The 72,089-nt window shown below is 38.6% G+C and overlaps 1 long non-coding RNA gene across 1 annotated transcript; it reads left to right on the plus strand.

The window, feature by feature from the left end:
• Positions 1–6,429: 6,429 nt before the first annotated feature.
• Positions 6,430–38,151, plus strand: LOC102133860 (uncharacterized). Its single transcript, XR_010583723.1, has 8 exons — positions 6,430–6,521; positions 6,611–6,677; positions 8,331–8,466; positions 13,045–13,158; positions 19,805–19,896; positions 36,052–36,274; positions 36,943–37,042; positions 37,968–38,151. It is a non-coding gene; the product is annotated as an uncharacterized lncRNA (long non-coding RNA).
• Positions 38,152–72,089: the final 33,938 nt, after the last annotated feature.

Genomic DNA, 72,089 nt, shown 5'->3' on the forward strand with positions numbered 1-72,089 from the left:
CCTCAGAAGCTGAAAGAGGCGAGGAAACATTATCCACTGAAGCCTGCAGAATGAACACAGCCCTGCTGATACTTTGATTTTAGACTTCTAACCTCCAGAACTATCAGAGAATAAATGTGTGTTGTTTTAAACCACTCATTTGGTGGTAGTTCATTACAGAAGCAGTGGGAAACAAATGCATTTTTCATGGCATGATCGTTCCTGTTGCTATTCTTGCGCTCAGGCTGTTTCCATCCCCTGAAATATTTTCCTTTCCCTTCCACTTTTCTAATCTTACTTTCATGCTCAAGTCTCACCTAAAACCTACAGCAGATAAATTATTTACCATAGAACCAACAGACCACTTGACCATACCCTAACATGTGTTGCTCATTTATTCATTGATTTCTCAAATATTTGTTGATTACCTACCAGATTCTTGGGACATAACCTTCAAGAAGCCTATGGTCTAAGAAAGGAGGCAACAGGGAATTATTAATACAGTTGTGAGAGGGGAGAATGTGGAAAGCTATGTGGAGAGAAACCTGACCCATCTGGGGTGGGCAGGGAAGGCTTCATGAAGGAGATGGTGCTTGGTAGCAGTTTTGAAGCTTCAGATCTTGAATTGTTTCATGTTTCCAAAACAATTGGAGAAGAGTAGTACAGTGGTTAAGAATATGGCTCGAGAATGAGCACATCTGAATTCAGATCCAAGCTTTGCCACTCCTCGATCGGTTTCTCCATCTGTAAAATAAGGATGACGGTAATATTAGTATCTAACTCATGAATTATAATCTGCTTATAGGAATGCCATTTACATAGTAAACATTAAGTGCTTGTTTATTATTTCAATTTCTCAAGGGCAGCTACTGTTGTATAAGTCTCATTTTGCATGCTAGATAAATAAACTAGCTGTTTGAGAGTCTATCTACAGATATGTATGCCTTTTTTTTTTTTTTTTTTTTTTTTTTGAGATGCAGTCTCGCTCTGTTGCCCAGGCTGGAGTGAAGTGGTGCGATCTTGGTTCACTGCAACCTCTGCCTCCCGGGTTCAAGCGATTCTCCTGTCTCAGCCTCCTGAGTAGCTGGAAGTACAGGTGTACACCAGCACACCTGGCTAATGTTTTTTTTTTTTTTTTGTATTTTTAGTAGAAATGGGGTTTCACCGTATTAGTCAGGCTGGTCTCGATCTCCTGACCTCAGGTGATCCACCGGCCTTAGCCTGCTAAGGTGCTGGGATTACGGGCTTTTGTATTTTCTGCAGGTTAGCGTATTAGTGTAATGCTCAGCACATAGCTGGTGCTTTATGAATGCTCACTGACTGAGCGTGGAGCACCAGAAAGTCCTATCTACAGTTTCACATTTGGAAAATCGTAATGCTTATTTTCTTGCTCTCTTCACTCAACCACCTTCTAGGTATTTGGGTTAGGGCAGTCTTTATTATAACAACAGAGCTCATGCTTAGAGTATTGCATAGAGGCACAGATGGGTTTACTGTGAAGCCAAAGGCAGATTTACTGTGAATCTGATAAAATGTAAATCTTTCATGGGCCCCTTCCAAGTCCCTGTACCTAATTTTGTGTTTGTAGTGTTGTATTCTTTTCTCTCAAAGAGAGCTACTAGAATTATATAACTTCATGTCCCACAAGACTTGGATATCCTCCCACATACTGGCTAAGCACGTGAGCATTGTAGACAGACTGCCTGGGTACAAAGCCAGTCTACTACTTATTAGCCGTGTGATCTTCTCTGTGCCTTAGTTTTCTTAGCTGGAAAATGGGGTTGACAATAATGCTACCTTCCTCATAGGGTTGTTGAGAAGATCAAACACTAATTTTAGTAAGCATTCTGTAAGTGATAGCAGTTATTATTAATTGTGGAGAACCTTAGAAAGTGTCCAAGGCTGTTCAGTTAAGAGTAGCAGTTATGGGAGAAGGCCAGAGTAGAAGCTTCATGACAGCAGGAATCATTTTGTCTTCTTCACCTCTATCCCCAAACCTTAAAAAGGTGAACGCTCTTAACCACTATGCCAGAGTGCTGCACTTATTACATATTATTTTATGGTCTTATAAAATAAGACCTTTTTTCTCCAACTGGATTTTGATAATAGCAGCTCACCTTTTTTTTTTTTTTTTTTTTTTTTTTTTTTTTTTTTTGACGGAGTCTAGCTCTGTCCCCAGGCTGGAGTGTAATGGCGTGATCTCGGTTCACTGCAACCTCTGCCTCTCAGCTTCAAGTGATTCCCCTGCCTCAGCCTCCAGAGTAGCTGGGACCACAGGTGCGTGCCACCATGCCCAGCTAATTTTTTGTATTCTAGTAGAGACAGGGTTTCACCATGTTGACCAGGGTGGTCTTGATCTCCTGACCTCGTGATACACCCGCCTTGGCCTCCCAAAGTGCTGGGATTACAGGCATGAGCCACCACTCCCGGCCAGCAGCTTACTTTTATATAATTCTAAATAGGATTATTATCAGGATTATTCTATACAAGATTATTATTTTATATAATTTTACATAAGATTATTCATTCTTCCAGTAAATATTTCTGGCACATGGTAGGTACTCAGTAAGATAGTTTTTAATTAAATCTTGACTAACCTGTCCAAATGCAAAAAATTTAGCCCTAGTCTTTTCCAACTTTTAATTTCTTGGTAAAATCTACATAGGATAAGTCTAAGGTAAATTATGGCATGGTGAGAAATACATTAACCACACAAATAGACAAATCAACACATCGAAGGCAGAGAGAGAGTATCGTTGTCCTCATCTTCACAGTTATTCATCATCTACTTTGCATAAGCACTTGCTATCTATGGTACAATGCCGTGGGCTCAAAGCAGGGAAGACACAGGATACATGGTAGTATGGTAGAAAGACATTGATTTAGGGGTCAGGGAACCTTGGCTCTGCTCTAGCTTTGTCCTCTGACTACTACCCTTATGGCTTTGGGCAAATTGTTTAACCTCTCTGAGCCTCACTTTGCTTATCTGTAAAAAAAACATTAATAGCCTTGGTGCGGTGGCTCACGCCACTAATCCCAGCACTTTGGGAGGCTGAGGCGGGCAGATTGCGTGAGGTCAGGAGTTCGAGATCATTCTGGCTAACGTGGTGAAACCCCATCTCAACTAAAAATACAAAAAATAGCCAGGCATGGTGGCACACGCCTGTAGTCCCAGCTACTCAGGAGGCTGAGGCAGAAGAATCGCTTGAACCCAGGAGGTGGAGGTTGCAGTGAGCCAAGATTGTGCCATTGCACTCCAGCCTGGGTGACAGCAAGACTCTGTCTTAAAAAAAAAGCATTAATATTATCCTCATTAGCTACCTTACAAGATTGTTGTATTACATGATGTATGTTGTGAAAAAGTGTTTTGTAATTTTTGTAGAACTACTGTAGCACGTGGGGTATAATAGGTACACATAAATGCTAACTAAATGAATTAATCATAATACATAGAATTTTATAAATAAGTTATGATTATCACAATCTAAGGAGATCAGACCAAAAAGCATGATAGAGAGTATAAAATAATGTGTAATAAGTAAAAAATGTGGCATGGTGGTTAAGGATACAAAAAATGTTTCTTCATACATAATATATTCTAAATCTGACCATCTCTCACCACCAGCCACCAGCCTTTGCCTGGACTATTGCAATACATTTCTAATAGGTCTCTTTGATTCTACTCTTGCCTTCCTACAGTTTATTTTGCATGTCACAGACAGCATAATCTTTCAAAAATGCGCATCCTATCACATTACTCCCTTACTTAAAATCCTCCAGTGGCTTTCCATTTTACTGGTAATAAAATCCAAGCTTCTCTCTATGGCCTGCCCAGCCCTCTGTGACCTGGCCCCTGTCTACCTCGCTCCAGCTTTGCCTTTTGCCGCATCTTCCTTATTCACTATGCTCCAGCTACACTGGCCTTACTGTTCTCTGAACAGACCAAGTTTTTTCCTGCCTCAGGGCCTTTGCACTTTCTCTTCTTTCTGCCTGTTCTGCTCTTTCCCTATGTATTTGCATGGCTGTCCCATCATTCAGATCTCAGCTCAAATGTCGCCTCCACAGACAGGGACTCCCTGGCCATCTGCCTAAGATTGCCTCTCCATATTCCAATTTTTCCACCTTCTGAAAATTATACAATTTGTTTTGTTAATTTACTTATTTATTGTAATTGTTGCTTGTCTCCCTTTGATGAATCAAAGCATATGAAAGTGGGGGCATTACTTTCTCTTTCTCTCAGCTTCTGTTTTTCTAGTCTTTATCATAACATTCTCCCTTTTCCTGCTCCTTTATGATCTTTACTTTACACTTCCTTCATTCCCATTTTCATTTACCACCTTATGGTTTAATTCATTGTGGAGTTCATAGGGCCCTGCTGTCCTGGTCATTCTAAAAGGGCTGTGTGTTTTTATACACAGGATTTCACATTCTAAAGGCCCCTGGCTCATTCAAAAACCCCACTGAAATAACAATTTTTTTTTTGGCCAAAATTATACATGCCATGCTAATTGGCTTATTCCCATCTTAGAATTCTATGAACATTGCCCATGGCAGACAGTGCTGCTTTGCCATGTAGGGGTTCTGTGTGTGCACTCATCTGGGAATGTGTGTAGGTATTGACATTATTCTTGGAAGCAGCCATGCCTACTCAGAGCACTTCACCTCTCCTCATACCCACGTTGCCACATTTCTTTTATCCCAGATAACTAGAATGAAAATGTTTATTTTTATCTTAAATGAAAGAGGCTGCATCTCCTTGGCATAGCTCTTACTAAGTCCTGCCCATTTGCCTGCTCGCCACTGATTGGCATGGCTACATCTTGGGTTCTGGGTTCAGCTGTTTTCTCTCTGTCATAGTTCATTTTTCTCCTCTGCTGCCTAATAGAACACAACACACAGAAAACTCAGTTTTCTGTTTATATATATATTGTCTTTCCAGTGACTATTTAGGTATATCAAGCATCCTCATCCCTTCTCTGTGTTCGCTATATGCCACATTGCTCTTTCCTGGTTTGTAAGTCATACACCCCTAGCATCTACCCACACTGCCCAGCCCAGAATAGGCTGTCAGTCGTGTTTGTCAAATGAATGTTTTGTGTTTATTTTTTATTTTCCTTTTGAGTTTTGATTTGCTTCTGGTTTGGGCATCTACATGTCTATAGGTATAATCAAGTATGAAGGGGCCTGTGTCACCTGGGCTTTCAGACAGAAGACCCTCCCCATAAGACAAATGTCTCTGACTATGCAGTGGAGCTTGCCCATGTAAACCTCTTGCATTGTTTGGAGTCTCTATCCCTTGCCAAGGATCTAACCACCCACAAGCAGACACATTGCTGTCCAAACAGATGGACAAGGGAGATAGGCAGGCCAAAGCCCATGGATGAACATGAAATGAATTGATGCAGAGAAGCCAAGGGTGTTGGAAATGAATGCTAGTCCTTGCTGTGCAGTTTCCAGCATAAAGATGGGCCAGCACGGTTGAGGTTTTGACACTGAGCTACTTGCTAACAAAGGAATAGGTAAAGTGACAATGAGTATGCAATGAAGTGGATGCTTTAACAGGTGGATGAAAGGCCCCAAGAACATGGGTTAGCTCTAAAATTTTCAAGTCAGTTTAGCAGGTGAAGTTTATATCTTCAGCTGGGTTTGTTCTGAGGATCCACATCTGGTCCAATCATCCATCAACATTCATTCATTCACTCAACAAATATTTATTGAGCATCTAACCATGCCAGACACTGGTAGGCACCATGTGGGATAAAAAGACTCACATGGTCTCTGCCCCATAAAAACTTACATTCCATTATTAATTTCATAGTTATTTAATTAAAGTTACAAGCACTATGAAAGAGTGTACGGGAGCTAAGGCACTATGTCATGGGGGGTTCTTAGTGTGGAGGGTCTGAAAGGATGTCTCTGAGGAAGTGATACTTAGGTTGAAATCTGAAGTCAAAGCAGAAATGGGATGTTTAGCAAAGAACAAGAGAACATTCTTGGCATATGGGAATAATACCTATAATGTCTCTTTGAAGTGGTAATCAGCCTATGTTTACACATCTCCTAAGAAGGAAAATTCTCTTCCTGCAGAGGCAACACTTGGACCATTCTGTTCTTAAGATCTTCTTTATTTCCAACCAAAATCTGTCTCTCTGAAGCTTCTGACAATTGGTCTCAAATATATACTTCTTGGGGTCTTGTAGAACAAGCCAAGACCCTCTTCTTGTGACAGTAGTGGGTTTCTTCATTAATTAATGCTCAATTAATGTATTTTCTTTATCCATTAGGGTCTCACAGAGATTTGCTCAGTATATAGTTGCTTACTTGTTCATTTATAATTCAACATCCATCTATGTCCAAAAAGTATTAGGTCTGTTGAATAGTAACTGTTAAATATTTGTGAATTAATGGAATTGACACATGAATGAAATTTACCTTCTTAACAATCTTTCTTATGTAGGAACTGGTGAAGATTTCCCCAGCAAAAAGTAGAAGCTCAGTGTTTCATAGATGAAGACTGGGGAGATTGCAAAAGACCCATCCAGGTACCGATGCGGTCTTCTGGGACCAGGAACCCTACTCATGCCTCAAGCTACCTGTAATGAAAATCCATTGTCTGCCACCTGTCTCATAGATCTGTCCTGAGGATTAATGGGATAATGTCTGGAGAGCCATGTGAAGCCTTTGGAAGGAGATTGCAGGTAAAAGTCTAGTTCCAGTGAATTTGGCTACTGATAAGAGTTCTGAATAACAAAGCTGTGATCAGACTTTTAAAACATTATTTCATTGATATTTGGTTACAGCTGCTTTTAGAAACTGAACTAGCCAGTGGAACAAGTTCTTTCTCAGGTCCCTGAACTTTAAACAGTCACTCTAGAACAGTCTTTCTCAAAGTCTCAAGCCCAGGAGAATTGTCTGTATCACTGGTGTGTTTGTTAAAAATATAATTTCCTGGCCTTCAACTTCAGAACTACAAATTTGCAAAACTTCAGGAAGCACCATTTATATGTAATACAATGTGAATGATGCCCCCTGGTGTTGTTCAATGTGGCAGCAGTGCTTACCTCTGACTGAATGGGGAATTCTGACTGTGAGGCCTGGGAATTTACATTTTTAGCAAGCACTTCAGGTACATTAGCATTGAGAGCCAATGTCAACATTGAAAAAAGTGTGACTGTCATTTCCTTTGTAAGTTGGAAGGATAGGAGGTTGCTGGGGGAAAAGGGAGCAGAGCTGAATGATAATGAGCTCTTCACACTTTCACCCTCTCACTGAGTAATAATAAACTAATTAGGAAAATAATAGCTAACATTTATTTTGTAAATTAATTAACATCAGGCAAGGTGCAAGGCACTTTACAAGCATTATCTCATTTCATCCTTACAATAACTTCATGAGATCAGTGTTAACATTATTATATCCATTTTGTAGATGAGCAAAATGAAGTTTGGAGAACGTAGTTTTGGTATAGGGTAAATATTCAATAAATGTTAACTATTAAAAGCTTATCTGTGAAAGTACTTTTAAAAATACAAATCCTCTACTTTAGCATTCAGATAAGAATGGCAGCATTTTTTTCTCCATTCCCACTGCTTCACTTGACTAGTCTTAAAAAAAAACAAAAAACAAAAAACAACAACAACAACAACAACAAGGATGGCAACATTGATGAGAGTAATGATTGGGAAATGGAAACTCGGATAAGCTTGCGTGAGACGCTTGGCAGAGTATGGAGGGGACAGGCACCTCTGGAAAGGAGAGTAACAAAGTAAAAAGGTGTTGAATTAAAATATTTGCTTTTTAAGGTCAACCTTTTTGTTTTCCCCATCAGTAGGGGAGGAAATTTCATTCTTCTCCTATACTGTGTCTACAACTCAGCAGGTTTCACAGTGTTTGTCTACATAAGATAAATTACATAGTATAAATAATTTATCCTATGTACTGAGTTGGTCTATTATTATTCTTCTATCAGAAAATATATTTTAGTAAACTCACAAGTGAACTTGTGCAACGCAATCACTTCATAAATTGTGAACTATGAGGCCGTGTTCTGTAAGAGTCTTCTCCAGTATGCACATTTAACTGGAGGCTGACCACTGGCAAATATTCTAAGGAGAAGAATATTTTAGAGAATTAAGGTTTAATTTACAATTCTATTATGTCAGAGATAACCTACAGTCTATAAAATACAGTCTTCTCTTCCTGGATCCAGAGATTGACTATATTTTCTGGCTTCTCTTGAAGTTAGACGTGGTTTTGTGATGTGGAATGTGAGGGGAGGTGCTCTGTAACACTTTCAAGTCTGGCCCTTAAAACCTTCCAGTTATGGTCCCCATACCCTTTCCTCTTTCTAGCTGACTGGAGTAGTGATGCCCAGGGTAACCTCGGAAGCTGTATGTTGAAGATGGCAGAGCTATTATCAGCTGAGTCGTTGAATGACCATGTAGAGCAGAGCTACCCATGACCAGAATCCCTTCACTGGACTGTTAGGTGAGAAAGGATAAACTTTCTTTAAAAAGTCCCCTCATTTTCCCCATGGGTATGTGGTCTGTTTACTCTTTGAATATTAATATTCAATTGGTTAACTCTATGCTATTGTTCGTAGATACTATTACTTAAAAGATCTCCAGTTTAACCAATGGAGACTTCTACTAAGAACACATGACTAACCTTAAAAAAAGGAATATATGAGCAAATAAGGATTGATATTCCTTTCGGCAATTTCAATACAGGCAATATTCAACTTGAAATCAATGCCATTGCCTCAGGATCATGTTTAATGTAAAAAAAAAAAAAGAACCAAATTAATTGTAAATACGTTTTCAATTTGTCATTGTTGTTTGTGGTTATGCCTTACTCACTTTTCTATGAACAACATAATTAACTACTAAATGCCAGGTTAGGGGCTGAAGAAATACCAGAGAATATGGAGTTTATTCAAGATAATGCATTTGTCAACAATTAGTAAAGATCTTTATACCAGATAATGGACATTAAATATGAATAAGGAAGTCTCCTAAGAAGTAGAGGAACACATGAATGACTTTATCAATTGCTCACTTCTAAAGAAGGGGGATTTCTGGGTTTTTAATTAGCATTGACTATTTGGTAATCTAGTAGGTTTGTAGTAGCTATTCAGGTGCTGACAAGATTGTGAATTCAGAAGAGCAGGGATTTTGGTCTTGTTTACTCAATAACATTTGTTGAATATTAAATGATGTAAGGGACTATAATAGGTCATCTACTTTATTCACCATCTGACACTTGTACTACCTTTAGAACATCCTTGCCCTCTGGTAGTTCAGTGTGTTTGAATATTTCTGGAGAAGGAAACATGTTTGCCTCCTGAGGCAAATGCAACTGTGAACAGATCTAATGTTAAAAAGTTCTTCTTTATAAAGAAATGGGCTAATGTTTTTTTAAAAAAATTTTAATTTTAGTAGAGACAGGGTTTCACCATATTGGTCAGGCTGGTCTTGAACTCCTGACCTCGTGATCCACCCGCCGCGGCCTCCCAAAGTGCTGGGATTACAGGCATAAGCCACCACTCCCAGCCCTGATTTTTTACAGTTTTTTGTAGAGATGAGGGATATCACTATGTTGCTCAGGCTGGTCTTGAGCTCCTAGGCTCAAGCAATCCTCCTGCCTCAGTCTTCCAAAGTGCTGGGATTACAGGAATGAGCCACTACACCTGGCTCTTTTGCTTTTATTAAAAATGTTTTTATATTACTGAAGAGTGCATACACATTATAGATCATTTGGAAAATGGAAAGTTTCAGAGAAGAAGGTATACATGATCTATAACTCCAATGTTTAGAGACAACTCCACTTAACATTTTAATATAGTTCCGTCTAGTCTTCAAAAAAAATTTTTTTTTTTTAATTGGCCCCTGAAAATCCATCTCGTCTTTTTTCTTGGAAATGTTTTTTACTTTAACGAAACATGAATCATACTGTATGTGTTTTGTTGTATCTCACTTAAAAAAACAATAACGTCTTTAGTATGTTACTAAAGATACTGTGTTATCTATTACGTGAAAGTTTCATAACTTATTATACCTTTCTACTGTGTTTGGATGTTTGGGTTCGTTCTAACAACTATTTGCTAGTATAAATAATGCTGTCATAAAGGTCTTTCTTTCTTTCCTTCTTTTTTTTGCGACTGAATCTCACTCTATTGCCCAGGCTGGAGTGCAGTGGCACGGTCTCAGCTCACTGAGACCCCTGCCTCCTGGGTTCAAGCAATTCTCCTGCTTCAGCCTCCCGAGTAGCTGGAATTACAGGCGCGCATCACACCTGGCTAATTTTTGTATATTTAGTAGAGACAGGGTTTCACCATGTTGGCCAGGCTGGTTTTGAACTCCTGACCTCAAGTCATCTGCCCTCCTCGGCCTACCAAAGTGCTGGGATTATAGGCATGAGCCACCGAGTCAGGCCCGTAAAGGTCTTTGTAAGTAAATCTTTTATCTTGATCTCATCTGATCTTGGAGGCGAGGCAGAGTTAAGCCTGGTTAGTACTTGGATGGGAGACCACCTGGGAATATCAGGTGCTACAGGCTTTAAAATATATAAAATAAAAAAAAATATTTTCTGAGACTGAATATTTTCTTAAGGTAAATTTCTAAAATTGAAATTATTGGCTAAACAATCTGAAGTTTTTGTTTGTTTCTATTTTTTGCTCTGAAAATTCTTAAAAGAACAGAAAAGTAGAAAGAACTCAACTTCCAATTTTTAATAACCTAGGTTTTATAGTTTTTAATATTTTGCCGTATTTACTTCATCTATTTTTAAAACTAGTTTTAAAATTTAAAAAACTAGTTTAAGAAAACTAGTTTTGAAATCTCAAACTGGTAAGGACTTTAAAAGGGCTGTTTAAAAGTCTCATCATATTATAATGTTCACACACAATAAAACAAATAATAATTCTTTAAAATCATGTTTGATTTTTCCTAATTGTCTCAAAACATCTTTTTTAAAAAACTGAAACAGGATTAAATAAGACCTACACATTGATTTGGTTGTTATATCTCTTAAGTTTCCTTTAACCTTTAATACTTTCCCTTTCTTTTTTTTCCTCTCTCAATCATTTATTTGTTGAATAAAATCGGGGGGGAATTGATTGCATAGAATTTCCCACTCTCTAGTTTTGTTTGGTTGCGTTCTCATAGAGTTATTTAATACATTATCCTATCCATTGTATTTTTTGTAACTTTACAGCAGTGGTTCTGAGACCTCAGTGTGCATCAGAATCACCTGGAGGGCTTGTGAAAACACGTATTGCTGGGCCACAGCCCCAGAATTTCTGTATCAGTAAAGCTGGGTGAGGGTGAGAATTTGCATTTCTAACATATTTCCAGGGGATGCTTTTGCCGACAGTCCAAAGACCACACTTTGAGAATTACCACTTTAGAGAAAAAATTAGATCCCTTTAAAAGAATGGTTAGATTTATAATTTTTAAAATTACATATGTATGACATATAAGACAGGATTCAAAGCATGCTGCCCCCAAATAAGGCACCCTGGCATTTGAAGAAACATCAGAAACAGGAAGGTCACTCTGACCTTATGCCACCCTTCTCCTCTGAAGCAGGTTGTAAAACTCTTATTGGAGAAGTCCCCTCCTATACCTGGAGGAGAGGGGCATATTTATCTCTGAAGACACAAGGACACAGAGAAGAATCCGAATAAATAGGCCTTTCTAAGTTCCCCCTAGTTTATCACCATTAGGTCACACCTGCTTTGTGCAATCATACTTCTCCACAGCTATACACTTCTTCATCATACTTAGCACAAAATCACACAGATTTCCTTGTTTCTTTGGGTCTTCATTTTTGAAGGCTCCTGCATCATGTAAAACTTATATATGTATGCGGTTCTGTTGTTAATCTGTCATTTGTTACAGGTGCCTCAGCCATAACTAGCAATCTGTAAGATATCTTTTCTCCCGTACAGTATGATTGAAGTATTTTCTTAAGAAAATATGGGCCGGGCGTGGTGGCTCATGCCTGTAATCCCAGCACTTTGAGAGGCCAAAGCAGGCAGATCACGAGGTCAAGAGATCGAGACCATCCTGGCCAACATGGTGAAACCCTGTCTCTACTAAAAATACAAAAATTAGCCGGGTGTGGTGGCTCGCTTGTATGTAGTTCCAGCTACTCGGGAGGCTGAGGCAGGAGAATCACTTGAACTCGGGAGGCGGAGGTTGCAGTGAGCCGAGATCATGCCACTGCACTCCAGCCTGGTGACAGAGCAAGACTCCATCTCAAAAAAAAGAAAAGAAAAGAAAAGAAGAAAATATGTATTGGTTTTGCTATGAGGATTCTTTCTTCTTTTTATCTTTCAATTTTTTATTTTGAAAAATTTCAGTTTTACAGGAAAGTTGAAAGATGTTGGAAATTTCTAAAGGCTTTGCTTTGCAGAAAGGTACTAATGTAGCAGTGAATGAGTTTGTTCATTTTACCATATCCCGTCCCAAAGTGAGTATTAACATTTAGACAAAACTTGATCTATCTGATGGGTGAAAAAAAAAGATTTCATAATTCAAAATTATTTGGTTACTGGCAAGGTTTAGAGTACTTCTAGTACTTTATTAGCCATTTCTTAGCCTTGATTCTATTAATTGTTCATTTTCTTTATTCATTTTTCTTTTTTTGGGGGGGATGAAGTCTCACTATGTCTCCCAGGCTGAAGTGTAGTAACGTAATCTCGGCTCACTGCAACCTCTGCCTCCTGGGTTCAAGTGATTCTCCTGTCTCAGCCTCCTCAGTAGCTGGGACTACAGTTGCGCGCCACCATGCCCAGCTAATTTTTGCATTTTTTAGTAGAGACGGGATTTCACCATATTGGACAGGCTGGTCTCGAACTCCTGACCTTGTGATCCGTCCACCTTGGCCTCCCAAAGTATTGGGATTACAGGTGTGAGCCACCGCGTCTGGTCTATTCATTTTTCTAATAGATCTTTAGTTTTTTTCATTATCAATATCTATGGGTTCATCACATGTGAAAGATAATTATTCTTTCTCATATTTGTAACATATTTTTCCTGTGTATTCATTTATTTTTTCCAGATTCCTATTTAAGCCTTAAAAAATTAAATTACAACGTTTGTGTCATCAAATATTTTGACCTGTTATTTGGATTTTTTATCGTTACTTTGGAGAGTCCTGCCCAATCTGAGACAGGTAACTAATAACTTATATTTTCTTCTAGTTTTTATCTGTTTGTTTATTGTTATAGTTAACTATATTATTCAAATGAAATTTATTTGTGTGTTCTACAAGGATTCTTACTTTGAGTAGCCAACTTGCAGAATACAATAGAATTTGGGGAGGAGCCCTTCGATGCCTGGATTTACTGTTGGAGAGACAGTACAGTATATACCAGATGACTTATCTGTGAACCATGGAAACGTTTGGAAAAGGTAAAGCAGACAATACACTGAAGAATCATTTGTCACAAGTACTTGTGGGTAGTCAAAAAGAGCTGGGAGAGTATATGAATCATGACGTAAGAAGTGTGAAGGGCAGGCATTTGAGTCCAGTCAGCGGCTATTATTGAACAGGATGGTCCTCAAATGAGATACAAATTTTATGACAACAGGGGCAAGTCTACAGAACAAATCATTCTGGTTTGTGCCTCAGCTTCTGTAAAACAGGAAATTTTTTCATCAGTTTTTACTCTCTCATTTAAAAAAATTAACTATAGTCCATAGTTCATTTGAGTTTAATTTTTTAAATTTATTTTTAAATTGACAAAAATTGTATATATTTATTGCATACACGTTGTTTTGAAATATGTATACTATAAGTGAAATGTCTAAGTTGAACTAATTAATGTGCATTACTTCATATTTATCCTTTTTGTAATGAGGACATTTAGAGTCTAATATTTTAGTGATTCTCAAAAATATAATACATTGTTATTAACTATAGTCACCATGTTGCACAATAGATCTCCTTATTTCTCCCATCTAATTGAAATTTTGTATCCTTTGCCTACATCTCCCCAGTCCTTGATGCCCCAGCCCCTCTAACCACCATTTTACTCTCTATTTTTATGAATTCAACTTTTTTATACTCCACTTATAAATGAGATCATGCAGTGTTAATCTTTCCATGCCTAGTTTATTTCACTTACCATTATGTCCTCCATGTTCATCCATGTTATTCCAAATGACAGGAGTTTCTTCTTTTTAAAGGGTGGTTAGTATTCCATTGTGTGTGTATATACTATTGTATTCCATTCCAATATGCTCCTCTCTCATTCTCTGTCTTCCTCTCCCTCTCTCTCTCTCTATATATGTGTATATAAACATATATAGAAACTATCATTGGAGAGTTACATATATGCATACATATACGTTTATATGTACATATATGTATGCACATATGTGTATATATACACATACACATGCATGTACATATACACATATGTATAAACATGTTCACACATATACACATATATGTATATACACACATATGTATATATGTACACATACACATATATGTACACATACACATATGTATATATGTACACATACACATATATGTATATACACATATGTATATATGTACATATACACATGTGTATATATTCCACATGTATACACATAATACTGCAATATATACACATATATAACATGTGTATATATGGTACATATACACATGTGCATATGTACCGCATATATATACACATAATACCACAATATATACACACATATACACGTATTTATACACGTGTATATGTGTGTATATACATATTGGATGCTTAGGTTGATTCGTAGCTATTGTGAATAATACCACAATGAACATGAGAGTGCAGCTATCTCTTTGACATACTGATTTCATATTCTTTGGATGTATACCCAGTAGTGGGATTGCTGAATCATGATATTCTTTTTTTAATTTTTGGAGCAGCCTCCATATTATTTTTCACAGTGGCTGTACTGGTTTCTGTTTCCACCAACAACGTGCAAGAATTCCTTCTTTTCCACATTCTCTCCAATACTTGTCTTTTGCCTTTTTGATAATCACTGCTGTAACAGGTATGTGGTGATATCTCATTGTGGTTTTATTTTGCATTTCTCTGATGATTAGTGATGCAGAGCATTTTTTAATATAACTCTTGGTCATTGCATGTCTTTTTTACAGAAATGTCTGTTCAGATCCTTGGCCCATTTTAAAATTAGATTATTTGTTTTCTTACTGTTGAGTTGTTTGAGTTTCTTATATATTTTGGATATTAACCCCTTATCAGATGCCTGGCTCTCTAATCTTTTGCATCCTTTTCATTCTGTTTTTTCTCCTTGTCTTTTGGTCATAGTAAATAATAGTATCTACAGGTATGAAAAGTTTGGCTTGCACAATTTACGTGTGCTACTGGGGATGTGAAACAAAGCCGAACCATGGCAACCCAAACCTGCTTTATTGGGGTTCAGTGTTAGTTGATAAACTGCACTGATGTCAAACATTCAAAGTCTTCATTTATAATTGAGAAATAAAAATTGGTCTTCAGTTACTAAGAGCACTTTAACTATGTGTGGCTCCTGAGAAAAATGTTGAAAGATCTCCTTTCTCCCAAGATCTTTGCCTTGCACTCTAGGGAAATACCATCGACACTTTTGTTGATACTTGGCGTTGTAAAAACCACTTAGGATCTTGCTGCACCTGACTGCATCAACACCCCCAGTCCCCCAAAAAATATCGAGTCAGCCAAAGGAGAGAAATAATAGTTCATTAAACAACTACTGTGAGGCAACTCCCAAATATATTTTACTTTATTTAATTGTTAGTAATTTCTACAATGTAGCTATTATTATTATTATTATTATTATTATTATTATTTTGAGACAGAGTCTCGCTCTGTCGCCCAGGCTGGAGTGCAGTGGCACGATCTCTGCTCACTGCAAGCTCTGCCTCCCGGGTTCATGCCATTCTCCTGCCTCAGCCTCCCGAGTAGCTGGGACTACAGGTGCCCGCCACCTCACCCGGCTAGTTTTTTTTTTTTTTTTTTTTTTGTATTTTTTAGTAGAGACGGGGTTTCACTGTGTTAGCCAGGATAGTCTTGATCTCCTGACCTCGTGATCCGCCCGTCTCGGCCTCCCAAAGTGCTGGGATTACAAGCTTGAGCCACCGCCCCCGGCCCAATGTAGCTATTATTATTCCCATTTTACTGATGAGGAAATCAATCGAGTACCTTGTTCAAAGTCACAGGGCCATTTGCATGGTTGCACTGGAATTCAATCAGATATCCGTACAAGGCCAAAAAATGCACTTTCCCCTTCACTTTACTCACGTTTAAAGCCCCTTTCTCTACAGCCAAACATCAAAATTCCACAAGAACCTGACAGAAAAGGGGAATAGGCCAGGGTGAATTGCAAAGCTCATGTCTTGCTCAAAGAGGACAGCTACTAATCAGTTTCAGTCATTGCTCCTTCTCTTGCCATTCAGAAATGTAGGTCTGTTTCTTGATCTGACTTTTCAAAGGAAGGTGAGAGCCTGCATTTTGATGTGAAATTTGTCAATGTTTAAATGCTGCCAATCAATTGCAAATTATTTTAATTGTGTGGGCCAAATAAAACATATTTGTTGGTTGTATTTAATCCTTGCCTTATACTTCACTTTAACTAACTACAGACTTTCAGATGTGACAAGGAATTAATTAGAACATTACTGTTCAATAGAAAGATAATGCCATCCATATATATAATTTAAAATTTTCTAGTAACCACATTAAAAAGTTTTTAAAAGGGTAAAATTAATTTTAATAATGTGTTGTATTTATCCCAATATATCCAAAATATTATTTTAATGTATGATAAATACAAAGATTATTAATGAAATAGAACATCTCATCACTTAGAGAACATCTCAATTTATCCTAGCCATGTTTCTAGTGCTCAATGGTCACATTTGGCTAGTAGCTGCCATACTGAGCAGCATAGGTTTGGAAGCTATAAATATCTCCCAGGTGGGACCTGTTTATTCAGAAATTTCATCTTCACCAGGAAACCATGCCCTACTCTAGCTGGTCTTAGAATTTGTCAAAAGCCTCATTTTTCCTTTGGTAAGTGAAAGGGAATTCCCCATTCTTTTAGCTATGACAGAATTCAATTTGTTAGGATAAATTGATGAGTAAATTTACTTTAGTATCTTAGAGACTTTGCATTGAATACTCTTTTAAACTTCTTTAACAAACATGAATTTGTTCCATAAATGTCAAGTACACAAAAGAGTAAAGAATGTCAGCTTTACAAAAATGATAATTAACGCTCTGAAGTGTAGTACCTAAGTGTTTGTAAATTCAACTCAATGAGTAGTTGATTAGAATTTCCTATCTGTTGCTGTGAGGCAGTAATTTCATGTAAGGAACAGCTGGATATAAAACTTACAGGGGTTTGGAATGAGGGGCAAAGTGGAGATTAAAAATGATATTCTCAGAGAACTCTGAATATGGAGTTAGATATTTCTAATGTCTTAGCTTGGGCCACCATAACAAAACATCATAGATTGGGCAGCTTAAACAACAGGAATTTATTTTCTTACGGTTGTGGAGCCTGGGAAATCCAAGATCAAGGTACCAGCAGATTTGGTGTCTGGCTAGGGGCTCGTTTCCTGGCTTGCAGTTGGCCACCTCTTCATTGTGTCCTCGCATGGTGGAGGGAGTGTAACCTCTTTGGTCTCTCTCTCTCTCTCCCTTTTTTTTTTTTTTTTTTTTTTCAGAGATGGAGTCTAGCTTTGTCTCCCAGGCTGGAGTGAAGTGGCATGATCATAGGTCACTGCCACCTTGAACTGCTGGGCTCAAGGGATCCTTCCTGCCTCATGCTCCTGAGTAGTTGAGGCTATAGGTGCTAGTGTCTCTTCTTCTTCTTCTTCTTTTTTTTAAGAAGACATGTATACTGTACCCAGTGTGTACCTAACAGTGTATACTGTTCCCAATGTGTAGTCTTTCATCCCTCACCCCTCCCACCTTTTCCCCCAAGTCCCCGAAGTCCATTGTATCATTCTTTTTTTTTTTTTTGAGACGGAGTCTCGCTTTGTCGCCCAGGCTGGAGTGCAGTGGCGCGATCTCGGCTCACTGCAAGCTCCGCCTCCTGGGTTCACACCATTCTCCTGCCTCAGCCTCCCGAGTAGCTGGGACTACAGGCGCGCACCACCACGCCTGGCTAATTTTTTGTATTTTTAGTAGAGACGGGGTTTCACCGTGTTAGCCAGGATGGTCTCGATCTCCTGACCTTGTGATCCGCCTGTCTCGGCCTCCCAAAGTGCTGGGATTACAGGCGTGAGCCACCGCGCCAGGCCCATTGTATCATTCTTATGCCTTTGCATCCTCATAGCTTAGCTCCCACTTATGTGTACGAGCATACGATGTTTGGTTTTCTATTCCTGAGTCACTTCACTTAGAATGATAGTCTCCAATTCCATCCATGTTGCTGCAAATGCTATTATTTTGTTTCTTTTTATGACTGAGTAATATTCCATTGTGTGTGTGTGTGTGTGTTTGTGTGTGTGTGTGTGTATATATATATAATTTTCTTTATCCACTCGTTGATAAATGGGCATTTGGGCTGGTTCCATATTTTTGCAATTGTGAGTCACTAATTTTATTGGATCAGAGACATACCCTTATGACCTAATTTAACCTTAATAATTTCCATAAGAGCCCAATTTCCCAATATAGCCACATTGGAGGTTGGGGCTGCAACATATGGATATTGAGGAGACAAAATTCAGTCCATAGGAACAGGTTTCAGGGACAAAATAAGAGTTTTATTTTCTTTTCTCATGTTTATTTTGGACCTTTTCAAATCACATCAGAATCAAGCAGTGTGAAAGACAAAAGGGACAACAGTGGGGATCTAAAATCCACAAGTTCTCAATTATTTAATTAGTGGTTGAGGTAGGTCAAGTAGCTAGGACTCTTGAATTCCTTTGCAGTGTTCTATTACGTTGTTCATTCATTCATTGACTTACTCTATAAAAATTGAGCACCTCCCATGTACTGTATTCTAAGGGGAAGAAAGACTCAGACCTAGCTTTCGAGGAAAGTATCCCAAGTCTCTTTTATCCCAGCACTAGTCTCATTAGAAAATATATTAGGCCATATCTAGTATATATATTTTGTTTGTTTGTTTGCTTTGTTTTTTTTGTTTGTTTGTTTTTTTTTTTTTTTTTTTTTTTGAGACGGAGTTTTGCTCTTGTTGCCCAGGCTGGAGTACAATGGCGCGATCTTGGCTCACCACAACCTCCACTTCCCAGGTTCAAGAGATTCTTCTGCCTCAACCTCCCAAGTAGCTGGGATTACAGGCATGTGCCACCATGCCTGGCTAATTTTGTATTTTTAGTAAAGATGGGATTTTTCCATGTTGGTGAGGCTGGTCTTGAACCCCGACCTCAGGTGATCCTCCTGCCTCGGCCTCCCAAAGCACTGGGATTACAAACGCAAGCCCATCACGCCCTCCCCTAGTATTAATATTAATAATAATAGTGATTAGTCTTTAAGCCCCCAAAATAAACCGAGCTGTGCCAAGCACTCTATGCACATTATCGGTTTTGATCCTTACAAGAAGTTTGTGAATATTAATTATATACTTGTTTTATAGATGAGGAAAAGTATCTTAATGAAGATCATATCTTAGAAAGTAGCTGTGCTAATTCAGACCTGACTGCAATGCCCAGGTATTTCCAGGTGTAATAGAAATATTCTTTCTTTCTCTCTTTCTTTCTTTCTTTCTTTCTTTCTTTCTTTCTTTCTTTCTTTCTTTCTTTCTTTCTTTCTTTCTTTCTTTCTTTCTTTCTTTCTTTCTTTCTTTCTTTCTCTTTCTATTAGTGGCAGAGTCTTGCTATGTCACCCAGGCTGTTTTGAACTCCTGATCTCAAATGATCCTCTCACCTTGGCCTCCTAAAGTCCTGGGATTACAGGTATGACCCACTGCACCTTGCCATAACATTTTCTTTGGGACTTATAAACATATTTTATGAATATTGTAAGCTTTTTGGGACTATATGTTATGTAGGACACAGAGTCAACGTTTTTAAGTTCAAGTTAAATTAGTCTAGCTCTAGAGATGGGAGAAAGGGGCCTGTGTGCATAGTATCCCGGAGAAGAAAGTTTGCCTGAGTATGGAGAAAAGATTTCTTTCCTCCCCCATTGCTAGGTTCATGGTTGAGACCCCTACAGTAAAAGACAGATTAACAAGAAAAAAGGCAAACATACAGACTTATTTAATACAGGCATATTTTATTATATTGTCCTTCACAGATATTGCATTTTAAAATAATTGGTTTGTGGCAGCCCTATTTTTTTTTCTCCAATTGCATGTGTTCACTTCATGTCTCTATATCACATTTTGGTAATTCTCACAGTATTTCAAACATTTTCATCATGGTTATATCTATTATGGTGATCTGTGATCAGTAGTCTTTGATGTTACTATCGTAATTATTTTGGTCTCCATGAACACACCCATATAAGACAGTGAAGTTATTCAAGAAATATTGTATGTTCTGACTGTTCCACTAACCAGCTATTTTCCCATCTCTCTGTCTCCTTGGGTCTCCCTATTCCCTGAGACACAACAATATTGAAATTAGGCCAATTAATAACCCTACAATGGCCTGTAAGCATTCAAGATAAGTCAAGTTAAGTCAAAAGTTAGAAATGATTAAACTTATTGAGGAAGGCATGTTGAAAGCCAAGATAGGTCAAAAGCTAGGTCTCTTGAGCCAAACAGGTAGCAAAGTTGTGAATTTAAAGAAAAAGTTCTTCAAGGAAATTAAAAGTGCTATTCCAGTGAACACAAGAATGATAAGAAAGCAAAACAGCCAAAGCAGACTTATTGTTGATATGCAGAAAGATTGAGTGGTTTGGATAGAAGATCAAACCAGCCACAACCTTCCTCCAAAGCAAAGCCCTAACTCTTTTCCATTCTATGAAGGCTGAGAGCCAAAGCCTCCTCCAAAGCAAAGCCCTAACTCTTTTCCATTCTATGAAGGCTGAGAGAGGTGAAGAAGCTGCAGAAGAAAAGTTGGAAGTTAGCAGAGGTTGGTTAATGAGGCTTAAGAAAGAAGCCATATCCATAATATAAAAATGCAAGATGAAGCAGCAAATGATGATGTAGAAGCTGCAGCAAGTTATCCAGAAGATCTAGCTAAGATAATTGATGAAGGTGGCTACACTAAACAACAGATTTTCGACGGAGACGAAACAGCCTTCTATTAGAAGATGTAATCTAGGATTTTCATAGAGAAAAATCAATACCTGGCTTTAGAGTTTCAAAGGACAGGCTGGCTCTCTTGTTAGGGGCTAATGTAGCTGGTGACCTTAAGTTGAAGCCAATGCTCATTTACCATTCCAAAGATCCTAGGGCCCTTAAGAATTATGCTAAATCTACTCTGCCTGTGCTCTTAGAAATGGAACAATAAAGCCTGGATAACAGCACATCAGTTTATGAATAATAATCAGTTTACTGAATATTTTAAGCCCCCTGTTGAGACCTACTGCTCAGAAACAAAGATTCCTTTCAAAAGATTACTGCTCATTGACAATGCACTTGGTCACCAAAGAGCTCTAATGGAGATGTACTAGGAGATAAATGTGTTCATGCCTGCTAACACAACATCCATTCTGCAGCCTATGAATCGTGTAGTGATTTCCAACCTTCAAGTCTTATGATTTCAGAAACACATTTCATAAGGTTATAGCGACCATGGATAGTGAATCATGTGATGGATCTGGGCAAAGTAAACTGAAAACCTTCAGGAAAGAATTCACCATTCTAGATGCCATGAGAACGTCTGTGATTCATGAAAGGAGGTCAAAATATCAACATTAAAACTAGTTTGGAAGAAGTCGATTCTAACCTTCATGGATGACTTAGACGGGTTCAAGACTTCAGTGGAGGAAGGAACTGAAGATGTGGTAGAAATAGCAGGAGAAGTAGAATTAGAAGTGGAGCCTGAAGGTGTAACTGAATTGCTGCAATCTCATGACAAAACTTGAAAGAACTAGGAGTTGCTTCTTATGGATGAGTAAAGAAAGTGGTTTCTGAGATGGAACAGAGTCTATTTCTTGTGAAGACGCTGTGGAAATTGTTGAAAGGGCAACAAAGGATTTAGAATATTCCATAAACTTAGTTGATAGAGCAGCAACAGGTCTTGAGAGGATTAACTCCAATTTTAAAAGAAGTTCTACTGCAGGTAAAATGCTATCAACAGTATCATATGCACAGAGAAATCTTTCATGAAAAAAGAGTTAAATGATGAGGCAAACTTCATCACTGTCTTATTTTAAGAAATTGCCACAACCACCTCAGCCTTCAGCAACCACTACCCTGATCAGTCAGCAGCCATCAACATCAAGACAAGACCCTCCACAGCAGAAAGATGATGACTTGCTGAAGGCTCACATGATCATTAGCCTTTTTTTTTTTTTAGCAATAAAGTGTTTTCAAATGAAGGTATGTTGTACATTTTTTAAGACATAATGTTATAGCATACTTAATAGATTACAGTATAGTGTAAACATAACTTTTATATGCACCGGGAAACCAAAAATTTCTTGTGACTCTCTTTATTGTGACACTTGCTTTGTTGCAGGAATCTGGAACCAAACCCACACTATCTCCAAGGCATGCCTGTAAGTTTTATGTGACATGGCTGCCTTCAGAAATGAAGACCAAAAGAAACTGGGAGAACTGTATTTTTATGGACAGCCACGCAGTATGATTGGAGGACAAAGACTATGATATAATTGTAATAAACTGGGGGAACTTAGCAAGGCTCATTTGTTCAGAGTCTTCCCTGTGTCTCCATATCTTCAAGGAGAAGAGCATTCCTTTCCTCTGGGTATAGCGAGGATCCCTTTGGAGTGAGGTCCTTGTGTCCTACTTTTTTTTTTTTTTTTTGAAACGGAGTCTTACTCTGTCTCCCAGGCTGGAGTGCAGTGGCACTATCTCGGCTCACTGCAGCCTCCACCTCCCGGGTTCAAGCTATTCTCCTGCCTCAGCCTCCTAAGTAGCTGGGGTTACAGGTGCACACCACCACGCCCTGCTAATTTTTGTGTTTTTAGTATAGTTGGGGTTTCACCATGTTGACTAGGCTGGTCAAGAACTTCTGACCTCAAGTAATCTGCCCGCCTTGGCCTCCCAAAGTGCTGGGATTACACGCATGAGCCACTGTATTCAGCCCTTGTGTCTTACTTTAAAGGGAAGCCAGATAATTCTTTTATGGCCTGTTTCACAGGAGAAAGGTGGGAGAAGGGGAGAGCAGCCCTCCTGCTTCTGCTGTTTTCTGAAATACCAAGGTGCAATATTTGGGGTGGTGTGTCCTGAACGCCATCACCTATTTTGAAGACTAGGAAGCCTAGTGTCAGAAAGTCATGCACTTTTCATAGGTCAATCAAATAGGAGGTGGTAGAACCAGTATTTGAATCCCTATCTGCCAACTTGACTGCTTTGGCTACCCTGAAAACAGTTACTGAGGTTGAGGCAACGCTGTGTTTTTTCATATTCTTTCTTCCTGAAATGTCTTTTAAAGGTTTTATAAACTTCTCCCCTCAACAAACAAGGGAATGGAGTTGAGCCAGGGGAACGATAAACAATTCGTTTAGAATCAAGTAGGCCTACTGAATCCAGGGCTTCATCCAAAGAGACAGGGCAGGGGATGACAACTGCGTTGGAAGCAGAGAGCCTATGTCAAGTCAACCAGCTGGAGTGAGAGATTCTGGAGGGGAAATATGAGACTTGCCTGGAGAGATTTCTGGAGACAGCCAGGCCTTTTTGTAGGCACTTTTTGGCTTTCACTGTGAGTGAGGAGGGAGCATTTAAGGTCCCTAAGTCAGACTGGCCTCCTGTTACCCTTATCACCATTTCATTTCGTTAACACCTACCCCCTTAGGGGGCCTGTATTGAAGTCTACACTTACCATATTCTCTGTAAAGTTCTGCTTGATTCTCTGTGGCATATGCTTTTCATGGAGTTTAAACTGGTTGGGGTCTAAATCATTCATCTTTTAGATGGTTGATAATGCTGGTATGTGGCATTAATGAGGGAGTATTTTTCCATTGATCATTGTGACTCTGTTGTGGGCATTTGTGTAAATTCCAGAGCTTATATATGATGTTTTCAGAGAGCTTTCTTCATTCAGTGAGAGTTTACCAGAGGCTGGAGGAAAACGTCAGTGAGGAAAACAGATGAAGATCCCTGCCACCATAGAGCTTGCTTCAAGTTGGAAGGGGTACAGAGATAATAATAAAATATAAATAATAAGTAAGTGAATGATATAGTGTGTTAAAAGGTGATAAGTGTACAAAAGAAAAAGTAAGCAGGCTACGGGGGATGGGGGAGTTTGATTTCAATCTTAAATTGACTGATCATTACAATTAGATCTACTTATGTCAATATGACTTTCACAAAGCAGCTCCATGTCATTATTTTCATTTTATATGTTAGAAAATAGAACTTCTCAGATTTACCTTTTATTTCTCTACTTTCTTTTCTTGTACTTTCTCCATTTTCCTTTTTTCTTTCTTTTCCCTTCCTTCCTTCTTTCTTTCTTCTATTTTCCATTGTCTTGAAAAAAAATTATATGCCATAATACCTCCCCCCAGGAAATTTACAATCCAATCAAGGAATAAAAAAGGCCCAAATTAAACAGTTTGAAAGCAATATGCCATTGATAGTATGAATAAACTTTTCTAATTCTTTTTTTGTCCACACTTTCAGTGTTCTTTAAAACGAGTGGAATAAATGGATGATCAAAACAGAGGGGGATTATTTAAGGAACATTGCAGGGTGGCAGGTGCATTTTGATCTGATTGAAGGAACAAACGGGAGAAAGAAGGAATTACCTAAGTAAGTACTTGGAGGAAGGCTTTTTTAGCAAGATATATTCAACGATTTGTAGTGAGATTGGCTTGGATGGAGTGGACATATTTCACTGGATGAATGATATTGAAGGAATAGCGAAGTTGAGTATAAATTAAGTGTAAATTAAGGATGTAGAATGCTGGTCTGAGGGGCTTAGGTTTTTTTCAATACTTTATTGAAAGAACTGAGACTAGAACTTGGAACTCTCTGAATCTTAGTTAAGCCACTAAACCACGTTGAGTAAAAATGACCTTTTCAACCTTACTAAAATTCAGAAATTACTTGCTGTTCCCAGACTCCTGATTTAGTACATACAATAGGTTATAGGAGATATTCCGAGAGGCAGGGGAGAGTGAGAGACTACATAGAATTTTCTTCAGGACCATCCAGTTCCACTTCATCTCCCTCTTATTTGTAATCTCGCTCTGTTACCTGTTGACTTCTTCTCTCTCTTTGGTAGTGTTCTTCTCAATTGGATGTTTCCTTTATATTCAACAGACTATACTCTCTTTGAAGTTAAGAAGAAAGTTCAAAATAGATACATGACTTTCAAAGAACTGAAGCAGGGAATTTAGAATGAAGTGCCCTTAACCTCCACCTAAAAGTCCCTTTTAGCTAGGCGGTAGCAGAGTTCTTTATTCTTCAACCCTTATTTATTTTTTGCTTTATGTCTCTGCGCATTCATTTCCTGCAACTTCTGAGTTGACTTTCAATGGACCATCTGAACTATTTACATACATCCCATCCTTGAGCACTTTTCCTGTGCAACTTCCAAGAGGGAAATTCTTTCTCCCTGGCTACATGATCTAGGTTTATTTCTTTCTAGATACATCTTAAAATATCTTATTTGTGGGCATTCTAGATTTCTTTTTTTTTCTTTTTTTGAGATGGAGTCTTGCTGTGTCATCCAGGCTGGAGTGCAGTGGTGCCATCTCAGCTCAATGCAACCTCTGCCTCCCGGGTTCAAGGGATTCTCCTGCCTCAGCCTCTCGAGTAGCTGGGATTACAGGCACCTGCCACTATCCCCGGCTAGTTTTTGTATTTTTAGTGGAGATGGGGTTTCACCATCTTGGCTAGGCTGGTCTCAAACTCCTGACCTCAGATGATCCCCCTGCCTCAGCTTCCCAAAGTGCTGGGATTACAGGCGTGAGCCACCACTCCCGGCTGCATTCTAAGTTTCTATGTCTTTCTTGTTTTCAGGACTGTTTCTGCCATGCATGTTACTCATTGCCATGGTGCTTATGACAGTGAAGGAAAGGTAAAAATGCTTTGGTAGATCCTTTAAATTTACTTACTGTTTCCTTCTGTATTATTTCCGATTCATAGTTTTTCTGGCTGATGATGAGATGGGACAGGAATAATGTGGATAAAAAATAATATTTATTTAAAAACTCACTTTAATTCTGTGTACATTCAAATAATATATACATATTAAGAAATATGTTACAGCCTGGGCGCGGTGGCTCATGGCTGTAATCCTAGCACTTTGGGAGGCCGAAGTGGGCAATTGCCTGAGCTCAAGAGTTCGAGACCAGCCTGGGAAACGTGGTGAAACCCCGTCTCTATCAAAATACAAAAACTTAGCTGAGCATGGCGGCATGCACCTGTAGTCCCAGCTACTCGGGAAACTGGGGCTGAAAAATTGCTTGAACCCAGGAGGTGGAGGGTGCAGTGAACCAACATCCTACCACTGGACTCCAAACTAGGTGACAGAGCAAGATTCTGTCTCAAAAAAAAAAAAAAAAAAAAAAAAAAGAGAAAGAAAAAAAGAAAAAAAAAGAAAAGAAATAATAGAGAAAGACATAATAATTTAGAAGGACATTATTCATTGTATGATATGAGATGAAAACAGGAGGCAACAAAACAGGAGGTAAAAAAAATTCACCTATATGCCTAGAAAAAAGATAATAAAATTTCAATAAATATTATCTCTCTTTTTTCTTTTTGAAACAGAGTCTTACTTTGTCACCCAGGTTAAAGTGCAGTGGTGCAATCTTGGCTCACTGCAACCTCCGCCTCCCAGGTTCAAGTGATTCTCCTGCCTCAGCCTCCCGAGTAGCTGGGACTACAGGCGCGCCTTTGTAGAGACGGGGTTTCTCCATGTTATCCAGGCTGGTCTGGAACTCCTGGGGTCAAGTGATCCACCTGCCTCGGCCTCCCAAAGTGCTGGGATTATAGGTGTGAGCGACCACACCCTGGCAATAAAGATTATCTCCAGATGGAATGACCAGTAATTTATTTTCTTCTTCTTCTTCTTCTTCTTCTTTTTTTTTTGTCTGCACTTTCTACCATAATCATATGTTATCTTTTTAGTAAGAAAAAAAGTCAATGTTATTTCCCTGAAAAAGTAACCTTGGTTGGTTATTAAACAAATTTAATTTTCTAAACAAGAGTGCAACAGGTAAAATGTCTGCCTTAAAAGCAAACAAACATAAATAAAGAAACTAACCATCTTCCACTTCAGTCTCTGTCCTTTCACCAGAGTCGCCAATCAGCCCAGAATAGAATGATTTGAATTTGCTTAGTTGTTCATTCATTCATTTATTTAATAAGTATTTACTAAGCACTTGCTCTGTAGAAAGTACTGTGCTGGTATTGGGATACTGGCTTAGGTAAGTGTGATAGTAATGGGATTCTGAGTTAGGCCTGACTCCTGGGCCTTAATGTTTGGATACTGTGTATACATCTAACTATAAAATGAGGTAAAATGAAAAAAGAGCAAAAATGATTTGAGGGGGGATGATCTCCATTTCCTATTATCTATTTATATGTAGATCACATTTGGTATTATAATTCATATTTTTATTTGGAAAGGATAGTCCTCATAGCTAATTGCAGTCACATGTTGCATAACAATGGGAATATGTTCTAAGAAATACGTTGTTAGGCAATTTTGTGTGAGTATCATAGTGTGTACTTACACAAACCTAGATGGTGTAGCCGACTACACACCTTGGCTACATGGTATAGCCTATTGCTCCTAGACTACAAACCTGTATAGCATGTTACTGTACTGAATCCTGTACGCAGCTGTAACACAGTGGTAGGTGTTTGTGTATTTAAACATATCTTAACAAAGAAAGAAAACATAAAGTATTGTGATATGACATGATGACAGATGACAGCTACCATGTCACTAGGTGATAGGAATTTTTCAGTTCCATTATAATCTCATGGAACCCCTGTTTTATATGCAATCAGTCCATCATTGATTAAGCACATACTATGCTGTAGACAAGCCGTTCTCAAATTGAAGTTCATGTGTCCCCTGGGTTCCCCAAGACTTTTTCGGTAAGTCCACAATGTCAAAACAATTTTCACAATAATACTAAGACGCTATTTGCATTTTTACTGTGTTAGCATTTGCTCCTACAGTGTAAAAGCAATGGTGAGCAAAACTGTTGTTGCCTTAACATGAATTGAAGCATGGCAGCAGAATCTGCCACTAATGCATTGTTGTATTTATCACTGCCGTGCACACACAGGGGGGAAAAACCAGTTTCACTTAAGAATGCTTTGATGAAGCAGTAAAAATTATTAATTTTAATAAATATAGACCCTTGAGTCCACACCCATTCAATATTCTATATGACACCATGGAAATACGCATAAAGCACTCTGATACACACCGAAACATGAGGCTTGTCTTGAGGAAAAACACTTGCATGAGTGAGTAGCCACTTTTTTTCACGGAACACATTTTCACTTGAAAAGAACAACTGACAGACAAACTACATTTATTTAGACATGGATATTTTTGGCTGATGTTTTCTCAAAAATGAATGAAGGGGGCCTGCCACTTTGATGAAAAATGACTGACAGTATTTGTTACCAATGATAAAATTTGAACTTTCGTATGAAAATTAGAATTCTGGAGGACTTTTATTCGTCACTGTGAAACTGTCAGCTTCCCCCAAATCTAAAGACTTTTCTGATGAGATGTGGTGCTATTAAGGAAGCAATTTTTTTCCATGGTGCATAATGAAACATGTCAATGTTTTGTAGATCTGCATAACCCAGTGAACCAACACTATTCCAAATGACCAGTGCATGATGGTATAAAATTGTGCGTGAATAAAAGACCCACTCAAAGTGCGAGATAGCCACTGTGTTTTAATACAACAGAATAGCCGGGCGCGGTGGCTCAAGCCTGTAATCCCAGCACTTTGGGAGCCCGAGACGGGCGGATCACGAGGTCGGGAGATCGAGACCATCCTGGCTAACACGGTGAAACCCCGTCTCTACTAAAAAAATACAAAAAACTAGCCGGGCGAAGTGGTGGGCGCCTGTAGTCCCAGCTACTCAGGAGGCTGAGGCAGGAGAATGGCGTGAACCCGGGAGGCGGAGCTTGCAGTGAGCTGAGATCCGGCCACAGCACTCCAGCCTGGGCGACAGAGCGAGACTCCGTCTCAAAAAAAAAAAATAAAAAATAAAAAAAAAAATACAACAGAATATAAAAAGTTGATTGATATTGTTTCAGATTCCACATCTCAACTTACCTAACTAACCAGATACTATTTGTCAAGTTGATAGACTATTCAAGAAAAATATCCACAGTTATCTGAAAAGACTATTAAAATACTCCTCTCTTTTTCATCTACATGTCTATGTGAGGCTCAATTTTCTTTTGATTCTTAAAAACAACATACTGTAATAGATATTAAAGCCAGACACTAAGGAGATGTACAAATATGGAAAACAATGTCAGTCTTCTTGCTTTTTTAAAAAATAAAGTTTTTTCATGAAAATATGTTGTTTATGTTAATACATAATTTTGTATAACATAACAATATTTATTATTGTTATTTTTAAAATAAATTAGTAAAGAAATATTAAAAAGTGAATGTTATAAATATCTATAGCTACAACCCATGTAAAAGCTCTTTGAAGTTCTTACAAATTTTTAAGAGAATAAAAGGGTTCTGAAACTAAAACAGTTTGAGAATTTGCTACTCTAGATGTCCTAGTAATCATTTGATGTGTATAATCTTCCTTCATCCTCACAACCACTCTAAGTATTATATCTACTACTATTACAATTGAGGAAAATGAGTTTGAGAAAGTTAAAAAACTTGTCCAAGATCATATAACTAGTAAAAGAGAGCTACAAACTCAGGAAGTAAGTGTAATCAACAATTTCTTTAGAATGATGCAGAGGGAGAGAAATATTTCACAAAGAAGGCAAAATTGTACAAGTTGTGAAGGGGGAATCAATGGGAAAAGGAGGGTAGGGCATTTGGAGCAGAGGGAGAGCATGAATCAAAGCTTTGTGAGTGAATGGTTAGGTCAGGGGTTCCTAACCTTTTTTGTGCTAGAACCCCTTCGGCTATCTAATGAAGCCCGCTGAACCCTTCTCAACATAATGTTTTTAAATGAATAAAATGAAATACATAAGACTATCAAGGGAACCAGTTGTATATTCTATATACAGCTATCAAAAGATTTTGAGATAAAATCTCAAAAATGTGATATAGTAATATATATCCTTCATTATTAATGCATTAAATAAGAAGATCTAGTGGTAAGAAGTACTGACGAACATAAATGCTATTTCTGTAACAACTATAAAGTGAGATGAATATATCTATGATTTCTAAGAGTGACAAAGTCATAGATAGTGTTAATGTCACAGTGATTACATTAAAGGACAGTAAAACTGAAGATGTAAACTTTCCCCATTCAAGTTCACATATTCAAGGGTCTTTGGATGCCAAGTTAAGAACCCTTAGGTTTAGGGTAAGCCTCATGTTCTTTTGTTTATGTTGCCAATCCTCTGGTAAAGGAAGTGCTAGTGAACAAAGGTAGAATAGTAGCAGCAGCAGTAATAGTAATAGTTGTAAGAGTAGAAATAGTAAGAGCAGTAGCAGATGCCACAGTAGTAGTAGTAGTCATATTCATAGTCATAGCAGCAGTAGTGATGGTAGTAATAGGTACTGAGTACTTACTACATGCCAAGAACTCTTCTAAGTGCTTTACAAATAAAGGGCAGAAGTGAGGCAAGCTCTCTATAAAGAGGAACGAAGAGCCGGGCGCAATGGCTCACGCCTGTAATCCCAGCACTTTGGGAGGCCAAGATGGGTGGATCATTTGAAGTCAGGAGTTTGAGACCATCCTGGCCAACACGGTGAAACCCCATCTCTACTAAAAATACAAACATTAGCCGGGCGTCGTGGTGTAAGCCTGTAATCCCAGCTACTCGGGAGGCTGAGGCAGGAGAATCGCTTGAACCCAGGAGGTGCAGGTTGCGGTGAGCCAAGTTCATGCCACTGCACTCCAGTCTGGGCATCAGAGTGAGACCCTGTCTCAAAAGAAAAAAAAAAAGGAAAGAAGCCAAATAATCCACAGACTAGGTAGATAACCCAGAGAACTAAAAATTCCTCATGTTTTTAATGTATTAGGTATTCTTAACTTTCTGCAAACGGAAATAGAAGAATTTGACTCTATTTGAGTTTGGAAATGATTAGAATCAGGTCTAAAATTCCAGAATTTTTTGAAAGTCATAGGTGTTGAAATGTTGAGTTACAGCTTTGTGGTTCATGTGAATATGCATTTTTAATAGTATTCATAAGAATATAGGGTATAGTATAGCATAGCTTAAGTATTCTACAGCCTGCATGAAAAATGTATAAAATTATAAATTTTGGGGGAAAGTTATTAATCTAGTTAAAGTGAATTTTACAGTATTTTTGTACTTTGAGAACTCCAACTTTTTATTGTATTCTTTTTTCATTTTAGCTCCAACTAATCATTTTCTCAGAATTAAAGAGATGCTTTCTCAGTACCACCAGTTTAGCATTAAAATATTCTGAGCCCTCCCATGCATCTTTTCCTTCCACAGCTGTATTTAAGTTCCTTGAGGGCAAAGAGCAGATCTATCACATATTTTGCGTTTGTCACAGCACCTGGGATTGTGGGCACTTTGGTGGGTAGATGAGTTACTTATAAAATAGTTTGAAAGGCCGGGCACATTGGCTCACGCCTGTAATCCCAGCACTTTGGGAGGCTGAGCTAGGCAGATCACCTGAGGTCAGGAGTTCGAGACCAGTCTGGCCAACATGGCGAAACCCTGGCTCTACTAAAAATACAAAACTTAGCCAGGTATAGTGGTGCATGCCTGTAATCCCAGCTACTCAGGAGGCTGTGGCAGGAGAATCACTTGAACCCAGGAGATGGCGGTCGCAATGAGCCAAGATTGCGTCACTGCACTCTAGCCTGGGCAACAAAGCAAGACTCTGTCTCAAAAATAAATAATAAATAAATAAATTAAATAAAATAGTTTGAAAAAGTCCATTTTCAATCGAGTCTCCATGTTCAATATTATTCTAAGTATCTAGACAATTCTATGCCTTCCGAATCAATGTCATGAGGTTTGCTGCTTTTGTATCTGTTTATATGGTAATCTGGAACTATTTCTGCTGTCATATATTGAAAATTGTTTAAGACACATGCATTATTTTCCTCTAACTGAAGGTACACGCAGAAATGATTAAAGAGTAAATATTTGCGGTGAGCCCAGGTCTGAATGGCACACAGTTTCTTTGGTATGCAGATTCTTTTGCAGTTCAGTGTCCTTCAGTCAGTAAACCTGCACTGAATGCCTCCTGTGGTCTAGGACAGACCAATTCAGGTACAGAGAGAAGCCAAAGCAAAGTTGGTGAACCTGAGAGAAGGCACGGTGGTGGTCGGGGGCTCCACATGTTTGCTTTTGCTGAATCTTAGTGTGCACTGAGTGACAGGTAAAGAGCTGGAGAGGTGGGAGAGGGACAGAGAGGATGGGGCTGTGAGAAATGGAGAGGACACCTCCCTGGAGGCCCTTAGGCACTGAGTGGGTGTTTTTTGGGGGTAAATGGGGATAAGGGCAGAGAGAGACTTAAGGAACTGCTATCCTTGGAAATTCTGCCTAATGGCCTGATACTCAGAGCATGTATCCAACTCACTATAAGCTCCAAAAAGAGATTTTGTATAAAGAGGCAAGAAATTTATCTTCTGATTTGATAATCTATAAAATAAAAGCAGAGTGGATGTTCATATATTTCTGCTTAGTATAGAGACAGCTCCTATAAAGAAGCAACTTAATGAAAGAGAATGCTTTTTTGTAAAAGAAATCATCTTTTACTTTTATTATCCGAGTAATAACAGGCAGCATTTATTAAGCAACTACTGTGTGCCACCATTGATGTTAAAGGCTTTAAAATATTGTCACTATCATTATCCTTATGATTGTTAACAACTATGTTTATTCAATATTTACTATGTGTCAGGCTCTGTTCTAAGGGTTTCACATGTTTTAACTCATCTAATTCTAACAATCCTATGAGGTATGCACTAATATTTTCCTTATTTTACAAATGTTGAGACTAAGGCACAGAGAGGTCAAATAACTTGCCCAAAGTCACACAACTATCAAGGTGCAGAGCTGAGGTTTGATGTCACAAAGGGGTCAAGATACAATCATATTTATTAAGGAGGTAATGTCTGCAGGGCACGGTGGCTCATGCCAGTAATCCCAGCACTGATCACCTGAGGTCAGGAGTTCGAGACCAGCCTGGCTAACATGGTGAAACCTCATCTCTACTAAAAATACAAAAATTAGCTGGGCGTGGTGGCGGGTGCCTGTAATTCCAGCTATTTGGGAGGCTGAGGTGGGAGAATCGCTTGAACCTGGGAGGCGGAGGTCACAGTGAGCCGAGATTGCATCACTGCACTCCAGCCTGGCTGACAGAAGGAGAGACTCCATCTCAACAACAACAACAACAACAACAATAACAACAAAAAGGTAATGTTATATAACATGCCTACTAAGTTCCTATCACATAATAGACATCCCTAAATTTTTGAATTTTTGTCTCCTCCATCTTCCTTCTTGTCCCCTCATCAACTTACTAGAAGAACGACTTTAATTTACAGAAAGAATCCACACAGATACTCACACTGCTTTTTGTTTTTCTCATCATCATTCTCAGGCTTTTTGGTAAAGGTGCTTATATGATGTGAAACACAACGAAAGAAAAAAAATTCATTTTCTGAAAAAATGTCAATGCTTCATTTACTTACCTTAAACAGTTTAGTGGCTAACAAAAGTAACTTTTTTTTGAGACGGAGTTTTGCACTTTTTGCCAAAAATGTAGCTTTAAAACAGTATACTGGAGAAGTATACTGTTCCTCCCTAGAAGTATACTTCCCTCCCTAGAAGACGAGGGAAGGAGGGCAAGGAACAAACATTGATTGAAAACCTCTTAGCTCCGACGTAGAGTGCTAGAAACTTTATGCATGATTGCTTATTTATTGTTCACAACAACCCCTGTAAGGTATCGCTTATCAGCCCTATTTTGTGGATAGGATGTCCAAGGCTAAGAGAATTCAGACAGCTTCTTTGTTAGGAAGGGATGGAGCCCAGAACTCTCTGATGTCTCTGGTGCTGTTGCCTCCCCCTCAGACCCAGGAACCATGTCTTTAGAATATTGATCCCAGGAAGTTTCCAGCTTGGGACTTCCAACCAGAAAGAAATGATGCTAAAGAATTTACTAAGGCCAAATTTTACTGGCAAAAAATTTACTCTTTTATTACAAACAAATTCCTGAACAACGCAGCTGCTTCCTCTTTTGAATCCTTGTTGGCTATGTTAAGCAGCATTTGCTGAATGCTAATCCTTAGATTAAGCATCTCTTAATCAATTTGTCCATCATTACTTTGAGCTTACAAACTGTTGTTCCATAAATAGTGACTGTCTTTAGGAGGCAGTAAGAAAAGTATTGGCATCATTATTTGCTATTTCATACCCCTGTGACAGTACTCACTGCCTGTGATGGGTGGCAGAGGAAGGGGAGCAAAGGGGAATGGTTATGATTTCATTTCCACAGGCAGGTGACTGGTGGGCATATAGTAATATTGCTAAGGGCCTGTGCTTTGGCTTAAGGTTAGTTTCTGTTTTCATGCTTGCTTCTCCAACTTGACTCCCTATTTGAGGTGAAGGAAAAACATTTATGTCATCTGCATCTTCTGCATAAAATTGTGTTGGCATAAAATTGTGCATTGAAGGATTCATCAACGTAACAGGTTTTTTTTTTTCATTTTTTTAGCCTACATCATGCTTTGAACAGTTTTAAATGTTTCTTCATTTCTATAGCTTCTTTTATCTTAGGAGCTTAAGCCATTTTGTAGAGGCATTAAGTATTGCCTCAGTCTTAAATAATATGTGAGACAAGGTAAGTAATTCTTGCAGTTCTTGCCAACAGCACAAGAACCCGGTGATGGGGAACTGTGTTTGTGTCCTTCCACACAGGATGCTGGGTAAATACCTATTGTTGAGCCTTTTCTTCCCACTTTAACTGAGGGTAGGAAATCAGATCTCATATTGGCCATAGTCAAGGCTCGTTTTTCTCCAGATTCATCCCTAACCTTCTTCCCTTTCCCAGCACCTCTGGCAGTTTAAAAAGAAGCAGAGTAAAGAGAGTCAGTCCTAAACTCAGTTGCTATGGACTGCTAATTCTAACATTTGTGACATTTTGGGCTCATGGTCTACAATTTCAAGCCCATCTGTCTAATAGACCCTGTCTTCTTCCCATTTCTCCTGCTCAGCTTTGCTGTGTTACCCACCTATGCCCCAGGATGCCAGGGAATCTGAAAGCATTTTTTTTTCTGTTGATTCTATGGGTGTGGATACCAAAATCCATGCAGCTTGAGAAAGATGCAGGTTGATCCCATGCTCAAAGAGCTGCTATGGAGTATCCTCTTCGATGGTCTCAGGGCAATTCATTCACATGGCAATCATTATATGCCTCTTTGTCCAGCATTTTCAAGGTGTGAGCAATATAGAGATTCATAAAATAATCCACATCTTCAAGGAACTCACAGTCAGGAAGAACATAGCCTGCAACACAAATAATTGCAATATAGTAGAAGTGCCAATAGGAGCTCTATGAAGGGCGTGAAATAGGAAAAGCTACACAGAGGAGATGGCAGGTGAGGAGTAAAGAGTTACTATTCTACTGGGGCATCGTTTCGGTGTATGGGTGGGCATAACTGTGGCATTATTGCCCAGCGCCAATCTGTCTCCCCCCAACCTGTGGGAACTTTCAAGGCTAACTGGTGTGTTTTATTTTGATGTTTGGTAGGCTGCTTTGATGAAGTAGTTTACCACTGAAATGTGAGCAACAGTTTGCAATGGACATCTATTGCCTCTTCCTTATCCAGCCTCTCTTTATCCCAGACTCCTCCCCTGCAATCTCCCTCTTAGAGACCGCGTCTCTGCCCTCTCAACCCGGAGGTAGACTAAAGCTTGGCTAATCAAAGCATCCAGTGCCTTTGACCACAGTAAGAGCTGGAAGACTGGGCACATGGCCTCTTCAGAGCCGCTGAGATGGAAGAGAATTTTTGCTGAAACTTCTGGGAAAGAAATGAACTTTCCTGCTGGACTTTATTCATGAGAAGATGTAAGTCTGAGGCTGCTTCAGCCATATTCCACGGGAGATCGGAACAAATATGGTGGACAATAATGCTGAGTTTGGTCTTTCCTGGTGTCATTAATTTGGCCCCAGATCAAGCTGTGCCAGCAGCTAGGACAAGCCTTGGCTTTTTCTATTATATAAGCTGATGAAGCCCCTTTTTGCTTAGGCCAGTTTGGATTGGGTTTTGAGTTTTTACTCACCCATGGTTAATAGATCTAGAAATGTTTATGCTGAAGGAGAAAACAACCAGGAGAAACACTAATGCATTCCAAATATTTCAAGGATATTAGGTAGAAAAATTATTAGAATATTCTGTGTGTCCCAAGTGGTAGAACCAGAATTAGTGGATAGATTTCAGGTGGTCAGATTTCAGGTCAAAGTAAGAAATAGCTTTTTAACCCTTAGGGTTCTTTCCCAACGATTCAATGTGAAGAAATGAACACTTTTCTAAGTTTCTTCTAAAATAAGGAGAGTGGAAGGAATATAGCAGCTGCCCCCATGTTAAAAGCACCTCGAAATGGTCCGAGACAATTAAAAAGTGGTCTGATTACCTTTACTAATGCATTGAGATTTCAATACCAGAGCTTTCATTTAGCTTTGCATTCCTCTGTGTTGAAGAGGATGTGGTTACTTACTTACTCTTATTTCTCTAGACACTATGGATTGTGACCTGTTGGTGGGCCATGAAATCAATTTGGGGGTTTGAGAGCACCATTCTTTTAATAAAACAGAAGAGAATCATCTGCAATAAGGGTCAGAATTGTTTTGTGAAACTTTTAATTCCCTTTTACGAATAAAACACACACATAGAGAGGCAGTATAGAGTCATGGTTAAAGGCAGGAACTTTGGAATTGTACTACTACAGTTCAAATTCTAGGTCTTCTATTTATTAACTGTTTAGAGAAAGAAATGAGAGATACAGGTAAAGAATCAAGCAAGAGCCTGGTACTTAGTAAGCACTCAATAAATGTTAGCTACTCTGTTTTTACCATTATTACCAAATGGATAACTCTTAGGATTCAGAGACTGACTCCTATGGGAAAGAGGTGAAAGTCTATCTCTGCTTTCCCAGTCCCCACATTTTGCCAAACAACCCGAAACTTTCTTTATGATTTTGTTAGTGAGAAAAAATTACCAGATGTTTCTTACATCCACTGGTGGTGCCAGAGGTGCTACATTGCCAATTACCATCAAAGCCAGTAGCAGGACCATGAAAATAACCAAAGTCATTAGCTTATAAACTTTCTCATTAGACAGAAGGCATGTTTATTTGTCTTTATATCCTAGTGTTTCCCTAAGTGCCTGGAAAATAACTGCTCAATGTTATTAAACAGCTCTTAAATTTGGCCTCTTATCTTTTGATGCTCTTTCTGCTACCTAAAATTTCCCTGTCCTTTGTTTCATTAAAGAGTCTTTCTTGTTTTTTTTTTTTTTTTTTTTTTTTTTTTTGTTGTTGTTGTTGTTGTTTTTTAAAGAAAGAAAATCAACCCTGTTCCCCACCCCAGCCCATACAAAGGCTCCAGGATACTCAAGGATCATGTGTGCACACACGCACTCCACACACATATTTGATACCATATTAATGACTTTGCAATCTTCAGGGATATTGGCTGTTTTTAAGCATCTCTTATATATCCTTGTCACTGAACTCGAGATTTCCCACTTTATCTCATTCAGAACCCATGGATGAATACCATCTGGTCCTGGTGATTTACTGCACAGAGTCCCTCAAGTTGCTCCATACCTTTCTCCTCAGAGACTGAAGAATCTCTGTCAAGGCCGTTCTCTGCTTTGCCATAAAATGTGTCCTTGGAACAAGAATTTCCCCATTGTCTTCTTCAATAAATACTGATTCAAAGTATTCACTTAGCCGCTCCTCTCCTTCATCATCCCATTTAACATTCTTTTTTTCCTAATGAAAGTCCCTAACATAACATAGTCACCTTACTAAGATGCCACGGATGCTTTATTACTATTATTATTTATCTTGATGTTTCTACATGTTTTTCGTATTATCTCTTTGACCTCTAACAGTCCTCAGCTGATACAGCTTGAGCTCCCATCAGAGTGTATGGCCTACAAAGAATGTTTGCTTTTCAATAGAGTGGGTTTAATATAGTTATTGTTGCCAGGTGCACTGGCTCACACATGTAATCCCAGCCCTTTGGGAGGCCAAGGCAGGAGGATCGCTTGAGCCCAGCAGTTTGAGACCAGCTTGGGCAACATGGTGAAACCCTGTCTCTACAAAAAATACAAAAATTAGGCAGGCATCATGGTGAATCTGTATTCCCAGCTACTCAGGAGGCTGAGGTGGAAGGATTGCTTGAGCCTGGGAAGTCCACGCCGCAGTGAGCCATGATCACACCACTGCACTCCAGCCTGGGTGACACAGAGACACTGTCTCAAAAAATATATACAAAATAAAATTTTCTAAAAAAGTTATTGCTAGTTTTTCTACTATAAAATGAGAATATATTGTGCCTAGAAAATTTGGAAAATTTAGAAAAGTAGAAGAGGATGCATGTTTATAAAAAAGCACTTATGATCCTCTTTTGCCTAGATGGTATGTTTCAGGGGCCTTCATTTGCGTTTCTTTCTGAAACCTAACCTCTCTGACTTCCCTCTCTTCTTTGCTTTTATTCTTGTGTGTTGTACTGTGAGGGTATGAGAAACAGCACCTTGTCTATCCCTCAAATATGGTAGGGGGTCTCCTTACTCAGCCTTTGTACAGGATATGTTATGAGGCATGGCCTGCAGGGAGCCCTGGCCCCCAAAAGCTTCAGCTACTGCACATTCTCTATTTTCATGGAATCCCACTTCCCCACAACTACCAGGACCTCACCGGGTTCTCTCTTTTGCATCGAATCCCTCTTTTACTCCACCAGCCCTGTTTGTTTTTGTTCTTCTCATGGACCATCATCCCTCCTATACCTCTGCAAATTTCAGACGAATCCTCATAGTAACTGACCTCTGACTTGGCCCCCAGAACTTTCTCTGATGAACGTCCCCTCTCCAGTGGGCCAACTCTGACCAAGGTTCAGGGCCATTTGGAACAGAGCCATGGCAATTTCAGGCTGTTTCCTCCCAGCTTCCCCCTGGGCACTGTGGTGCAGTGAAAGAACATGGCTTTGGAGTCAGACAATGCGAGTTGAATCGTGTCCTTTTACTCTTTGGGGTGGTAACTGAACCTCACTGAACTTCCTAGTCCCTCATCTGTAAAATGGAACAATAATACAGTCAACTCTTCTAGAACATAATTTTATTATTTATCTAATGTAGAAGGCATTCTATGTGTTAGGTATTATTTTGAGTGCTTTACAGATACTAACTCACTTATATATAACTCACAATCCTAAGAAAGTGTGGTTTATTTATTCATTTATGTTAATTATGTATTCATTTATAATGAAAGTTTCATTACAAAGCAATTTTTCAGTGGAGAAAAAAGAGTTAGGCGTTAGAGAGTTTCAGACTTGTAATAACCACCATTTTAATTTTTCCTGTGGGATTTTCAATATTAAAATTTGCATTGAAAAAGATATCTGTAAGTACTGTAGTGGGTTGAATGGTACCTCCTCCTTTCCCCAACAGATATGCCCACCAGGAACCTCTGAATATGTGAATATGACCTTATTTTGAAAAAAGAGTTTTATGCAGATATCATTAAGTGAAGGATCTGGAGATGATGTCATCCTGTATTAACAGGGTGGGCCTTAAATCCAGGGACACACATTTCTGTAAAAGACGGAAGAGGAAAGACATGCAGAGGCAGGGGAGAAGGCCATGTGGAGACAGAGACAGGGGTTAGATTGATGTAGCTACAAGCCAAGAAAGCCAAGGCTCTCAGCCAGCCTCCAGCAGCTGGAGAGGAGTACGACATGGGCTCTCCCTCAGAGCCTCCACATGGAACCTGTCCTGCCAGTGCCTTAAGTTTGAAGCTTGAGTCCCCAGAACTATGACAGAATAAATTTCTGTTGTTTTAAGTCACCAAATTCATGGTAATTTGTCATGGCAACCCTAGGAAACGAATAACAAGTATATTTTGTTATTGTAGACTAAAAATCGTAAATAGAGGGATCAAAACTGAGCAGAAACAAACCTAAAAGCCCCAAATTATGAACAAAACAAAAACCAGATCAAAAGAAATAGGTTCCTGGGCCTTTAAAATAAACAGTATCAGAGTTCATAATTACAAATGGTTAACAACAAAACAGAAGTCAAGCCGGCTTCCCAAACAAAGCTGCCAGATGTTGGTCTACTGGAATACCAGCTTTTTAGAGGGTGAGGCGACAATTCCCTGTTACAATTGTGTAGTGACCAAGTGAAGTCTACATGATGTAAAAATATATTCCTTGCTTAATCAATCAAGTTATATACAGTAGTCAAGTACAAACCAGAGCAGAAGAAATCTCTGCATATATCCTGTTTTACTATGAAGCCTACAAATGAAATAATGCAAATACAACTCCTAGGACATTTACTGGCACATAAAAAGTGTTCAATGCATGCTCCCAATTCCTTGTAGAAAGTAGCTGGTCAGAGCTGGTCATCAGGAGATGCAAAGTAAGTGTTTCATAAGTATTGGGGATATATATTTCTTGCTTGAATTACTTTGCACTTTTACAATACTGAATATTCTGTTGTTTATAAACCAGGCCACTAGGCTTCCAATACACCTTATATAAGGCAAAAATTATAATGACTAGGGGACGATATTATGGTATGTTAAGGACTGATGTTTAAACTTTTGTAAGTTAAAAACAAGTGTTTGTTATTAGTGTCTTCATGGGATGAAATGAATGGAATCCAGCATGATAAAACATAACATCTCAGCAAACATTCAAAGATCGTCCTCATGCAAATCTTGTTCATTCATTCATTTGTCCAGTCATTCAGCCCTCTTAGCTAATCATTTGTTATGTGTCCAGAACTACATGAGGCACTCCAGAACTTAAAAATAATGCAGGTTAAGAGTCCTGAGGAACACTTGAGATAAGATGTGTAGTGTCAATTAGTGAATTAGTCTGAGACAGCAGCAACAAGGCTGCCTGATGTCACGGAACAGAGTAAGTGCCTATGAGAAGGGAAGTTTTAAGTGACATTGGAAGGGAAAGCTTTATGGATGAGGGCTTTCAAATTGGGTCTTAAAGGATTATTAGAGAACAGACTTTTAAAATGTGTTTGCAGCTCTGCTAATGACACACCATCCTTCCAGTCTCCAAGCCTAAAAGTATTGCATGGTGTCTAGCACATACTAGGTACTCAGCAAGTATTTATTGAATGAAAAAAATAAAAGAGTGAATGAGTCATCATTGCCCCTCCATGCGGCTCCAAGGCTCATCTTCCCAATACATAGCTCTGCTGCTATCGTTCACCTCCTCCAAAGCCTCAGGGATTCCCTGCTGCTACCCCAGAAAGAGTGGGAAGTGATGAGCCCATAATCTTCAAGTCAAATAGTCTTCGGTTTGGGTTCCAAACACTTTTGATCTGGCCCCATTTCTATTCTATCTAATCCTATCCCTTTGTCATAGCTTTACTGTTCTTTTGCTACCTAAACCTAGCCATGTCTCCCCTGCTGCACCCTCCAACCTCCATTCTACCCTCTGTTCTCAGAAACTGGCCTCTGCCAACCTCTCCAGCTTTTGCTGTCTTGACTGTGTCCTTTAAGCTCCTCACTGCCTGGAAGATACCCCCATTTTTCTCTCTCCTCTGGGCCTTCGCATGTTCTTGGAATGCTCTGTTTGAAATATTCTCTACCATATTTTATCCCCACCCCACCCCCCATTATCAAGCTAACTCCTCTGCATCTTTAGGGCTTCAATTCCGCTTAATTCTTGAAATCTTCTCAGTCTCCCTGGGCTACTGGCCCCACAAAACATCTTGTACTTTTTCCGTGTAGCACACACCATACTCGATTGTAGTGATTTCTTTATAACGGTGCTTTTCTTACCTAGATTGGTGGTGGTGTGAAGACGATGACTATGTTTGCCTGGTTCATGGTTATCTTTGTTGCCTAGCACAGCACCTGACCTAATAAATATCTTTTTTTTTTTCCATTTCCTTTTGTTTTGAGACAAGGTCTCTCTCCGTCACTTAGGCTGGAGTGCAGTGGTACATACACGGCTCACTGCAGCACCAGCCTCCTGGGCTCAAGTGATCCTCCTTCTTCAGCCTCCCAAGTATCTAAGACTACAGGCAAGAGCCATCACACCTGGCTAATTTTTTATTTTTATTTTTTTGTAGACATGGTGTCTCCCTATGTTGCTCAGACTGGTCTCAAACTCCTGGGCTCAAGCAATCCTCCCATATTGGCTTCCCAAAGTGCTGGGATTACAGGCGCAAGCCGCTGTGCCCTGCCACAAGTATTCTTTGAATCAATTAATGACATGTGAAACCTTCTCACTGCATGCTTCTGAGTGGGTAACTTTGCCTCTCTGAACCTCAGGTTTTTCATTTGTCAAATGAAAATAATAGTTGTCTCATGAATCTTGTACACTCTAAAGTATCACATAAATATTTGCTTTTAACGACCTCCTGTGAGTATTCTCTCACTTGTCTTTCTCCCTGATCTCCTGCTTCACTCAATAATGGACAACTGGCACCAAACTGGACTTCCTGCTTTTTCCTGAATGTGTCCTATATTTTTCCATCTTTGTGCCATTGCTCATGATGTTACCTCTGCGTGGAATCTCCTTCCAATCATCTCTCCATTTCCAAATTTTCTCTATCTCAGCTCCATGGAATTTCCCTCGAGTGTTTTAGTCAAAAGTTGCCTCTCCCTCTTTTAACTTTTGTGGCATTTTATCTGTCCCTCTCCTAGAGCATCTGTCACTTTCAGCATTGTATTATGGTTACTTGTGTACAACTTCCTGTATAGCAAGTTCTAGAGCCAGTCTTTTTGGGTTCATATCTCAAATCCACCTTTTTATCAGCTATACAATCATGGGCTAGTGAGTAAGCCTATCTAAACCTCAGTTTCTTTCTCCGTAAAATGGGGATAATAATAACATCTATCTTACATGTTCTTGGGATGGGGGACATTAAATCAGATTATGTAAGATCATTGAGCACAACGTCAGACACATAATCAATAATTATGTGCTTAACATAATCAATCTCATCATCATTATCATCTCTTCTCCAATTAAACTGTGATTCCTGAAGGACAATGATGATATTTTTATAGTACCCCTTAATGCATCTAGCCCAATGCCTGGTCCCATAGTTGGTGCTCAATAAATGTTTGTTGAATGCAGGCATAGATAATAGAGACAAATATAGACAAGTATGACAAAATAATGACCTTTTATTTTGCTATAAGATGATGCAAGTTTACTGCATTTTGGGGCTTTTTAGAACTACTGTCCCTGTAGATTTCCCTAACGAGCATGAACATTTGAAAGAGTGTCTAGTAGAATAGGCCCACTATGTTGCCATCACTCTGGAATTTGGAAAATTACAAGCAGAATTAAAGAACAGTATTAGAATTATTTATTCTTTCTATGCCCCTTTATTGCATTCATTTTGGGGGAAATTATCTATTCTTATTTAACAAGAAGATTACATTACATATTCATGGAGAAAGAATTTTACCAATTTGTGGAAACTTTTCTCAGATCTTGCCACATGTTAGATGTCAGGCAATGTCTCATTTGGAGAGAGAAAAAACAACTAGGGCTACTGTGATTTACAGCAAGGCAAGTTCTGAATTTCCTTAGTTGAAAGAAAATGGAAACTACATTAGTAAAATATAGAGGTTCGCTCTTCTAAACAGTCTCTTATCTGGAAAATATATGTAGTCATTTGTCTGACTTAATAGGGGGATAAAGCAAGTTTCACTTATCTTAATTTTGCCTGTAATGAATATTCCAGATGCAATTTTGCTATGATATGTGACTGCTCTTTCATTAACAGATTAGATAATTGCCCTCTTGGAACAGACCAACTTTATTATTTTGCACCTTACTTAATCCTGCAATAATCTAGAACTTATTTGGTTTGCAGAGGTCTGGTTAAAGAAAAGACACTGTGTATACTGGGCACTGAGGAGAATTCATGGGTTTTCATATGTGGGGAAGGCTTTCTGGGAGGTGGCCCATTGCCTGCATGGCACAGCTCCAGAAGCAGTTGAAAGATTTGACCCCATTTAACTGTGCGTTCCATTCATTCCACCTGGTCATGGGAGGATTTATGAGAGTCGGAAGCTTGGAAGGCAACCTAGTATAGAGCTGGGGTTGACAAACTGACCCGAGGGCAAATCCAGTCAACTGTGTTTGTACAGCTCATGAGGTAAGAATGGTTTTTACACTTTTAAATAGTTGGGAAAATATCAAAAGGAGTAATATTTCATGATGTGAACATCATATGAAATTCAGATTTTAGTATTCATACATAAAGTTTTATGGGAACACAGTCACATTCATTAGTTTACATATTGTCTGTGCCTGCTTTGTGCTAAGGTGGCAGAGTTGAGCAGTTGTAACGGAGTCCCTATGGCACCCAAAGCCTACATGTTTACTATCTAGCTCTTTACAGGAAGTGTATTGACCTCTGGTGCAGAGGAAAGAACATTAGAAACCATGGGATCCATTTTGGGATTGAAGCCCATCTCTTCTAGTTACTAGCTCTATTACCTCAGGCAAGGTGACATGCTTTCATTCAATGAACACTGATTGAGATTTTCTTGTTTCCAAGAGATTGTGCTTGACATTTGAGATGCAGTGATTTCTGCAGCTGAGAGTCAGCAATGCCCACTTTGCTGACTTATTGAGAGGATTAAATAGTTAGTATTCAAAGCGCCTTGTACATAGTAGTTGCTCAATAAAGGATTTTTGAAAGTCTACCAATAACCATTCTACCCTACTATTTTGGAAGGAAATAGAGGTGGGATGAAGAGAGGCAGAAGGATGAGCCAATGGTTAACTGGGAGTTAGACCAGTGGCTCAGGTGGTGGTAGTGTTTAGCAATCCAGGGGGCGAGAGGGGCATTGAAAAGGCGGGAGAAGGGAAGCAGAGACAAACGACTTCACAGTTTTGCTCCAGGCCTGTTTTGTCCAGTTTTAAATTTCAGTGGGAGCCAATCTTGGGTGACACATTGTTCCTTAGCAATAGCCACTAGTCAAAATAGCTAACACTTATTGAGCATATGGTAAGTGCTGGGCACTGTTTAAAGTGTTTTATGCAGCAATCATAGGAGATATTGTATATTTATCATTCAAAATCACATGGCTCATAAGTGATGGAGCCAGAATTTTGAGTCACAGATATTCTGATTCTGATGCCTTTAGCCATTATATCAGTACCTTTCAAATTAGGGTCTAGGGTTCCATGGATGTATTAACAGGGATACTAGAGTTTTCTAGAAGAGCTTTTAAATTTAGGGCTTCCATTTTAGTGATAATCCTAGAAAGGAAGAGAAAAACAGCAGTAGAAGCATATTCTGAACACTCAAATGACCACCTTATAACCTAACATTGCTCTGTGGCGCCTCTCTGTAAGGGCATTTGTGTTTAAATTAGATGACTTTAGTGGGCTAATGAGGAAGGAATGGAAGAAGCAGACCTAATAGGAAAATGATGTGTTGACACTCTAAGAAGGTCAAATTATATTACTCCACATCTAAGCACAAAGGTTTCACAGCAATTCTAAGAGGAAAACAGGTGGGAGAACCGAATCATCTCATAGCATACAGGGCTACTGGTATGCCACACAAAACTTGGTCATGTTTCAAATGGCAAGCTGGTTTTAGCAAAACTACAGCCACTATATAACTTGAATTTCATTAGCTATGTGGTTTGCTTATATTTAATTTATAAATTTGCTCTGGGTTTACAAATTGTACAAAAGCTATGTACATAAAGGGGTTTTTAAATCTAGTTGTTTAAAATCAAATTTTATTGCATTTAAGTGATATTATGATAAAAATAATTTCAGTGATATTCCAAATAAGTCTTTACTCTTATGTGCTCCTGCCTTATTTCATAATGTAAAGCTTCATCGAATAGGGGCACTCTTTAAATTCTTCCCTAAGTGTTAAAAGTAATAGCCCAAAGCTGGAAAGAAGGGAGGAGAAATTTTTCCCTTTAGTGTGTGGATATCCTGAGGTTATCTTTTCATACACAGGAATATGTCCAAAAGAGAAGAATACTGATACTTCAATATGGTTATTAAAATGATTATCCTTTTTCTTTCTGATGTTATTTCAGATCATTCAATTTCCATTTGTCTGACTTTTGCTTACCAATGAGATGTCTTCTCATCAGGGACTGATGTCTGTGCTTCTGTCTTCAGAATGGTTCTTGGCTCTTATTTATTCAGAGAAGCAGAGGGGAAAGGAACTTTCAGTCCCATCCATTCCTCCATACTGAATTGTTATATTTATTTATAGTCTATCTCCCCCACTAGAATGTAAAGTCCATAAAGGTAGGAATTTTCTCTCATTTATTTCATCCAGGGGTTCTAAACTAGGGGCAATTTTTCTCCAGGCAACATTTGGTGAGGTCTGGAGACATTTCTGGTTGCTAAGACTGGGGTGGGACTTGCTACTGGCCTTTAGTAGGTAGAGACCGAGGATGCTGCTAAACATCTGGCAGTTCACAGGACAAGATCCCTCCCCATCCCCAGCAATAAAGAATGGAGTTCAAAATGTCAACAGTGCTGATGTTGAGAAACCCTCTGTCCAAAAATAGTGTCTGGCAAATGATAGGGACTTGTAAGTATTTTTTTAATAACTGAAAATATAATTGGCATATGCCACGTGTCAAGGAGTATGCGAGAGGCTTTATAGGTGTAGCAAGACAGTACACTGAGATATTAGTTTACATTTCCATTGTATTTTTTCTGGTCCTGCTTCCAAGTAGGTGGCTATTGGGCTTTCACTGTCCTCAAGCTGTGAGACAGGGCTGAAAAGTGACAGAAGAAAAGTTCTCTGTTTGTCCTCGTGAAGGGTAAGTTACTGTGATTGTGTGGTTCGTCCTTGTGAAGGGCAAGTTACTGCGATTCTCTGCCCTTATGGAGATGGGGGTGTGAAGTAGAATCCCTATAATGACAAAGTTGAATTTCTTTCCAGCCTGAAGCTGGATTTATTTTAATAAAATATTATGTCATTTATTGTATACCTAAATTTGTAGAATAACATTTATATATGGTATACATTATTTGATTTAAACATTCTTAGGACAATCATACAAGATAGGTGTTATTATTTCCATTTTATAAATGAGAAAACTGAGATTCAGAAAGTTGAATTAACTTATTTCAGATCATATATATTATAAATGAAAAAAAAAATCAGGATTTCGACCTCGTTCAGTCTGACTTCAAAACCACAAACCAAGGCTCTCTTTCTATGCATGAAGGAGGTTTGTGAGTGAAGGAACAAACCTGAGCTTCCATACGGTACAAAACTTTCCTCCTAGACTATCCTACTTCTCATCAGGGTAGTTTTTGCTTCTAGAGATTTTTTTTCCCCTAGAGATTTTTTTTCCCCTAGGTGTACTGTTGGTTAATACTAGGAACTACCCCACCCAAGGCATTGCACTCCAAGAAACGGCTTACAGGTTTTATTTCCTGTGTCATCTCTGATCCTTCAGTAGTGGCTACATGTATTGAGAAGAACTCTCAGGCTGAGTCTGGGCTCAGCTGGCAACAGAGCCACCATCAGTTAGCTGTGTCTGCTGTTGGGGTTAGTGATGGCACACATTCCTCACATTTACATTCCCTGTGCTGGGCACTAGGGGGCAATCAAAGACGAATAAGGCCCCCAGTGGAAATATCCATCCTTCAAGATTCAGCTCCATTTCCAACACCTCCAGAAGCATTTCTGATATCTCAGCTTCTCTCTCTTTCCTGTTCCTGGAGCCACCATATAGTAGGTGAGACAGAGAAATGGGATAGTACACATGAAACTTAGCACTGCTGCAGCTTAGTATTCTTCATGTATGTATCACTTCCTCAGCTGCACAATAAAACCTTAGAGCTCAGTGGGATGTGCTCATGGAGTTCCACATCTCTGCCTGGCCTCACGACAGGCATTCAGTTAACATTTGATTAGCCCATAGTTAAATGAATTAATGAATGAGGTGTGATGCTACATACCAGGACTTGTATTCCTATTGCATTGAGGGACATACATATAAATACATGATACTCACACTAAGCAACGAATGCCTAGCATAGCGGGGGACCTCTGGGGCCTGTTTTGGTACCATGGTCAGCATCTGTTCTGCCTGGTTGGGGTTCTTTGCCATCTGTAGTTAAGTATTTTGAATATCTAGACTGAACATTTCAGTTGAAAACTGAAACTACCCTCAGAAATCATCACCCCTCTTTTCTGCTTCATTAATCTCCTAGCACTTGTCCCTATTTAACATGCTCCATATTTTTCTTATTTATTTTACTGTCTTTCTCCCCCTCACAAGGGGGAGAAATAATGCAATGAGGACGGGACTTTTGTCTTTTCCAATAACTGCTTATTTCAGTTATTTATTGAGTTGCCACATAACCCTAAATTTTGTGGCATAAAATAACTATTTCATTATGCACACATATTTTGTGGATTAGGAATTCAGACAGGGCCCAATAGGTATGTCACTTTTCTATTGCTATGTATTGAATTGCCACACATTTAGCTGTGTAAAATATCATATATCTAATATCTCAGTTGGTCAAGGGTCTGGGCACAGTTTAACTGACTTCTCTGCTCAGGGTCTCACAATGTTGCCATCAAAGTGTTAGCCGAGCCGCATTTCTTGCTGGAGCTGAGGACCCTTTTCAAGCTCACATGGTTGTTGGTAGAATTCAGGCCCTTTAGGGGGATAGGACTGAGGTCCGTACTTTCTTGCCAGCTGTGAGCAAGGGGCCCCTCTCAGCTCCCAGAGATTGCCAGCAGTTCATTGCCATGTGGCCCTTGCACAACATGGCAGCCTCCATGGCTGGCAAAAGAATCTCTTTCCTCAGGAAGGGCCAGTACCTCTTTTAAGGACTTTCACTTGATCAAGCCAGGCCCACCCAAAATAATCTCCCTATTTGTTAACTCAAAACCATCTGATTTGAGCCTTAATGATATTTGCAAAAATCCCTTCACCTTGCCATACAGCATAACCTAACCATGGGAGGGATATCTTATCATAGTCACAGTCCTCTCGCTCCCTACTCAAAAGAGAGAGAATTACACAGGATACGAATGGGGGTGAATTCTGGGGACCATCTTAGAATTTTGCTACCCTAGCAGGAATGTCTTATCCCCGCTTCAGATGATGTCTTGAGGGATCCAGATGGAAAAAATGGAATGATGAGGGCTGGAATAGTTTGTGAGCATGTTTACTGAATTTTCTGGCCCCTGGTCAGAGAGGACTCAGAGTGTAGGCTCACTGGGACTGAAGACCAGAGGCCCCTGTGTGTGGCCTCTCCATTTGACTTGGGCTGCTCACAGCATGGAAGTTGGTGCTGAGAAAAAGTGTCCCTAAATGGATCATCCCAAAGTGAATATGTCAAGAAACTACGTGGAAGCAGCAGGACCTTTTAAGATCTCACCATGGAAGTCTCACAGTACCATGTCCATGCCTCAAGCCTGCACAGATTTCAGAGACATGGACTCTGCCTCTCAATGGGAGGAATGGCAATGAATCTATAGCCATTATTTGTAAACAACTGCCACATTGTTATTTCAGTAAAGCAATAATATTTGTTGAGTGAAAGATTTGTCTAATTCAGACTAGGATAGGATTATATCAAGAGAAACTATCTAATGGAGACACATCTCAAATGATGAATGAGCTGAATAGGCAAAAGTATAGGAAAAACATTTAGGCAGAGGGAACAGCATATGCAAAGTCAGAGAAACATGAAAGTACTGAGTACATTAGGGCAACGACTTCGGTATAGCTAGAGCGTAGGGTGTGTGTGGAGGAGTGGAAGGTGAGGAAGCTGGAGAGATGGGCAGGGGTCAGGTCATGGAGAAATTTATGGGTCATGCTGTGGAGTTTTCCTGGGAGAGCTGGGCAGCCACTGAAGAGTGCCATGAGTTCAGGTAGGCATTTTAGAAAGGTTCTTATGTCTGCAATACACAGGATCAATTATAGGTATAGAGCATAGTGATAAGGCTGCTATAGTAATTCAGGTAAGAGATGATAAGAATGAATTGTGGCCTTTGCATTGGAGATGGAGAAGAGAGGACAGCTTCCCACGGGAGAGTCTCATTCAATAATTTTAGCATTTCTTTACTTTTTTTTGTCTTCATTGCAATCTGAATTCTTGTTCTTACTATTCATCACAGAGTATGATGCTCATCTGGAATGCATGAGCCTTGAAACTCATTGGTATAAGTCAGGCATGGTGTACAGTGCGTCTGAGTAATACTCCCTATACAATCTTTACAGCTCAGCTTAGGGCTGGCTCCCTTGGTGATCAGTGCTGGTGATGAGATATAAATACATTGAGATGAAGCTACAACAGTCACCTTGGCTTGGGATACAGCAAGGAGATAGAATCCGATTCCTGCTTTGCTTGTGTTCAAAGCAGCATGACATATTTGTACAGCAGTGTTCTCTCTGGAGTGTCAAGTACTTAATAAATATCACCTCTGTACATTTTTGCAAATCGAGCCAGTTGAATCCCCAGGTTTCCAGTCCTTTTTGCAGAATTTCTGAGGTGAATAAGCCGCTTCTATTTCTTTTTCCCATTAAAAAATTATAAAAGGGCTGGTCTCCTTCAGGGCTAGGACAAATTCTTAACTCCTTGCTGTATCCCAAGCCAAGGAGGGACAAGGACCATGACCCTTTTCATATTAATAATTGAGAAACCAGCCTAAGGGTGGGATGAAGTCTTACTAGCTGGCCAGTAGGGAAGCCCAGAATAAAATTTGGATTACACAACATCCCATCTCATACAACAAATGAACTTGTCATCTTTGGTATCTAAAACAAATGTATTTTATTTAATATGTGTTAAGGAAAATCTAGACACTAAGAATTCCTTCCATTCAGTTCAACAGATATTTATTAAGCACCTGGCATATGGTAAGCATCATTCACAGTAAGTGATTGATAACGACAAAAATTCCTACTCTGGTGATGACACTCACATCCTAGTGAGAAGAGCAAATAATAAATAATAGTCTTAATAAAGAAATTTTAACTAAAAGTATATGCATGTAGAAGTCATACATAAACATAATAGTATGTTAGAAGGTGATATGTTTTGTGGAAAAAACATAAAGCGTAAAGCTGAGTAAAGGAGTTTGGGAGGTCTACAGAGCATGGTTTGCAGTCTTAAATAGGGAGATCATGGTATGCTTCTTAAAAGATCTCATTTTTGCTGGGCGCGGTGGCTCACACCTGTAATCCCAGCACTTTGGGAGGCTGAGGTGGTCAGATCATGATGTCAGGAGTTTAAGACCAGCCTGACCAACATGGTGAAACCCCATCTCTACTAAATATACAAAAATTAGCCAGGCATGGTGGCAGACGCCTGTAATCCCAGCTACTCGGGAGGCTGAGGCAGGAGAATCACTTGAACCTGGGAGGTGGAGGTTGCAGTGAGTCAGGATCATGCCACTGCACTCCAATTTGGGTGACAGAGCGAGACTCTATCTCAAAAACAAACAAACAACAATAACAAAAAGATCTCATTTTTACTTTTTTTTTTTTTTTTTGAGACAGAGTGACACTTTGTCACCAGCCTGGAGAGCAGTGGCACAATGTCAGCTCACTGCAACCTCTGCCTCCCGGGTTCAAGTGATTCTCCTGCCTCAGCCTCCCAAGTAACTGGGACTACGGGTGTGAGACACCACACCCAGCTAATTTTTGTAGTTTTAGTAGAGACGGGGTTTCACCATTTTGGCCAGAATGGTCTCCATTCTCTTGACCTCAATATCCACCCGCCTCGGCCTCCCAAAGTGCTGGGATTACAGGTGTGAGCCACCACACTCGGCCCTCATTTTTACTTTAAGCTCCATTCAGATGCATTTAAATGAAGGAATCCTTACTTCTTCTTCTTTTCCTTTCTTTCTTTCTTTCTTTCTTTTTTTTTTTTTTTGAGACAGGACCTCAATTCTCATCACCCAGGTTGGAGTGCAGTGGCACAATCATGACTCACTGCAGCCTTGACTTCCCAGGCTCAGGTGATTCTCCCACCTCAGCCTCCTGAGGAGCTGGAACCACAGGCATGTGCTACCACACTATACTAGTTTGTTCTCATGTTGCTGTGAAGAAATACCTGAGATTGGGTATTATAAAGAAAAGAGGTTTAATTGACTCACAGTTCTGCATGGCTGGGGAGGCCTCAGGAAACTTACAATCATGGGAGAAGGCACCGCTTCACAGGGTGGCAGGAGGGAGAATGAGTGCTGAGCAAAGGGGGAAGTCCCTTATAAAACCATTAGATTTTGTGAGAACTCACGCACTATCACAAAAACAGCATGGGGGATATGGGGGATACCACTCTCAAGATTCAATTATCTCCACCTGGTCCCACCCTTGACACATGGGGATTATTACAACTCAAGGTGAGATTTGGGTGGGGACACAGAGAAAAACCATATCATGTACCCAGCTAATTTTTGTATTTTTAGTAGAGACAGGGTTTCACCATGTTGCCCAGGCTGCTCTTGAACTCCTGGCCTCATGTGATTCACCAGCCTTGGTATCCCAAAGTGCTGGGATTACAGGTGTGATCCCAGCTTGGCTAGAATCCTTCATTTTAAGCCACCTACGTTGCTTGTTTTCTGAGCCTCACATATTTGTTGTATTATGGTGATGTTCTTATTTATACTTTGAAAAATATTGATCAATAAGACAGATGCAATCACTGCTCTCGTGGTGCTTTCTAATCTAGCAGAAAGACTTTAAACAGGAAACTCTTATAAGGTACAGTGGATGCTTGGAGAGGGAGAGCTTAGAGTGCTATGAGAGCAGATCATAAGGGATGTCTAACCAAATCGTGGCACCTAAGAAATGTCATTTAAGCTGAGGCCTGAAAAATAGCAGGTAAGCTGAGGTGGGCTATGATGACAAAGCATGCTCCAGGTAGAAGAAAAGCTTGAGCAAAGGAGAGTTTGGGCCTTTAATCATGTGACAAAGAGGATGAGGTAGATGTTGTCTGGAGAGGTAAGTAGAGGTTAAATCACACAGGGCCTGAAGCCATGTAAATTGTCTGCACCATAAAGACAAAATATGATTCACAGCATCTTGCATTGAGTAGGTGCTCAATAAATGATGGCTGTTAACCATATAAATGATGACAGTAGTAATGATCAATTAGATCCTAACCTTAAACCAATTGAAAGTTGGTGTCATTGGTTTATCTTCTGGGTAAGGTAAGCCTCACAGTGGTGGTAGCAGGCTGACTTGGGTTGGTGTTTAAGGGAAAGATAAAAAGACATTTTCTTTCTTGATTTCTCAGCCCAATACACACAATCCCTAGTAGGGTGATAAAGGAAAATAATTTGAAATTGGAGACAGATAGATCTGGCTTTCAGTGTTAAGTCTGGCACTTCCTAACTCTGTGACCTAGCACAAGTCTTTTACCTCTGTAGACCTCAATGAGCTTATCTGTAAAATGGGAATAATAATACTCTTCACTCTCAAAAGGCTGATGTGAGGGTCAAATGAAATGATATGTGGGAAATTTTATTGTAACTTCTGAAGGGCTACAGTTTACTTACTCTTGGATATACTGACGGAAAAAGATCATAAGAAAGGGTCTCCTTTTTGTATTTTCCCCAGATCAGGTATTTTCTATTATAAGTGCAAAATATAGTTCAACATATATCTCAGGGGTGTGATAATGCTTTCTTTAATTTGTAAAGGAAATACTTATTTTGAGGCCCCACTTAATTATGGTGCTGCTCTAAAATTCAGTGTATGCTGAAAACAAATACAAAATCAGGAACAGGGTAGTTAGATCATGTGACATCCATTCACACTTCTCCACAAATAATGGGGGCCTGTTTAGGAGGCAATAGACCAGTCTAATCTCCCCCATATTACTGTAATTATTAACTACTACTCCTAAAATCTATCGAGTTATCATTATTGTTATTATTATGAAACTCAATCCCATTTTCATGTCATAAAGATAAACCAAATCTCATTTCAATTAGTTACAGCAGGAGGGAATGAACTTTAAACAGACATTTAATTTCTGAAAAAAAAAATTAGGAAGTTCTTCATGGAAATGTTATGGCATTTTGAAACAGATTAATAGTTCAGTGTGAACACATCCACCCTGCAGCTAAATGATGGGTGTATGATGATGAGGAGACAGGTTAAATGAGCAAAACCAGTTGATACCACTGGTTTGGATATAATCAAATAGTATTCATTTTATGACTCTTTAAAGCTATTCTTTTTTTCATTTACTTTACAGATTGAATTATTGGTCTTATATGATGGATATATTTTATTTATTAAGGGAAAGTAGTTGACTTTCAGAGTGATAAAAAAATTTAACAAAATATTCCCAAACTAGATGCTGTGGAAAGACTCAAATATTTTCCCAAAAGGTCATCCTACAAAACGACATCCCAAGATGTCGACCTGTAGTTTAGGTGGGGGTAGATGGTGTCTGGAGCTGATTCAGAAAGCTTATCCATTCTTTTTTTTTCTTTTTTTATTAACATTCATTTCCAAGAGTGTGCCCACTTTTCAGCAGCTGAACATGACAAGGGGAAAAGGTTTCAATGATGAATTCTTGTGTGTGTCTGTAAATTTCATGCTTGTGAAGTTGGATTAATAGCAAGGGAGACTGAAGTCCTTTTGTTCTTGCACAAACAGCTACAAAGCAGAGAGCGACAGTGTGAGCGTCCCAGTCTAGTGAGGCCTGGAGGCATGACTGGAGGGACCTCATAGTCAATCTCTGGCCTCTCTTCTGAGGCCTAATTACGGCATTTGTTCCACTGGACCTGGATGGAAACCACGAAATGAATGTCAGCAAGACTTCACATTTCTTTCAGTACCCATGAAAGCTGGGTTTCAGTGAAATCTAGATTTAAATGCATTGCCATGGAATCGCCATCCAAGGCCTTTACTTACTTTCTAGTTCTCAGGGAAACAAAATATAAGCTAACCTGGCTGGTGCATGGTTACCGAATGATTGGTCTTTGGATCTCTGGAACACGATTCTTTGCTCCAAGGTACTGGAATTGTTGCTAGATGTAAAATGGGATTCAAAACTTCTGTTCCTGGAGAGGAGAGAACATCTCACTGTGCTACGCTGTTGTAAAAAACAACGTGTCCTTTTGGAGGGATCTGTTGTGCACAATTGAGATAAAGTTAAGGCCTTGACTTTGCAATCTAGTATTTTTTAAAGGGGCTCGAGGTATTTTGTCTAATTGAGTTTAGTACATATTCTTTGTGTTCTACTAATTAGGTAGCCTAGTGGCTAGGCACGGTAGTTCCTAAATGAGAGCTTGTTTTCACCAACTCTTTCAGAAAAATGAGAAAAATAAATACAACTTAGCCAGCTTTTCTATAAAGTCAAATTTATTCTTCTACTTTAGGTATTAAAAATATCCTTTCTTTTATGAAGTGACACTGATGGTAGATGGTAGATTTTTATTTTTTATCTTATTTTATTTTTTAAACCACTTTGTTGAGGTGTGCTTGACACATTTAATGTTTGCAGTTCAATAAGTTTGAGGATAAGTGTGTGTCTGTGAAACCATCACCACAATTAAGACCATAAACATATCCATCACCTTCCAAAATTTCCTCCCAACCCTTGTATTATTATTCTCCTTATTTTTTTGTGAGTGGTAAGAGCACTTAACATAAGATCTACTCTCTTAGCAAATTTCAAGTATACAATATGACATTGTTAGCTATAGGCACTATGCTGGGTAGTTAGTTTTTTAAAATGCCCTTTACAAAATACAAAAGATGGCACATTTAGGTTTATTCTCATATTTCTAAAAAAAAGTGTTTTTTTGGCCGGGCGCGGTGGCTCAAGCCTGTAATCCCAGCACTTTGGGAGGCCGAGACGGGCGGATCACTAGGTCAGGAGATCGAGACCATCCTGGCGAACACGGTGAAACCCCGTCTCTACTAAAAAATACAAAAAAAAAAAACTAGCCGGGCGAGGCGGCGGGCGCCTGTAGTCCCAGCTACTCGGGAGGCTGAGGCAGGAGAATGGCGTAAACCCGGGGGGCGGAGCTTGCAGTGAGCTGAGATCCGGCCACTGCACTCCAGCCCGGGCGACAGAGCCAGACTCCGTCTCAAAAAAAAAAAAAAAAAAAAAGTGTTTTTTAAAAAATATTTAAGACAGCATAATTCCCAAATCTGAAAACCCTGACTTAGAGCAAGGGTTTTGGAGTTAGAAAGATTGGATTCTATAACTTACCAGCTATTTGACCTTGGGCAAGATAATTACTTTTCCAAGCCTTGATTTTCTCATTTGTAAAGTGAAGGTCAGAGTACCTATCTCAGAGATATTATGAACTAATATTATTCATAAAAGCCAAAAATGGGGAACAGTCTACATGTCCATTAACTGGTGATTGGATAAACAGATTGTGGTACACCCATGCAATAAATGAAACATTATTCAGCAATGAAAATGAATAAATTACTGATGCGTGCTACAACATGGATGAACATCAAAAACACTGGGCTAAATAAAAGAACTGAGATACACAAGACCAGATATTATATCATTCAATTTATGTGAAATGTCCAGAAAAGACAAATCTATATAAAGAAAAAGTAAATTAGTGGTTGTCTGGAGCTAAGCATGAGAAGAGGGATTGATTGCAAATAGATATGAAGGATCTTTTGAAATAATGAAAATGTTTTAAAACAGGATCCTGGAGTATGGTTGCACAACTAACTGCATGCTTACTAAAACTTACTGAATGATGTACTTAAAATGGGCAAGTTTTGGGTATATAAATTATACCTTGGTAAATCTGTTTTAACTTTTTTTTAAAGAATTAAAAGAAGAGCTAATATCTGTGAGACACCTAGCTCAGGGATAGTACATAGCATATGTGCAATGAAGAGAGCTAGACCTACGGGACTATGTTAAGCCAACATTTCAGAGAACTCCTTCTTCCACCATGTCTTGTTGGACTTTGCGTAAGTGGGAAATTAATTTAAGCTACTGTGACTTCAGCATCTATATGTAACTACAGCTAGTATAGTTCCTGCCTGCAAAAAAAAAAAATGCAGGCTGGCTGAGGAGGTAAGACCATAAAATAATTAGATGTTGAGGCATGTTAGGATTAAATGTCAAAATGAGTCATACAGGTGGTTGTTTGTCTGGAACTTCAGAAGGTGGTAAGGTCTCTATACTCGGGGGGAGGGTCCCTACGCTGGATCTTGAAGGATGAGGAAAAAATCAGACAGAAAGGAAGAGGTAGAGGGATGTTCTGGGAAGGAAAAGTAGAAGAAGCACAGTCACAGAAAAATGTCAACCATGGCCACTCAGGGAGCTTCATGGGAAAGAGTTTGGCCTTGGGAGGTAGACAGACTCAGGTTCAAATTCTGGCACCACCATTTGCAAACTGGGTAAGAAATTTAATCTCTGAAACCCAGTTTCATTAACTATAAAGTAATGATAATAATACCTTTCAGGATTAATGTTAGTATTAAGTGAGATATCCTACATAAATTTTTTAGTGCAATGCCAGCTTTATAGAAAATATTTCATAAACACAAATTTCCTTTCCTCTTATGCCCTCAAAGAGGTGATATTTTAGTTATGGAAGAAACACATACTGGGAATTATTTTTTAAAAGATAATATCAGACTAAAACCAAGAAATTGATAGAATTAGACTTTTTTACTCACTTGAAGATCTAGTTCATCTCCCAATGCATCCTGTATTTCTTCTTGACGATGTTCATGATAGTTTTCGAAAAATCAGGTCTTGGCTGGGTGCGGTGGCTCATGCCTGTAATCCCAGCACTTTGGGAGGCTGAGGCGGGCGGATTGCCTGAGCTCAGGAGTTCAAGATCACCCTGGGCAACATGGTGAAACCCTGTCTCTACTAAAATACAAAAAATTAGCTGGGCGTAGTAGTGCACGCCTGTAGTCCCAGCTACTCAGGAGGCTGAGACACAAGAATCGCTTGAGCCCAGGAGACAGAGGTTTCAGTGAGCCAAGATCACACCACTGCACTCCAGCCTGGGCAACACAGTGAGACTCAATCTCCAAAAATAAAAATAAAAATAGAAATAAAAAATAAAATAAAATAAAATGAAAAATCAGGTCTTATGATGTAATTTACATGTAACATACTGCACCCATTTTAAGTATACAAATCAGAGTTTTGAAAAATTTATACACTGCCACAATAAGATACAAAACATTTATGTCAAACACCAAAGTTCTTTCACACCCCTTTGCAGTTTATCCCTCCCTTTGGTACCTGGCCATAGGCAATTCCATGTGTTTTCTGGGACTATTGGTTAGTTTGCTCTTTCTAGAATTTCATATAAATGGAATCCCACTATATGTATTCTTTTGTGCCTTGCTGCTTTTGCTCAGCATAACGTTGAGATATATCCATGTTGTATTTTAGTAGTCTGTGCATTTTATAGATAACTAATATTCTATAGTATGGATATACTACAATTTGTTTATCCATGTATTTGCTAATGGAAATATGGATTGCTTAAATTTTTAGTTCATTGAATAAAACTTCTATAAGCATTTGAGTGCAGTCTTTGGTAAATGTATATTTTCATTTCTCTTGGGTAAATACCTAGGAGGACAGTTGCTGTGTTGCATGGTATGGTTAACTTTACAGGAATCTGCCAAACTTTTCTGAAGTGGTTGTACCATTTTACATTCTCACCAGCGGTATACAACAGTCTCAGTTTTTCCACATTCTTATACACATTAGGTCTTGTCCAACATTTATCCATTGTAATGTATGTGCAGTGGTGTATATCACGATTTTAATTTTAATTTTCCTGATGCCTAATGATGTTGGGCTTATTGGATATTTGTATATTCTCTTTTGTGAAATGTCTTTTCAAGTCTTTTGTTTATTTAAAAATTTGGGGTGTGGGCTGGGCATAGTGGCTCATGCCTGTAATTCTAGCACTTTGGGAGGTCAAAGCAGGTGGACCACTTGAGGTCAGGAGTTCGAGACCAGCCTGGCCAACATGGTGAAACCTCCCTCATCTCTACTCAAAATACAAAAATTAGCCAGGTGTGGTGGCAGGTGCCTATAATTCTAGCTACTCGGGAGGTCTAAGCAGGAGAATGGCTTTATCCTGGGAGGTGGAGGTTGCAGTGACCCTTCACTACACTTCAACTTGGGTGACAGAGTGAGACTCTGTCCAAAAAAAAAAAAAAGAAAGAAAGAAAGAAAGAAAATAAAAAAAGAAAAAAGAAAAAATTGGGGGTGTGGTAGTTTTAATCATTTTTAAATGTGTGTCTTACATCCAAGACTATAGACTTTATGAGTTATTGCATCCCTAGGCTCTGCCACAATTCCTGGTAAATAATAGAGATTCAATATGTATTTGCTGAATGACTGACTTGTTTGATGTATGGTTTTATTAGAAGGAGTGAAGTAGCTCTGTTAATGCTAGTCGTCTGTTTCTTTCTTTCAGAATCAGGAGAAGCACTGACTGTTAACTATTCCTGGTTATTTAGTACTGAGTTCCTTCAGGTGGTCATCTGAAAACTCCAAGTTTGAAACAAGAGAGAGTATCATCATAATTATCAAACATGTATTAAATTTCCCCCATGTTCAAGGTACTATGCCAGGTGTTTGGGCATGAGACTTGATTCCTGTCCATGGACAGCTTATGAATCTATCTGGAGATATTAGACACAGGAATCTATCTATACAAGGACGTACTCAGAAGTCAAATAATGAGGGAATGATATGGGTAGTGGTTCCCAACTCACGAGTCTGGGAAATCCAGAGGAAAGGCAGATAACATCTTGCTTGGGGAATTGGGAAAGGAGAAGGTGGCATAGAAATTTGTCTGGAGGATTGGGATGTTTTAAGATAGAAGAATAGTGAAGGGCACCACAGGTTGGAAGAGGAAATGAGATGGCTTGAGGAAAAGCAGAGGTAGAAAAGGTCCGGGAATGGCCTGTAGCCCAACTTGAAATAAGACTGGAGAGTTGGTTGGGCACTGTGGAAAGAACCTTCAATGTACCTGCCTCACTTAGTTCCTGGGGAAAATTACTCTAGAATTGAAAAAGACTTTTTGGAGGAAAACTCATAATGCAAATTCTTTCTTGTTTTTTTCTAGTTAATAGTAAGTGGTAAAAACTCTATTCAGAACATAATTAAACAGATTAGCTCCCATGCTGTGAACTCCCATAATACCCTGTATATCTCTGTTTCAACATTCACTGTGTTTGTGATTTACTTGGTTTGAGGCTTTTGCACCTGCTAGGTTATAAGCTAGATGAGGGCAGGAAATGCTGGTTTTGTTCACTGTTGTACTTCCAGGGCCTATGTTTGTCTAATGAACAAATAAATGAAAAATGAAATTTATTTCTGAGATTTAGAATGTTTGCAACAAAATATTTGTGAATTTCTACAGCTGTTATAATAGTAAACTACCCCATTGATGGGAATGTTTAACTGATTTTTTTTAAGTTCTGGATTTTATTCCAGTTTGTATTTTTTAGCAAGAATCTTTTCTTTCTGTAATAATAGAGCTACCATTGATAAAGGCACTCACTCTGCCAAACGTTGTTAAGATGTTTTCTATACAAGATGAGAAAACTGATGTCAAGAGAAACTGAATTATTTGCCCATAGTTCATAGTAAGTGGCAGAGTTGGTGTGGATTCAGCAAAGTTCTGCCTTTCTCTGAGATTGCTAAGATTGGAGATGGGAGATATTTTAAGTTAGGTGGGGTCAGCTGGGATGCTAGCATGGATTGGTTACAGTGGATGTCCAACCTAAATTTGCATCTTCTTGCTTTATACATTTTGTACACCTTAAAAATTATACGTGAAATATCTGCTATTAAAAAAAAAAGAAGACAGAATTCAAGGGAAATCAATGAGACTTTTTCTCTATGCATTAATTATATTATAGGGACACGTGATTTTAGAAATGGTGTTGGGTGTATCCCCTGAAGGCAATCTTTAGGCTAAAGTTTAAACACTCAGGTAACTTCCTCTCCATATTTTTAGCTGGCTTAAGGAGATGTTTTTCCATGTTTTCTAGGTATTTTGCAGACAGTCTGTGTGCTTCTGTGCAAACACATGTGCTGGCGTGCTTCTTTAAAGCAAATAGTTTTGGTAGTGTGAAAAACATATTTGAAGTAAGCCATTGGATTTGCCACATATCCTATAAGCCTTTGAGCAAAATTCCTGAAATTCAGTTAGTGGGCATTCACTTAGAATTTTCTGAAGAACAATTTCTCTGTAAATTATTAACTTTTTATTGCCACATTTCCCAGATTCAATTAGATTAACATTTAGTGTCATTTTTCAAACAGAAATAATCATCCTAATTATGCTTTGAAGAAAGAACTTGCATGTTATATACCTTTTAGGCTTTTAATTTATCTTATTTATTTGGCAGTTGTGTGTATGTGTGCTGCAGTGGAGAGAAGCTGGAAAGGATGACACTTAATGGGAATTGATAAGTTGAAAATCATTCAATATTGAGTTTATGGCATTTGGTTTTCTCTGCCGAGGGCATATCAGAGAGCTGATGAAATATGCAGGCTTAAGAGGATGAATTCCCTAAGTGGCTTCTGAATACAACATTTATTTCTGGCCAGTAAAGTTTAGCAAACCATGTCCAGTGCTGTTGACAACTAGCACAAACCGAGTGACAACAGCAAGCTTTTGATGTGTTGGCTAAGGTAGGCTTTGGAACTTACTGCTTTACTGCCTCCCCACAGTATGTGGTAAAGTCCAAAGGAGCAGCAATGGCCACACCGAACCCCCTTGCTATGGTAGCAGCTACTTCAAACATAGTTTCATGAATAGGAGCCCATTTGACCCTTGACCAGAACCAGGCTCTAAATTGGCAGACAGAGAATCGGAGTAATTTGTATCATTTCAATTAGTTACTCGCTGCATAACAGGGAGGTCATGACTTTCTGCCATGATTACTGCCCATGGCAACCAAGCTTGAATGTACCATCAGTTTCCAAATACTTTCACTTAATAAATGTAAGTTCATAAACAAGGCTCAATTGTTGGGGGTGCACAACAAAGTGAATTATCCGCTCTGCAACTGAACCAGCGGAAGATGACATAACTTTGGCGGCAAGATCCTTTCAATTTTTTTTTTAAAGAGAAGCTGATAAATGGGGTTAATAACATTGGCTGAATGAGGAGTATTGATCTTTGGCTATGTAAAACAGCCAGGAGAGAAGCAAGTTTGTGTAAGAACACTGTTGTAGTTCTGAAAGCCGGCAGTTTTCTTTCACTGTTTGCTCTGTACAACCAAAATTCAAAAATCTTAAAATCAATGTTACCATTGTCAGGTCCAAACAGCACACCCTTCCACAGACAATGCAAAGAATTTCAAAATATAGATAGCTCCCTGATACATACAGATCTGATTGTAAGAAACATTGGGTTGTTTTCTTTCTTGAAAGAAAGAGCAGCTTGTTCCAGGGTGAAAACAATGGTGTGTCTAGATGCCTGTGAAACTTCATGAACCCAGTGCAATAATTCAAGCCTTTTATTTGAAAAATGTTTTGTATGTCTTCCTCCACATCTGCAAATACCTCCACTTTCCCTTGATGCCAGCCAAGAGTTGTTAGCAAGTCAATGTTTTCCACTTGAGGAAGAAAAAAAAGTTCAGCACGTACATAAGTTTTGCTATTTGGCTTTTGTTTTTTGAATTAAAATAAAGGTTTCCTTCTTTCATGTCACAATCTATTAGCCACCAGGAAACCTGGTATCACAGTTCTCTCCCATTCACCCCTGCATTTGTAGCAGATTTGACGGTGTGTGGAAACCAACACGGGCACTGCTCTGTGACTGTGTCACCTACAATCAGCTTGTGCTGTAGCTCAGATTAATCATGACAGTAGGCAATATTTCCAACATTATTAGAAGAGAAACCTAATATTTTGGGACATCAGGGATCTCTGAGCTGTTGTCCATCAAACTGAGAACCTTCATTTCCTACTCCTTGGATGGATAACCTTAAGTTTTAACCACTTACTGGACAAAACTCTTCTTTAAGCAAAAATAAATAAATAATAATTTAAAATGAATAGAAAAAGGAAGCCGTGGCTGTTCTGTTATTTAAAGGTATGTCTTGGGGTCATCCTCAAAAGATTTGATAGTCATGTTATCCAGGAGTGGATTCTCTTTCTTTCTCGAGATGTATCCACTCAGTGTCTTGGATTTTCCTGAATTTTCATCCTTACGGTGCTTTGTTACTAAGTCTGTGAATGATTGTAAGATGACAATCTCTACACTACTGTTGAACTTTTATCCAATACAGCTTTTATCATATAAACAAAATGAAGGTTTGCCAAGGAAGTCACATGAACAATTTATAGGAAGGAGATTTAGGGATTTAGATATTTGAAGGATGCTTATTAAACAGCTACATTATTTAAATATGGATTAAAAATATGTATGTCAATGAACACAAATTTGACAGTACTGTTTAGAAACTGTATGGTATTAAGGTCCATATTTATCTGCTTGAATGTACTTTTCCCCTTTTTTCTGACTTACATGAGTTTACACGAGCATGACTGAAAACTGCGTATTCTACTGGGCTCTGATGTTTCTTCTTTGCAGTTGAAAAAAAAAAGAGAATCTGATAAAAATGCATATTCTGTAGGGACCATACTATCATTTACAGCTTCCTCAGTGGTCCCACACTCTTTTGGATTAGACTTTTATTGAATATATATTATCTTCTGGGCAACAGGAATTTTAAAATGTCTTCAGACATTCATACCAAGACAGTACTCTATGCTTTGATAATTTGGATCCTGTCGTATAATGTCCATTCCATTTGTTTAACTCAAAAGTACAGGAAACCAGAGCAGCCAGAGATCGTTTCCGAACTTTTGGGTTCCTCTTTTAGTCCTTTCTCTCCTAGCCCATAGAACAGAGGAAGTTCTCAGTAAGTATGTGTGGAATGAATAATTCCCTGAGCTCATGTACAGGCAGTCTTACCGGAAAGAGACCAAAGTCTCCATATCTCTCACTGAATTTCAGCAGGTTTTGGTGTTTGAACGGCTTAACATTTTACAAGTACTATCCAATTAATGAGATCACACTGCCTTCTCTGGCAACCTCAGGAAAAGAACCTGATAAAAGTTTAGGACTCTTCAGGACCTTTCTTTCCTTTTTAGGCTTCAGCTGCTCCCAGGTCTATCCATCATCATTTTATCTTTGAAAGTTGGTTCATTTGTCTTGTTCCCTTCGCTCTGTCACCTCAAGCATCGAAGACTGGGTCCTGATTTCTTGCATGTGGTCTTTCATTGGCCTACTCCCTGCTGGTACCCACTCCATCATTCTTGCAGCTATTTGATCTTCTCAGTTTTCTACATGTCAGACTCTGCCCAGCCACCTGATGGCTTTTGGTTCCAGATTCCCCATTCTCTCTCTCTGGCTTGACATTCCATTACTATGCCAAATTTCATTCTGTTCTTTATCCTTTTAATTAGAAACAAAAAATGTATAGCACTTTGTTATAGAAATTTTAGAAAAGGAAGAATAAGCACATTGAAAAATCAAAACAGCTTCTACTGCAATCCCACCATCTAGAGAACATCACTGTTGCCATTTTGGAATATGAGCTTCCAGTTGGTGGGGTTTTTTCTTCTATCTCCCTTCCTTCATTCCTTCTTTCCTTTATTCCTTGTTTTCCTCCTTTTTTTCTTCTTCTCATAGATTTTTGGGTGATTTCAGACAGCTTAGAAAATTATTGGCTCCTTGGGCATTTTTTCTTCTCATCAAAAGCATTACTTTTAGTATTTTTCTTCAAAGATTATCTCCAAATGCTATAAAATTCCGTTTTCTTCTATTGCCTCTGTAATTTTCCTTCTCATTTCCTTCTCACAGTCTCAGGCCTGCATAAAATAACTCATGGTTTAATATAATGCATGTTCTCCATACCCTTTTTGGTTTGGCTTGCTTGGGTGTACTCTGTTATGAAGTTTTAATCTTGTAACAAGATTGTAATCTTCTCTGCTTTTCCACACTTGACTGGCACTTTTTTCTTTCTTTCTTTTTTTTTTTTTGACAGGAAAAAATATAGGGCATTTTGAGCCCTTATGCCTTACAAAACCCTATTATTGGTTTAGCTACCAAGGAACATGGGATATAATACCCAGATCACCCTTGTTGACTTTCTTATTAGTAAGGAGACTGTGTATGTCATCATGATGTCAGGCATCTTTCTGTAAGGAACAGGCTGGTTTCACCCTATATGCCCCCTTGATTGTTCATTCATTCACTCATGCAGCAAAAATTTCTGGAGCATCTTCTCTGTCCAATAAAATATAATAAGCCACAAATAGAAATTGCGTATATAATTTAAATTCTCCTAGTAGCCACATTATAAAAGGAAAAAGAAGCAGGAAAAATTAATTTTGATAATACATTTTATTTAACCCAATATATCAAAAATATTATATAAAATAAATATAAAAATTATTAATGAGATTTTTTTTCCCAGCTGTCTTCAAAATCTGGTGTTTATTTTATACATACAGCACAAATCTCAATTTGGACTAGTCCCATGTCAATTGTTCAATAACTGTATGTGGCTACCGTATCAGACAACACTTTTTCAGAAATTTTGCTGGGGATTCTGTAAAGAGCATGGCAGATGTAGTCCTCAGTCGCATGTAGTTTATACTTTGACAGGGAAAACAACCGTTATGTAAGTGATTGTTAATATAACAAATACAATAAAAGTAAACAACAAGCAAAAGCCAGGCAAAGGAAAGTGCAAGTACAGTCTGTTATATACCCAAACTATTCTGAAAGGCAGGAGGACAAGAGACACAAGTTGTCTTTATTTTTTCCTCTCACTGGATTTGAGGTTAACTAATTGTGTGATCTCTTCTTTCTAGACTCAGATCTGAATTATTACCCACCGCTCCTACACTCTGCAGAACCGACAGGGAAACAAAACAAAACAATCTACATTTAGCCCCTCTGCCCCACTGCCTCCCATAATTATTATCTGGAGGTCCATATCCCCTGCTGGATTGTAAATAATGCGAGGCTAGAGACTCTGTCCCATTTATCTGTTTCTGTCTCTTCAGCACTACCACAGGATAAGCCTTCACTCCATACTTTTGGAATCAATGAAAGAACTGAAGATGTGAATGAAGGATGAATAAAGACTTCCCACTTAAATCTCTTGTTGGGATTACAGTTCATCTGACATTTGACATTGTCCTGTACAGTAAACTTCTCCCTGACTCCCCTTTTCTGTTTCCTCCTTTCCTTCTTTTCTCTAATTTCATAATTATTTAACTAAGGCCTGATTTTTTTTTTTTAACTCAGCTGCCCATCTATCACTAGTCAGACCTGATTCTTTTGTCCCAGGAATTGTGCAAGGCAGTGTGTATGCAAGATGAAAAAAGACACAGTTGCTGCCCTCAAAGAGCTTAGAGGCTTTTTAATGTGTTGCCATAAATAATACCAGCTAACATTTACTGGGTGCTTTCTTGGTGCCAGGTATTGTTTCATACTTTATTATGCATACTTTATCTTTTGTTGGGTATTATTTTATTCTCATTTTGCAGCTGAGGAAATTGAAGCCTAAAGAAGTTAAATAATTTGCTCAAAATTCCATAGCTAGTAAGTGTTGGAGTTGAGATCCAAACCCAGGTTAGAGCCTATATTCTAAACCACTGCACTAAAAAACCTCCTGAATCTTTACAGTCCCCTAGATGACCTATTACACATTGTGCAAAATTAGATAAAGTGTCATCCTTAAAATGAATAACTAGTTAGATATTAATATTTTAAAAATAATAAAGGGAAGTGAGATCTATCTCCTTTCTAAATTCCCTGAGGAATTATTTCTCAGGCCACTTACTTTATGCCCATTTCTATTGTATATATAATATTTATATTTATACATATGAAATATAAAAGACATATACACAGCAGTTCTGAGACACTGAGTCACAGGCCTATCTTAAGCCTGGTAGATGGTTGACAATTTTTCATTTATCAGTTTCATTCTTTTCAAAGGCACGGTTACCCTTGAAACCTCAACTATAACCATGAAGATTCTACTAATTCAGTTATTTTGCTGATATCTTCCTCTCCTGAGGGTGTTTATCTTCCATTCATTCCCTCACCCAGCTTCTGATTGCTTCCCTCCTTCCCCCATGTTATTCTTTGTGTGTAAAGCTCCCTTAGGAATTTATAGAGCAAGACTGCACCCATTTTTCTCTCTTATTTTTTTAGGTAATAATTTTCCAGTTCCTCTCTTCTCTTGTCCTTTTCATCCTTCTTCTCAAGATGTGAGTTTTATTTCCACAAATGTTTGATTCCTCTCCTGGGATTCCTTGCCCCTCTTCCATTCAAGAAAATACTTACCATTTAATTCTGCAGAACAATGTTGCGATACGTTTATTTTTTCTTTAGAAACCACTAAATAGAAACAAAATAATATGAAGTTCAAAATAATGACCTGACTTTTTGATATAAGTGTTTGAACAACTTGTCATCTCAATCTCAAACTCATTTTTTTCATAAAACTGTGATAACTTCTTTTCTAATTTGTCTTACCTTTGTGACTTTCTCATTTCTGGCAGGTGGTATTCTATAGTGGTTAAGGGCATGGGGCCTGGTGTCACACAGATCTGGGTTCAAATCCAGTCTGCTACTTGCTCCTGGGCCATCTTTCTACTTGTGTTACCCTCTCATGCCTCAATTATAGCTATATGATACAAATATTTTCATCTTTATTTTTATAGATGAGGTCATCTATAAAATGAGGTCACCTATAAAAATAAAGATGATAATATTTGTATTACATTGCTAAAATTTAGTACTTACTGACTCTAAGTACTTCTCTGCTAACATTCAATCTTTATGACAATTCAATAAAGAAGGTATTAGTATTAGTTACATTTTACAGATGAAGAGATAAGGCACAGAGAAGTTTTTTTTTTCAATTTGACACTATAGTACAAGCATTTTTTATGTTGACATAATTTGTAATGGCTTTGTAAACATATGTTTTAATGGCTGCATATCATTTCATTGTCTACCTATTCCTTAATTTACTTAGCTATTGGTTTATCACTTGACACTTGAATTGTTTTGGATTTTTTTCTATTATAAATATATGTCATTGTGATGAACATATTTGGACATAAGGTTTTCCCGTAATTCTGAAAATGTCTTTGTCATAGATTCAAAAAGAAGAATTAGAGTCCAAGGGCAAAACACTTTTTTCAGTCTTTTGCAGCCTATTGCTAACAATTATTTTCTAAATGGTTGTTTAAATTTACACTTCCATTGTCATGAGAGTGTCTGTTTTATTGCACTCTCCCCAGGTCAAAGTCATCCCATAAAGACCTAAAGAACAAAGGTTAAAAACCCTGTAACATGCATAGTGTCTTTCCTGCTACCTCGTAAGCTACCAGATAATGGTCAGATGCAATTTAACCTCAACGGAAGAGTCTTGTTTTAACTGTTGATGTTAAAGATTATGCCTCCACTATCATGTGGACAATTAGGGCCTTTATTTGACAAAGTCCAGCTAAATTGGGTAGATTTTTTAAAACCAGGGTGTAATTCATAAAACAGAATGACTGTGAGTATTCTAATTGCATTCTTAACCTGAGATGTAATGAACATTTGCTGCTTTGGAACAGAGCAGAGGTTGTGGCAAAGAGTCTCCGTGAATTTCTTTTCTTTTCTTTCTTTCTTTTTTTTATTTGAAAAGATGATGTGAATTTATTGGGTCTACAAGTGTGGGTTCTGTGGGCAGAATTTATGTTCTTCATACCAGCTTTGTGGACTTGGACAAGCCATTATACCTTGCCAAGCCTCTATTTTCTCATCTGTGTAATGGGACTAATAATACTTGTCACTTAAGGCTTCTTGAAAAATAAAGACAATACTTGTGAATTCTTATGGTGGGTGCTCAACTCATGGTTTATTGCATGATTGAAATTCTGTTGCTTCTGTAAAATAATCATTAGGATTATTTTTTTTCCTGAAGCCATTTTTGTTCAGACTAGGTATTAGTTGATTTTTAGCTTTGAAATCCAAAGCGTTGTTAACTAGTCTGCTAAACGAAATATCCAGGTCTTTAATATCCCTGGAGCCATTGCTTATACCTCCAAAGAAAAAGCACAGATTAAACCGGGAAGAGTGCTCTCAGACTTCTGCTTACATTTCTTTAATAAAATAATTTTCTTTTTTTTGTTGTTTGTTTGTTTTTCTTTTTTTTATTATTATTATTATACTTTAAGTTCTAGGGTACATGTGCATAACGTGCAGGTTTGTTACATATGTATACTTGTGCCATGTTGCTGTGCTGCACCCATCAACTCGTCAGCACCCAACAACTCATCATTTACATCAGGTATAACTCCCAGTGCAATCCCTCCCCCCTCCCCCCTCCCCATGATAGGCCCCGGTGTGTGATGTCCCCCTTCCCAAGTCCAAGTGATCTCATTGTTCAGTTCCCACCTATGAGTGAGAACATGCGGTGTTTGGTTTTCTGTTCTTGTGATAGTTTGCTAAGAATGATGGTTTCCAGCTGCATCCATGTCCCTACAAAGGACACAAACTCATCCTTTTTTATGGCTGCATAGTATTCATAATATAAACACCTATTAGAGAAAAAAAAGTCACAGCCCAAGAAAGAAAACTTCATGGAACCTTGGTGTCTGAATCATGTGTAGGAGTGTAGCACTCTACGCTGACTTCTTGGCACTTTATGTAAAGCGAGTACCGGCTTTCAACAAAAAACATCCATCACCAAGATTCACCAACAGCCACTTCTAACTTAATTTTATTGTTTGTTTCTTTTTCCCCTGCTTCTTTAGTCAGAAAGGGTAAATCAAGAGCAAATGTTCCAGGATGCAAGAGAATGACCATGACCACAAAAGCCACCACCACAAAAACAGCGATATTTTACATTTATTAAGTGCCTACAAAGTGCTGGGTCTATGTTTAAGCACATTCCATATCTTGTCTTTACCAACCTCTGAAAAATAATAGTAATTATTACCAGTTTACAGAGGATTAAACTGAGCCTCAGGCATTTAAGTGACTTATCTAAAGCAAGTGTATATGAGACCTGGAATTTAAGTCCCGATTTTACTGACTGATTTCTTGGGTGTCCCCTAGATCTCTGAGTGTAAAATTCTATGAATAATGTAACTGAAAAAAAGAAAGTGTTATAGAAATCAAGAGCAGGAGAGGACACCCTATAGATTATCTACACTAACCAAAACTTTCTCTGTATAGTTAAGGAACTTTCCAGAGATTACACAGCTTACTCTGTGGCCAAGCGAGGACACAAGTGCCTGTCATTTGCTGTTCACTTTTTAAAAACATTGGATTATAAAAAATTTTAACCATATACAACAATAAAGCTAATACAATAATGAATGCCCTGTCACTCAATTTTATAATTACCTACACTCCTGTTGACCCCCCTCTTTTTTTTTTTTTTTTGCTTGTTCTCTTGTAGCTCTTAAGTGGAAAGAATAACTTAAAGGTGATTGGAAATACTCAAGAATTCTTCGCTTCTTAGTTTTAGATTTAAACAAAGTACCATTATGAGGACAACTTGGGTTTATCTTGCTACTGACTAATATTCCATCTCCATTGATAATTTACCCTCCAAAACCAACTAAGGCAGAGGGAAGAGGTAACTTGGAGCAGGAATAATAATTAGTCTTCTAAGTTTAGTTTGTCATATTTGTATTTGATGTTCAATGGCTTGCTTTTTAGAATAAATTCTTTTTAGACCCTTTACCCTGTTTGGTCTGTACTCCTCTACCCCATAAGTGAGACATATTTTAGCAAATTTCTTCAAACTAGAACGTTGGAAAGATCAAAGAAATGATGCCAGAATCCTAGCTTTTTATGAACAACGGTTCCCAAACACCCTTCTGCTTATAATCCTATTTTCATTAATAGTAACATTTTTATTATTTCACATTTGCTAAGCACCAACAATTAGCTAGGCAGTGGTTAAGAACAAAGAAAATCTGTTTCAGCACTTAGGTGCTCCAGACCTAATTCTCATGCCCCCCTGCCCTCTCTGTATTATTTCTGTGCCCAGTATTTGTCTTTGAAGTTAAATGGAGCCCAACTCACAGAAGAGAACTTAGGGAAACAGATTGCCAGATTCTGGGAGGTCAGCTGTTTAGGAGTTTCTTAAAGTGGTCACTTGGCTCTCCTGAAGAGTCAAGGGATAGCCACTCTACCAAGAGGGCAGAAGTAGTTAAACTGAGAGGGTGGAAGCTTGGGCAGTTCCTTTTAGAAATCAGTAAAGCTCTAGACCTAGAAATTTATCTCTGAAGAGTCAGATAGGAGGAGGGAAAGGGTCCATGCTTAAAATGCCAAAACGTAGCCCAGCAGATTGATTCTGTGCAGCAAATATCAATCATGCAGATAGATTTTGCCACAAAATGGTCCAATGTACTTTCTTTTTTCCTCCTCTGACTTAAGCGTCCAGATGGTGCATGAACAGTGAAGAATGGGTGGGTATTTTAAGACATCTTAACTAAGGTGGGGAAGTCAAAGCTAACTGTGAATTTCCCAGTTCTCTTTCTTTATACACATGAAATAAAATTCCTGTACTGAACTACCAAGAAGTATCTGGCCCAGTGGAATTTTGTATTGCATTATCAAATCAAAGCTTGAGTATTCCTTTGAGAAAGAAAAGGT

The sequence above is a fragment of the Macaca fascicularis genome, chromosome 1, assembly GCF_037993035.2.
Source record: "Macaca fascicularis isolate 582-1 chromosome 1, T2T-MFA8v1.1".
Classification (NCBI taxonomy): Eukaryota; Metazoa; Chordata; class Mammalia; order Primates; family Cercopithecidae; genus Macaca; species Macaca fascicularis.